General features: G+C 41.2%; 3 protein-coding genes across 3 annotated transcripts; 2 read left to right on the top strand and 1 right to left on the bottom strand.

The window, feature by feature from the left end:
* Window positions 1-6,999: 6,999 nt before the first annotated feature.
* On the top strand, window positions 7,000-10,013 carry fgf19 (fibroblast growth factor 19). The gene is made up of 3 exons (XM_072660835.1): window positions 7,000-7,213; window positions 7,964-8,067; window positions 9,699-10,013. Exons 1-3 carry the CDS (start codon window positions 7,000-7,002, stop codon window positions 10,011-10,013), a joined length of 633 nt encoding a protein of 210 aa, XP_072516936.1.
* A 4,902-nt stretch (window positions 10,014-14,915) lies between these two features.
* On the top strand, window positions 14,916-18,770 carry lto1 (LTO1 maturation factor of ABCE1). Its single transcript, XM_072660444.1, has 5 exons — window positions 14,916-15,077; window positions 16,281-16,386; window positions 16,598-16,668; window positions 16,757-16,874; window positions 17,239-18,770. The coding sequence occupies exons 1-5, from the start codon at window positions 15,019-15,021 to the stop codon at window positions 17,308-17,310; spliced, it is 426 nt and encodes a 141-aa protein (XP_072516545.1). The 5' UTR covers window positions 14,916-15,018; the 3' UTR covers window positions 17,311-18,770.
* A 10,436-nt stretch (window positions 18,771-29,206) lies between these two features.
* ccnd1 (cyclin D1) lies at window positions 29,207-37,862 on the bottom strand. The gene is made up of 5 exons (XM_072660484.1): window positions 37,245-37,862; window positions 35,553-35,768; window positions 34,973-35,132; window positions 33,136-33,284; window positions 29,207-33,003 (listed from the first exon to the last, which is right to left on the bottom strand). Exons 1-5 carry the CDS (start codon window positions 37,440-37,442, stop codon window positions 32,848-32,850), a joined length of 879 nt encoding a protein of 292 aa, XP_072516585.1. The 5' UTR covers window positions 37,443-37,862; the 3' UTR covers window positions 29,207-32,847.
* Between the last annotated feature and the right edge of the window lie 34,227 nt (window positions 37,863-72,089).

The raw sequence follows: 72,089 nt of genomic DNA, 5'->3' as shown, positions 1-72,089 counted from the left end.
TCACTACGACCTTTTCCCATGCACTGACATCACTGTGCAGGAAAGACAATGACAGCTATGTGCTTCCCCAAATGTATCCCCAGAGCATGGAGGAAAACCATCCTAATCATGGAGAGAAAAAAATGAATATATGACACACTCAGAGGCAACAGGTGAAGTAGATTCACCCCAGAGAACCTTTGGACCCACTAGGTCATGGTTGCATAACCAGTTACACACAGCTGGATTGTGGTGTATGGACAGACGTGCTTTTTCATGAATGAACTGAGATCACAAGAATGAGGAGGCTGACCAATGAATGCACAGCTTCTAAATGAGTGAGTACATGAGAGTGTAACTGCACTGTACCGCTTTTGTCCGGATACAGAGGCAGAATCTGGTCAGTTTCTGGGGTAAACTGAAATGACTGCATAGGTCAGTACTGGGAAAAAGGCAAGGTCAAGACACTTTCAGTGTTTTGGACAAGGCCAGTTTCTGGCACATGACATCAGTGGGTATTGTTCAGTGAGACATTTTTCAAGGAATAACCTGCTGTTGACAGCAAAGGAAATGACTCAAACTAGGGCACATCATCATCATCTTAAAACAGGCAAAGATATGTGGAAATGATGATGTATTTTTTCAAGGAATTCACAGATATGGGTAATAAAGGGAATGATTACAACCAATGATTACACAACGCATGCAATGCCACAGAACACCCTAAATGGAAAGGGTCAGTGCTTAGAGTGCTTCACTTTAGCGCTGTAGTACTCAAGCCCAGTCTCAAGTCCACACCTGGGGTTGTCTCAGACATGGTAGCATTTGTCCTCTGGCTTGTCTAACAGAATTTAGCTTCTGGCCTCAAGATATTGAGAGTTCAGTACTACATGGAAGTCACATACCATGAACTTCAAGCACTGTCAATTCTTACTCAAAAGAACATTAATTCTGCGTTAGCAAAACAGAGCTGTAAAGTAAGCTGATTCCAAAACCCCAAGACTGCTACAATGTCCTGATTATTTTATTTAAGCCTCCAAAATGTACATAAACCCAGCCTACTAGCAACGACCACTTATAGAAGGGTCTCCATGCTAGGCTAAAAGCTAACCCTAGCCAAACAGGAGAAGCCACCCTGAGATAATAACCACTGTGGGTATCTGTGCTAGGCTCAAAGCTTACTCTCGCCAACTGGGAGAAGCACCACTCAGACAAGAGCTAAGGCGGGTATATCCATGCTAGGTGAAAAGCTTACCCTAGCCATCAGGAAGAAGCACTGTTGGAAAAAGAACCACTGGTGGGTATGTGTGGTATGCTAAAAGGTTACTGTAGGCAACTTGGAGAAGCCACGCTGAGATAATAACCACTGTGGGTATCTGTTCTAGGCTAAAAAGCTAACTCTAGCCGGCTGAGAGAACTACTGTTAGAAGATGAACTACTTTGGGCATCTGTGCTAGAACAAACACTAACCTTAGCATAAAAGGAGAAACACCACTGTGTTTACATAGAACCACTGTGGGCATCTGTGATAGGCTAACAAGTAGTTCTAGCTGACTGGGGGAAGGACTGTTCAAAGATTGGCCGCTGTGGGTGTCCATTCGAGGCTAAATCCTAACCCTGTCTGACCAGCTACAATCGCTTCAACCGGCTGACCACACACTTCACCAACTTTGGGTTGTAAATAGGCTTGTAAAACCCCATTTGAGCATTATTCACTCCAACCAAAGTCACATGCTTACTATTTATACATCAAGAACAACTTATAATAGGGTGACTATATTTTGGTTTTCAAAAAAGAGGACACTGTGGACACATGGGTGTCCATTGTGGTCAGGATGTTGTAGCTATGGGGCTTTAAGTAGGTTGTAGGACTGTGACAGTATGTACATGCTTCTAATGAATGCATTTAGCTACTTTAAGTCACACTCATTGCTGACACAGATGTACAAATGCACACACACAGACAGCTTGTCCAGTCCCTGTGCAGAAGAACTGCCCATAGAATCATACGCTCTGGAGCAGATAAACATGAACCTATTGATACCATGCCCAATTCCAGGGAGTACAAAGCCCTACATACCAGGAGGAACCCACAAGACCTGCCTGTTTTGGAGATTCTGGACCATTTTTACACCAACACACCACCTTCAAGAACTGAAGGTGCAAGGTGCATCTACAGATGTCACTGTAGATGAAGACAATCAATGTTTTTCACTTCAGTGGTGCTGATGTTATGGCTGACCTACACGTAACTCCAGAATATAAAAAAAGACCAAGACATTTGGAATAAACACATTTAAAGACTAGGTAAGGTTTGGTCTTGAAGACTTGACCTGGCGTGACTTTTTCAGGTCTCAGTCTCTAAACTCAGTCTCGACTCAGTCTTAACAAGTAGTAGTCTTGGACCTATTTGGACTACTTGAGTATAGCCCCACTTCACTTTTATAGAATCTGTCAAAGAATGCAGTGAATTGCACATTTTTCCTCTGGTGTTTGTTAACAGTCTGACGTCAGTTTATCACAGAGCTTTCTATGAATGTACAATACTGTTATGCGTCAGTGACCACATAGCAGAATGATATTACCTTGTAATGACACTTTATAAGGTCAGATAAAAGGTCATGGTGTGTTTCCAGACAGCGTATTCTGCCAAGCAGTAAGAGTCAAAGATTGTTCAGCTGAGTAAACTGTGTAAAGGTATACTTTTGTGTAACTCGAAGAATGCCATAAACTATATATACACCACCCAGAGGTATCCAGACATCCATCTAAGGTGCCTTCATTTCTGACCCAGGTGTTGAATTGCAGACTTATGTGATCTCCATAGAAAAGCACTGCCTTTAGAGTCGGGCGTTCTGGAGCAGTAAGGTCACCATGGCTTATGCCAAGCGTCTGCTGTCGAGGTGCTGGCGGGGGAAACCCCCAGCATTGGAGCAGTGAAACTTTGTAGTGATGGAGCTTCATCCAATACCTTTGGGATGTTCTGGAATGGTGTTTGTGATCCAGAATGAATGCTCTTGTGGATGAAATGTTAACAGGCTTCAGCATTCAGTTTCATCATTCTATTATGTCAGTAACAGCCCCTGGTTGGCTTCTGATAGGCTTCTTTTACTTTGACGTGAGCCATTATTTTGCTGAAGAAAATAGTCTTTCAATAAGCGTGACTTTCTGCTTCTCTAGCCAACAAATTCAACAGTAGCAAAGGTTATCAGCTACATACATCGACTTTCATGCACACAATTCCAATGATCCCCTCTGCTCTGCAGTTTTGTGTTGTCCCAGCTCTAACACAGCTGAACCAACTCAAGAGGTGGTTGATAATTAGCTAATACTATACAGCGATCAGCCACAACATTAGCACCACCTGCCTAATATTGAGTTGGATCCACCTTTAGCTGCCACAACAGATTTGACCATTTGAGGCATGGACTTCACAAGACCTATGTGGTATCCATGGATCGCATCAATGAGCCTTGCCCATGGTGCCCATGTCCCTGTCGCTGGTTTAGTAGTTGTCCTTCCTTGGAGCACTCTTGGTAAGTATTGACTGCATACCAGAAAAAAAAAACCCACAAGACTTGTATGATGTTTTGGAGATGTTCTAACCCTCCAGTGAAATAGTGATGTGAACGGAAGACCATCAAGATAGTGATGTCTAGGCGACTGGATCGTCAGAACATCTACAAAACATGAGGCTTTTCTGGTATGCAGTGGTGAGTAATTAGTCAAACAGTGGCTCCTATCTGTCTGCTTGCCCATTTGTCCTGGTTTTTGTGCTGTCTAATATATCTACCCCTTGACAGATGCCACTGTATGTAAAGATAACCAATGTTATTCACTTCACCTGTCATATAATGAGTAATCGGTGTATGACTTGTGGGTGTGTGTTTATGTGTAAAAGCTTAGGAACCACCTGTTACAACCAAAGCTGCTCCACAAACCCAGCACAACCCAGACTTTCTACTGCTGTCATGGAGCGCCATCTCCTGGCAGCCGGGAGATATGAGGGATTGTTTAACTACTCTGTATGGGGTGTATAAGGTTGGCAATCCATGAAAAGCACTCCTTTAAAATGAAGCCAATCTGTAATAAATGACTCAGGTTACAACATTAATCAGGTTACAACACACTCAGTATATCTCAGCATCAGCAAATGTTGCAAATAATAAAAAAAACTCACACAAAATGTCATGAATGGAGATTATTTATTTTTAAGTATGCTACTGTTTTACTATTTGACCTTGTGCAAACAGAACATGGTGCGCTACTATTCCGATTAGGCCCGACAATACAAAAAAAAACAAAAAAAGACATAACGTTCAAAGCAAACAGCAGTGTGGAAAGAAAGCTGTGTTATCTGTGCTGGCTGACCCAGTCGCACAAGGCCTGCTGGGTGTGCTTGTGCCAAATCACCTCCGGGTGCACACGGTTTTGTACTTTAGCCCTGTGGGGGCTTGTTGTAGTCTTCCCCTTCGCCACTCAACTAGAAAACAACAATGTTTATATTTCTTTCTCCATGCTTTTTTGAAAAATTTAAAAAAACATATAATATTGCATAACGCAGCTAGAGCGTTCATTGGAATCAGTAATCAGTAACCAGTGTGAGTGCTTCAGGCCTACCCAAACTAAATCTAACATTGGGCCTTTTGGCAGAGCTCAGAATGTCCAGTCAGGCACATCATGCCACAGAGAAAAGATATTCCTAAAGAACTTGTGGTAAATGTGCACTCACCAAGACAAATCCCTTCTATGTTTAACATCTGAGGTCAAATAATGGGATTCTGATCAAATGTTTAGCAAGAAACACCTATATTATCCTCCTGAGTTCTGTCTTATGGGAAGATGAATCTAATGTAAAGTGGAGCTGGTGATAAACCTCATACCAACTGTGAAGCATGGTGGTGGTAGTGTGACAGTTTGGAGATCCTACGCTGCATCAGGACTGGATCTCCTCTATAAGATCTATGAAAAATGTCAATCTGTCTGTAAGCTGAAGCAGAAGTGTGATTAGTTTGATTATGCACTTAGACAATGATCCAAAAACACAAGTAAGTCTGTCTCTCAGTGGTTCAAAAATAAGAAATGTTAACTTTTCGAGTGGCCTAATCGAAGTCCTCTATAGCAAGCTTTAGCCTACAATCAGATCAGCATTACAAGCAGTAAAATCTCAACTTCTAGAACTGTGTAATGCAGTTTTTACTGGTAGATCTATAGATGACTAGTCATACTGCCAAGATGACATATCTGTAATGTAATTATGACTAACCACATGTTACCATTGGTTTGCATGGAATTTCTCTCTCTGCAATCACTTTTTATTGGTAAAAAATGTCATTCCAGATATCTACAACTACAGTAGAGATATCATAAATTAGCCAGGGAAGGCTTTCTAAACAATGTTGGAGCATAACTGTGAGGATTTGATTGTAATCAAAGAGCGTTAGTGAGGTCAGGATGTTGGATAATCACCCCACCTCATCCCTAACTCCCCAACACATCCCAGAAGTACTGGATGGAGCACCGAAATCATCCCAGAGAACACACTTCCATTGCTCCACAGGTCAATGCTGGGGGGCTTTATACACCTCTAGCCCACGTCTGGCATTAGGCATGGTGTCATTTGGTTCCTGTTTATCTGTTCCTGAGAGTCGTATTCTATTGGCTGTACTTCTCTGCAGGGACCAGACAAGCTGTGTGTGTGTGTGTGTGTGTGTGTGTGTGTGTGTGTGTGTGTGTTTGTACACCTAGGTCAGCGTTGGATGCAACCTAACCTAAGTAGCTGAATGCATTCAACAGAAGGGGTATCCACAAACATTTGGATATATAATGTATTTAGATAGATAGATAGATAGATAGATAGATAGATAGATAGATTGATTGATTGATAGATAGAAAAATTGACAGATAGATAGATAGACAGATTGATAGATTGATATATAGATATATTGATAGATAGATATATTGATAGACAGATAGATAGATAGAAAGATAGATAGATAGATAGATAGACAGATAGATAGACAGATAGATAGATAGGTAGATAGATAGATAGATAGATAGATAGATAGATAGGTAGATAGATAGATAGATAGATAGATAGATAGATAGATAGATAGATAGATCAGAAACAGATGACTAGGCAAAATTACATTAAGAATACATTCAATATAACTAGAATGGTTTTAAGGATCTCAACCCCACCTCATCCCAAGAGTACTGGATGGAGCACCACCATCAATTCAGATATCACAATTCTACTGTTCCACATCTCTGGACGGGGGGAGGGGGGGGGGTTATTTCATTTAGCCCACACCTGGCATTAGGCATAGGTTCATGTTCATGTGTACTTCTAGACAAGCTGTGTGTGTGCATTTGCACTTCTGTGTCAGCAATGGGTGCAACTTACAGTAGCTGAATGCATTCAATAGATGGGGTGTCCACAAACATATGGATATATAGTGTATTTAGATAGATAGATAGATAGATAGATAGACAGACAGGCAGGCAGACAGGCAGACAGACAGACAGACAGACAGATAGACAGACAGACAGACAGACAGACAGACAGATAGATAGATAGATAGATAGATAGATAGATAGACAGACAGACAGACAGACAGACAGACAGACAGATAGACAGACAGACAGACAGACAGACAGACAGATAGATAGATAGATAGATAGATAGATCACAAGCCCTGCAGAGCTTTCAGGTAGAGCACGCGCCAGTAAAGGTGGAGTTTCACCCGCTGGCCCTGTTTGGGAGGGCTTGTCTGGGGTCTAATGCAGCGCAAATCGCCATCTGTTGGACATCCAGAGGGTGTGTTATGATCCCGTTCGCAGAACTGCCAAAAGGGGGGAAAGGCCTATCGATTGAACTGATAAGAGGAGAATTTAAAAAGGCCAGATGCCAGGGTTTGCGCCAAAACAGCGCAACGTGCTTTGGAAAAGTGCGACACGCGGGGAGCCAGCTGCACAGACCCTCAGCAACTGACACGGGCACACGAGGAGCCCGCCGACATGATGGTCCTAATGCTTATCGCCGCGTGCGGAATTAGTGCTCTGTTCAGCTCTCAGGTGGTCGGGATGCCCCTCTCTGACGCGGGGCCGCATGTGGCCGGAGAATGGGGGGAACCGGTCAGGCTTCGGCATCTGTTCGCAGCCAGACCTGGACTGCATCTGCAGATCAGCACAGACGGCAAGATAGGAGGCTCCCACCTGCAGAGCTCCCAGAGTGAGTATCACACCGGCCAGATTACCCCAGGCTAAGCTATCACCCTTTAGACATCCCTCAGTAAAGGTACTGGGGTACCTGTAATGAATTGTGAACTCAGCTGTTATCTGTTCAGAAAGGAGAGGGGCTGTTGGTGCTTACTTTGTGTATTTGAACAGTTTGCTCAATATAGTGTTAAAACTCCAACATCCCTTTAAACTATAGGCATCCTTGAAGCATCCAGGTCCACAGTAACGCCCCTGCTGAAAAATCAAGCTCAAGACCATGCTTTGTTGGTAGATGGTTTCAGATGGCCTAAGCTGGTCTTTAATGCTCTTTAATGGTCAACATACCTTATGCTGGTTACACTGGTTGACCAGCTTAGCTCTTAACCAGCATAGTGTATGTTTTCATTTGAGTTTGACCAGCTTATCTATCAGCATTACCAACTTGATCAAGATGGTTGCCAGGATGGTCAGATGGATTAGGTTGGTAAAGCTGGTTGGCCAGACTTGTGAAACTGGTCATAGTAGTGGATCAGTGGGGTCAGGCTTGCTGGCCAAGCTAGTCAGCAAGCTTGGTCATACTGGTAGGCTAGCTTAGTCAGGTAGGACTTGATGATGGCCAGCTAAACCATCAAAAGCATATGAAAACATACCCTATGCAAATTTAGCACCTACATTAGTCTGTTATAAGATCAGATGCACAGCTGAGTCTCCGTACAAATGTGAAGAGATTCTGATTCTAATTGAGTCCAAACTTTTTCCCAAGGTCTGGTGGAGATTCGCACCGTTGACACCGGCTGTGTGGTTATCAAAGGAGTAGCAAGCTCTCGCTATCTGTGCATGGAGGCAAATGGGAAGCTGTATGGATCGGTAAGTAGCCTGACAATATTGCTAATATACACTGTTTAGAAAGTACCAGCATGACGGGCAGGTAGCACTTGTTGGAACCTTAATTGAGGTAATTCGCTGTGGGCTGCTGGTTTGTAAAGCTGCACCAGAGGTGGGCATAGTAGCTTAACCCCTAAAACTTTGTAGACATACCTTCTAATGGATTAAGCATAAAGCTACTTTAAGTAAGGCAGTTTGTCCAGCGCCCGCAGAAAAGTACTGCCAACAGCATAGGACTCCTACGGGCACCATGCCTAATGCCAAGCTTGGGCTAGAGGGATATGCAGCCCCTTAGCATTGAGCCGTAGAGCAGTGGAACTTTGTTCTCTGGAATGATGGATGGTGCTCCATCCAATACTTTTGGGATGAGTTAGTGAGTTGGGGATGAACTGGGATGGTGATCATCCAACATCCTGACCTCACTAAAGCTCTTGTCGCTTAATGCAGTCAGATCTTCACAGCAATGCTCCAAAATCTAGTGGAATCCTTCCCCGGACAGTAGAAACAGTTACTCCAACAAAAGCAGTATAAAGTCTACTTTAATCTCCTGAATGAGCAGGTGTCCCAATACTTTTGTCCATATAGCGTTCCTTGACAACAAACACTTTAAGCAGAGGTATAAAGGTAGTAGGTCAGTAAACAAAGCTTTAAGGTAGAGGGGCTCTTCAAGCGTTCTTCAGTCAGGTCAATGGTTCTCAGAAGTACCTTGACAACTTCAAAAACAGTCAAATGCATGAAGAACCATGTAACATTGTACTACACAGCACCAAAATTGTTTATTTTTGGGGCTGAGTAACCTATAGTCCTGTGGTGAAAGTTCTCAATACATCTAGCATCTCTTAGCTTCGTGCCTGGCTTTGTTCAGCTCCACCAGTAGCTCACCTGGTTCACTTTAATAAAGGACTGATCAGATTAACTCGGTTTTGGATGAGTATTGTAAGTACATGGCCTCTTTAAGTAGATTGTTGGAAATGGTAAAGTACTACCTACTTCTAGACCACATGTTAGAGACAGGGGCAATTCGGTTTTTGGGGTTAAGGGTTACAGTAGGTTTTATTTTGCAGTGAGGCTATTTGGGTTTATCAACATTCACAGGCCCAAGGTTCATTTCAGCCAGTAAACCCTCACCATCATTTTGCCTATCACAGTCAGCATGGTAGAGAACCCAGGGTTACGATACTGGTTTTGTCCTAGGTGACCTGAAAAGAAATGACCCTGGATACATTAAAAGACTTCCTAAATAACACAGAACAGCATTTTCTCTGGCTCAAATCTCTCCCCTATAATCGAAGTGAACTTAGTGCTAATCGAAGTAAACCCAGTGGTTGGCTTGCTGACCTGTTCCAATTTATAAAGTAATTCATCTTACAAAATTGACCAAATATGCTTAGTGACGTCATACGAGCAACCTTTGTCCTCTGCTGGGTACGTTTGCAGAGCAAAAAGCTGAATGAAAAGAAACAGGAACAACAACCTTGGCCCCTGTATGTGCAGGGCAAACAGCCATCGAAGAACCTGAAGCGAGGGCAGGGTTGATAAAACACACAGGCTAACACATACGAGCCGCTGCCTGCATATATCTAATTCCTCCCTTTTTGGTTTCTTCCCTTTAGCACATCTATGTGAAGGAAGACTGCTTGTTTCTGGAGCGAATTCAACCAGATGGCTTCAACACCTACATCTCAGGCAAACACGGGACTTATCTGAGCTTGGGTGGTGGTAAAAACCGGCCCCAGAGTGATCTCTCCCAGTTCCTGCCAATGCTCAATACCTTGTCACAGGAGCCGAAAGACTACAGCTCGAGAGAAGGCCACTCTCCGGTTGACCCAGAACGGAATCTTCACTTAGGCCTACATGTAGGCAGCATGGAGTCCTTTGGGAGGATCTCTCAGATTGTCATTCAGAGCCCCAGTTTCAACAAAAGATGAGTCAAGGATTCGCTCAAAGACTTTCAAAAGATCTGACTCGGGAGTTCAATCCAAAGGCAAGAGGCTGAATGGTACCAGTCTGCCTTTAAAGAGAAGAACAGAGGAACTCTCTCTTTCTCAGAGCTCCACAGACTGTGGCAAGACGGGGATCAAGTTTCCAAAAGGCCAATTTCCATCATGGACACACAGGGGGATACACAGAACAACGACATGCTTCAAGCTCATGTTAAATCACTCCAAATGTTGAAGCTCAAAAGAGAAGAAGGACAAAAAAATAAGGACAGCAGCAACCGAAAACACTATTTGAGCATCAACTGCAGCTTAGATCTATTTATTTCTAATGGTGAAGTTCACTGTAATGCCTAGCCTCTAGGTCTTAGAGCAATATGCCTACTTAAGTGCACTCATATCTACACTGTGTAGAACTTTCAACAACCACTATTTGTAGTCTGGCTTTTCTATTGTTTTTGTATTTATCTTAGACTGTGTTTGGCTAACTATTTTTTTGTTAGAAGAAGGTCCTGAAGGTCCTGAATGTCCTGAATCAAATACAGATTATTCCATTTATCCAGTTTTTCCTTTTTTTTAGCAGTGTCTAATCAGGCTTAACCTTTTGACCGTAACCATTCACAGAGCAAAGACTAACAATCACAAGCTCGCTGACATTTCATTAGCACTGGAAGAATCCAATCCAATCCAACAGCAAACGAACAGCAAACGAACAGGATCACAAATAATAAAACGATAAAACATTACTCTAAAACTCTCACGGCTTTATTTTACCTTGAGATTATCCAAGGATTCAGAGTCCAATCTATCTAGGTTGGACTTAAAGCACCTTACAACAACAGCGTCCAAATCAGTGAGCCTGTTTGCGTTTGCCATTAACCTGCGTTTTTTAGTGAACGGATCACATTCGAATTTCACTTGTTCGCATCAAAAGCCAGATGTAAACGCTCCCAATACGCATCGGATTATGCTCGGATCACTGAAACCACATTCCAAGGTGGTCGAGACGGATCTCGTCCACATTTAATACAAATGTTTTTCCGGGATTGGATTCTGTCAGGCAACTGGAAATACGTCTGTATTACTGAGGATCTTGGCTTTTCTTGGGTTAGAGTTAGTTCCCTTGCAGTTTAAATTGACACATTTTCTGATCGAGACATTACAGGAGTGCGTGAACCATCTGTTGTTCCAGGGCGTTGTAGAACCCCCACCATTCATCTAAACTATTCACAGTCTCCCGCAGCAGGACAGTTCTGATCAGGAACTGTTGTTAACAGCTTTTTACACAGGAAAGTAGAAACTGGGTTAAACTGGGGATGCATTTTATTGACATGTGTAAACAGAATCCAGTGAAAGAGGATCCAGATCAGATACTATCAGGGTATGAAACGCATGTTAATGGCAGGTGTAAACAGGCCCATTGTGATGCTCCACTGACACACTGTCACACTGCTAAATGCACGATGGGTCGGATAACAGTCTCGAAAACTGTGTAACTGTCTACCGCGACAGTCCACATGCTTCTTTCACTTTTAGTGACGGTTCAGTTTCAGCTCGTCCAGAAAAACGTGTCCTTCAGCTGTGTCTCAAAGCATGAATTATACTTCCCGTCTGTTGGACTGAGCAGGTAATGCCACTTTTACATAGGTCTGCTTTAACTTTAACAGAATATTAGTAATGAGATCATTTTAACTGGTAGATGCTTGCTCGACCATGTGCTGCAAAGCTCTCGGGAAACTCAATCTCTGGCTAAGTGCAAAGTCAACACAAATAAGCATGTATGTACATATGCTTACATTTTACACCTCTTCCAGATCGAACAGCACAGCTACACAAAGACCTTTTGTAAATAATGGTGTTTTACAACATGGGGAGTTATCACATGATGCAAAAAAGACCTGTGAACACTTTTAGAACCATGCGCTGGTGATTACGGACAGCGCTGCGTTATTTCAACCTTTCAGTTCTAAAGGTTAAAACAGCCCTTTACAGCCTGAAGCATCAAATAACTACCAGAGAAAATCTGAAGGGTTTATTTGGCCAGTTATTTAAAACTATTACATTATATATAACATAACATTACATTGTATAAAACATTTTGCATATATGCATATAAATTACTTTTATTTTGTATCATATTTGACACATCTGGTATGTTTTGTCCACAGCAGGTTTTTGCATTTAAATGTAATCCACCAGAGAGAAGAAAACACACAGACACAAGTTTATTTTCTTATTTAGGCAATGAATATTTATTTAATTAATTAATCATACACCATTGCTATTATTCATAAATTATTTACTACTTAATAATTGTCAAAGACATTTAATTATGATGCTGCCGAGGTCTCAAAACCTCAATATGTATCAAATATATGATTTTAAACAGTTTTAAAAGGTTAAAATGCTGGATTGTAGGGAAGGATTTATTTCATCAAACTCTTAAAAACTACATACTGCTGCCTTTTGTTGCACTGCATTTAAAAATAGGCCTTTTTACCTGTTAGTTATCTAACAGAGGGATATTCATGCATGATGGATTAGTAAAGATGTAAAAGAAAGTCATTTAGAGTGGTTTGGGGTAAAACACGCTATTCTAAAGTACCTTACCAAGTCAGAATTGCTCACAGTGGTGGTGAATGGAACCAGATGTGAAATAGCTGCATCACAGAGTTACTTAAGAACACGCTGCCTGATACCTGAGACCTGATAAGAGGTAAGGCTTTGCACTGAAACATGGCCTTGCTGCCTCTGGCTCTGGCTCAGCCATCTTTGTTTGGCATGACTGAGGGTTGTTGAAGGACAGTGGTCCTAAAAGTGGTTCTCAGGACTGAGTGGACTCTGCAGCCAGAAAATGACCCACACATTGCAAAGGACCTAAGGAGATAAAGGAGGAAGGAAGTGGATCATTTTGGACAGGTAAGTGTAATTTTAAGAAATTGCTGCCAAAGGTTGATTCAGGTCAGTGGTTCTTGACCCGGTGCTCTGGGAGCCTGAGACAGCGCACATTTTGTGCTTTATCCCATGTGCTGTGGGCAAAAATCAAGACCATCTGTGGACAGGTTTGAGAGCCTTGATAACTTTGTAGTTATTTCAATCTGTAGTAACTATTAATCTGTTTTCTAAATGACTTAAACAGTTTCAACTTTACATAATATTTTTCTATGATTCATTTTTGCATGAAACATTTGATGTTACACAGTTTCACACAATGACTAAGGACTATAAATGGTTCTATATCTTCTTACAATTTTCTTTTTTCCAAGTAAGGACATGTTTTTCTTATTAATGTAGTCAAATGTTTGGGCCCTTCTGGTCAAATGACAAAAAGAAAAAAAAGAAAAAAAATTATATATATATATATATATATATATATATATATATATATATATATATATATATAATATTTAAATATATATATTATATTTATATGTAATATTTATTTATCTAATTTAACGCATTATTTTTAAAAAATTATTTATTGTGCTTTTACTTTTGCACAGATCATATTTCATATTTTTTGTTTACATTAGGCAAATTATTGCTTTAGAATGTGCATGTAGAAAAGTAACAACGCATGTACTTTATAACTAAATATTAAGATGTGAACTTCAGTACTTAAGAAGTCAGTAATGGAGCCAGTTACTACCTCCCACTGAGTCTATATCCACTCCATGACACAACCTGCCCTTGCCTCAGTGACTCCGTTCAGTTTGCTGGTCTTCTGGCTCCCTCCACTGGTGTTTCTACTCCCCTGCTGGACCTGAGGTACAGAAACACGGATTAAGAAAATCTGCTGCTAACTATTTACGTTTATAACACATTTATAACCCTATTCTCTAATTCCTTTCAGAATTACATATATATTACATTTAACCTTGTGAAAAGTTACAGAGTTATTACACCAAATATTTTTTAAGATTTACCAATATTTCACCATCATCAGCATTACATTACAGCAAAAAGACACTTGTAGATTCATGGGTGGAGTTGGATAGTAAATAAAATGTCTATATTGAACTTTTTAACATATTGAAACATGGACATGATCTTCATTTTAACAATATTTTGTACAATATGAATTCATTTAGTTGGTAAACGCTATCCCCACATTTATTTATACCTACAAAGTCCAGAATTAGAAGCAGCACAACATATATCAGCTGCAAATGTCAGAATATTTTTTGTTTTTACAGCAATAAAAATCTCCTTGCACACCTCCCATAAAGACAACGATGGCTAAAATTCCTTTAAAAAAAACTTACTTGAAAAAATGCGTGACTTTTACTTTGAAATTCTTTTCCATGTTGAATGGCCTTGGACTTTTATTATGACAAGCTTTCCAATCACCCGAGTCAGCGTGTTTCGTTCACGATTGATTAAAACAAAAAAAATAATGTCCTATAATAACAACATAACAAAAATAAATTATACATATTCATGCATTTTAGAGTGTGGAAATAAATTAAATTGTTATTTATAATAAATTAAAAATAAATTACCCTTTTAACAGATGGAGCTTTGAGGAAACTCACTATCAAAAAACATCAAAAAAACCTAAATAATAAGAAATTTAATAAAAAACAGTCCACATATCCCTCGTTTTTAAATTTGGGAATGACTAACACCACTTCATCTCTCCAGAGATTAGGATTTCCTAATAATCACCGATAATTACCTGATTACTGTTTGTAACGTTAATAAATAAAACGTTAATAAATTAAATTAACCCTTCCCAGTGCCACAAAATCATAATAAGGACACAAGTCTCCTTGTTTATTGAGTTAAAATGATTTAGTAACTCTTCAGAAGGTAGGAGAGGTCGTGCCTGGCTTGTAGGAGGCTCCGCTCCACACGGCGGCGGTGGTCCGCGCTGACTGCGGCGCTGGAGAAGAAGAGCTGCTCCCGGGGGTCGGGAGCTCACAGTTAGCCTGCTGACGGGTGAAGAAGGGTGAAGAGAAAGCCTGTTATTCCTATTTTGGGACAGCATCACAAAATGGCCCGGTTGTCCTCTTCAGACGATCTGTTTGACTCCATCCTGATGGCGGATGACCGGTAAACGCTGAACCCAGCAGCTGGCGGAGCGCGAGAGCTGGCTAGCACTAGCTAGCTACTGTTTTCGCCTCTAGCAATATTTAATTAACGCCACGTGATTAATAAAGGCCATTTATTTAAGTAGCTACTGTTTGTCCCCACAATATATCACGACCCTAGGAAACTAATTATTGAATAATCAATAGTATTGAGCCGTTTGAGTCGCTAAACAACGTTAGCTAGGTAGCGGCTAACTAGCTTGTCATGACAGTAGCTAGGATAGCTAGCTAGCTAGCTAACTGCTTTACCTCAGGGCTTAGCCTGATCCGTTTTATTCAACGGTTTACCCCGTAAGTAGGTCCAAACTAGGTCACTAATTTCTTTTAACTCTTCTAAGCACACAAATTACACATTAGTTTGAATAAGCCATAGTATTAATAGAGTAACTAGCTAATAAATTAATAATTAGCTAGTGCTAGCTACATAGCTACTAGCTAGGTAGGAGCAGGTGATGCACACTAGCCAGCTCTAGCTACCTGCTAAGTAACTTTGTGATCCAGGTTTGAATATTTTTCATAAGTTTCAGAAGTAAATATTGTAAATGTAATCTAAAACAGAAGTAGCCAACTGTACTATGAGCAATATAAAGACCTTAGTGCTATATAAACCCACCAAAATTAAAATATTTACATCAACTTCTCACAAAAATACGATTAAAGTAGGTGTGAAATCTGTGAAGCTTCAGTATTACTGATAACTAGGGTTTGTAATTCATGTGGCAATTGAGAAATTCTCACACTCATAACTACAATCTTTACAAATAGTGCTTCAGATGGTTTTAATGATTCCATAGAAGAACCGCTTTTGGTTCCAGATACAGCCAAATGTGTTAAAGTCCAGTAAGTAAAGAACCCTTACAGTGAATGAAGGCTGTTTAGACCTTTAAAGGGTTCTTCTTCTACACCAACAACTCATCAGTTATAAACATGCTTCCTCAGTCAAGCGTTTGAAGCATCTTGTTTTTAAGTGTGGAAAATATTGGCAATAGTTTTTCTTGGATGCCCATTACTATTTCAGATTTTTCATCCTGTATTGAACATCATTGTTAAACCATCAGTAATTGTAGGTCTAGAGTTTAAGAAGTTTTAGATAATCAAGCAAAGAAGTGTTTGTTATAGACTGAAATGTTGTCGTTGAGCTGCTCTTCATTTTGCTCCGGTGTAGATTTCATATTGAAGGCTATCGTGAAGGTTTTGAGGAAGGAACGCGGCAAGGTATGATTGAGGGACGAAACCATGGGATGCTTCATGGTGCCAAACTCTCTGCTGAGGTACGCAGCATTATAACACACACACACCTGGGTGCACTCGTGTCCATAAAAATTTTCTGAATGGTCAGATTTTTATATAGGTACATTTTTATGTGAATGTTAAAAGGCATCTGCTTAAATTTTGCTTTTTGATTTGCTTCAGGCGTTTAATGAGTGCTGTGACCTTGCTGAGTTGGTGTTTCTGAAGGTGAAATCCATTTTTTTTTTTCAGGTTTCTTTTTATCATGGCTTTGCGATCACATGGAAGTGTCTTCTCCAAAACAGCGAGGACGTAAAAGCAAGGTTGATCATTTGATGATGATTGGAAATTGTTTGGAAAATGTCATTACATTGTCATTCAAGCTTAACTCCACTATTATCGCTCTTCCAGGAAAAGGTTAAAGGCTGTCGAGTCTCTGGCTGGATTGATTCAAAAGTTTCCATATGAGGACCCACAGTACGAGAACCTCCAGGAAGACATGGAAAGAGTGAGGGCCAAGTTTAGACAGGTACATGAATCTGATGATCTTTTCTTATTCATTAAGTAGTTTTCATTCATGGGTTAATCCAGTCTCTTTCCATTTTAGTATTCTCTATGAAAGTTCATCCTAAAGCCATACTTCTTAACATTTGCAATACACAATACAAAGTAAGATGGCATTTGAATTTGTATCTCGTCTCATTATGTTTTTGTTCCCTATGTTGATTGATATACTCAAGCATTAACGTACACTGCAAAAGTAATGGGACATCTACACATTATAACTGCAAGGCTTTTGTCACCCAGTTCTGAAACCATGGGCATTTATATGGAGTTTGGTCTCATTCATCTTCATTGTGGAAAATAGCCACTAATATATCTTAAATCCATAGGCTTGTTCTTTACTGAATGTGGCTGCAGACTTCCGTGAGTACCTCAGTGGATCATCAGGGATGTCCTTTTGAAAGACTGAAGACACTTCAAACCCTCCATGGAAGATGCAGAGTTTCTCTGAAGTGTCCTCGGGAGTACCCCAAAATAGGCTTCTGGACCAGTGCTGTCCTGCTAATACAAAGAGTTGAGGTTTTCTAGAAAGAAAGGCTCAAGCCTCTGGTCTTGATGTGTGATGGGGAAAGAGAAAGGCTTCATTCTGACATGCTGCAGGGGAAAGCACAGCTGTCACTAGAAGAGTAGTCAGGTTTTTTGAGTGCTGTGGACAAAGCCTACTGTTTTTGAGATGTTTGATGGTGAGCATGGGTTAATCTGTGATGATTTGATGTGGTGCTGCAAGTTTGACTTGTGACAAACTACTGGTTCGCAAAATGTCACATTCCTGACTAATGTGTGGCTGTGTGTCGCCTTGCCTTAATAACATCAGCCACCATGTCAGGTAAGGGTTAAACCAGTCTCTCTGTACCTGAATCCACTCCTCCACTAACTTTGTGCTTCATGTTCAAGCAGAACTCAACACTGACACTCCCACATTCCTTGAGGACAACTGTAGGGTGCAGAGGTGTGTGTGACTGGTTCAGCAGATATGATGAAACACTGGGAGACCTGCAAAACCACACGACCTCGAGCTCAATTCTCGGTATGAAACAGCAGGTGAAATGCTGAAATAAACAAACATTTACTGTAGCTGGAATGAGCACCCAGTTCATGGTCGAGGGGGGCTTAAACGAATGGGAACTACCTATAGGGACTGGTGGCATCCTTTCATGACAGGGCTGATTGAGTCATTGAGGCAAAGAACTGGAAAAGAGGGGTATCATACAATTAAATTTAAGTGTGGTTTTCAACTTCAACATCACTGCTTAATTCACCTTGGGAGTGTGAGAAAATATGCAGGCCCCATCTTGTGGTGGAATAGGAGAATACTGCTCAGTTTAATGAGGCATGTCTCCCTCTGCAGGAGGTAATTAGAACTGCCTCACTTACAGTCCCATAAAGTGTTGAAACTGGTGGGTTTTCTTTCCTATAAAAGCCTTTTGGTAATAATGTCATCACAACTGGTGGAGAGAGTGTGGAGTGTGATGCTTGTGCTACCACTGAAGAATCCAGTCTTCTTTCTTCTGAGATGTTTGATGATGAGGTATTTTTTATGCTGCTGATAGAAGAAATCCATTGATATTTTATTTATTAAAATTTTTCTGAGGAAGAAACATGTATTGATGCAGTGTGAAGTTGTCTTGGAAAAAACAATGAAAGTAAATGAGTTTCAGGTGTCAGGAAAACCACGGTCTTCCGGACTTCAAGTTAAGATGAAGGAAATGTGGCCATAGTGACCTTGAGTATGATTTGAACGTGGTCTTTAAAACCCAGGCTCATCTTCTGAGACCAGAACTTGTGTTGAAAATGAGGAGACACTTAATTTACTATTACCCAAATTAGTGATTGTGTGTTTCAATAAAGGCATGATTTCTTTGTGCTCTGGTTTTGAGGACCACATAGGTTGTTTGTGTTTTTCTTGTTGTTTTTATTTAAGAATTTGTATTTTATCCTTGGTCTGTTCGATGTCTTGTGTTGGAGAAGTTGGAAAAGTGACGGCATACCAGATAACCTTATCTCTTTTTCTGCCTCCTCATGATATTATCAGATGCATTAGTCACCCCCCCCTTCTCTAAAGAACAAGTGATTTTTTTTTTCTTCTCCATCATAATGCGAATGCTTACACCTGCTGTTGGCACAAATCCCAGTTACCTTTTGTTAGTTTTGGTTAACCAATCCCAGGCCCCATGAAATTCCTCCGTTGGATCTCTCTCAATACCATTTCACGGGTGGTCAGCAAAGTCTCCTGACAGATAGCGTTCGGCCCCTCTCCTGGGCCCAGTGTGGGGACAGCCTCTGTGGCCACAACAATGCAGTGGTGGGGCCCGCGCGAGAGGGCAGGGGCTGTGGGACGCGCTGCTGTTTTGTTCTACTCCCACCACTCCTCCCTCCTACCCCCACCACCACCATCCCTTGCGTTTTCAGCTGAAGGTGCAGCTCAGAATTCAGGCGGCCGGGAGTTGGCAGGGAATGAGAGGGGTGGTGCTGGAGGTGGCAGCTGGTCTCCGCTCTGGGCAGCAGCAGGTGAACACAGGGGCCCGGTGGCGGCACCTTCAGAGCGCTGACAGATAAAACCCTGCTCTTCCCCAAAGGCGTCCAATCAGCCGCTGAGAGACCCTGCCACGGCTCGGCTCAGCCAGCTCCTGCTTGACCTGAACTTGAGTTCATGTATGCAGGTTGCAGCTGTCTGGCTGCAGATGTGTGCTGTCAGAACCAGTGGTACATTGCCTTGTTTAAAGTGATACTAATGCCAAACATCTAATTTACACAAATTACTCTTAGTTCCAGGTTTAGTGGAATTGCTAAGATGTGTTTTGTGCTTAACATTTAGTGCACTGGAAATACAAGGCTAACATAGCTAACAAGTAATAGAAGCTATAGTCACCTGCTAATATGCATACAGCTTGCCGACCGACTTGCCTCAAACTTCCCAGCTAACAATTTATGGTTAGTAGAACATTTTCTGAACGTTACAAATATTGGTCCTTAGAACGTTCAATCGGTCAAGTTCTCTAGATGTTCCTAGAACAATCTTATGTAACATTTTTCATGTTCTGGTAATGTTGCTGTAATGTTACAAAGACCTAATTTCTTGATTATCAAACCGTTTTCCGAACATTTTAAGAACATTTTAATGGAACGTATATTAATGTTTTAAAAACGTCAGATTGGTCTTCGTTCAATCTGGGAAGTTTTCTAAATGTGTAAAGCTTTTTTTAATGTTCTTGTAACATTGCTGCAATGTTACGATGACCTCATTTTTATGTTATCAAAACTTTTGGGACGTTTTAAAACCTTGCTGGAACGTTACTTCTGTAACGTTGCAGACTAATCTTCCTGGAACCTTATAAAAACGTTAAGCGTTCTTAAAACGTTCTCTGCTAGCTGGGTTGTTGACTTGATAAGTAATCTTAAATGGACTTTACGGGTTAAACGGTTTCTGACATTTATAACATGCTTTTGTGTAGAAATACGTAAACTTGTGAACCAAAAAAATTGTTTGGTAAAAACTGACATCAAGTCAAACTTGGTGAACTTAACAGCACAAATTCATCTTCACAACCTGTAGCATCCTAATGTTAGCCATGTCTCATGCCATGTCTCCCTATAATTGCTCTTAATGGACTAATAAGAGAGAAACAGAGTGAATACAGTCTGCCAGATAATACCCTATTCTACTGTTTACTGTAGCTGTATTGTCAGAGAGTTAGCCAGCTAGCTAATTGCTAAGGTGACACACACACATCCCCAATCATGGCAGTTCAAGCTAAACTGAATGTGGCGTTGTAGTCTAAATAGTGCTAATTATCTGGTATAATTCTGCTAACGTTTGCATTTTATTGTTTGTGGGAACCAAATTAGCCAGCACGCTAATTGCTAAGTTAGCTAGATCCTGAGATGAGAGATGAGCTGAGAAATAAGCTAAAAAGGAAACTGTAACAAGTTACATAGTTTAATAATGAAATTCTGTGTGAGGATTTGTACTGGGACGGGTTTATTAGGACAGCGTATCTTTTCACTTTTGTGTTTTTACTGTTGCTGCTTTTGCAAGCCTGCTATTAGCTTGCTAAGTGAGCAAGCTAGCTGTAAGATAAGCGCAGCTCCACACAAGCCATTACTGTCAACCACGGCCTTGCTCTAGGACCCAACAGTGGCAGCTTGCCGAGCCCGGGTATCGAACCCACAGTCCTGTCATCAATAGCCTGGAGCTCTAACCGCTGAGCCACCACTTCTCAAGAAATGGCAGACTTGCCCGAACAGGGACTGAAACCCTGAACCTTCAGATGAAATATCTGATGCTCTACCAACTGAGCGATCTACTGAGCGTCTAAATTGTCACAGAATTATTTGCTTTGTGCTTTCACTGTTAATGGTTGGCACGTTATCTACGGTTACCATGCTTAAAAAGGAAGGACTTCCAGTCCAGATCCAGTCGCATCCCCATTTTACAAAGCAGCGCAAACTAACCATGGCTTAGAACTGGACACCAAATGTTTAGAATCCAGAAATTTGGGAATCTTATGATGGATACTGTATACCTTAAACACTGAGATGGGAAACTGAACTTTTGGTAAGTAAAATAATGATGCAAAGACTTGTAGCGAGACTAGCCAATGTGGATATCAAATAAATGGCTATATTTGTTGTCACCACTGTAAAGAAATAGCTAATCAATTTCATTGTTTTCTTTAATGTAAACTGTCCAGTAAACTTTGTCATGAAGTAGTAAAGTACTATTGTCATTTACAGTGAACTGATCAACTGAGGTGCGGCAAAATGACTTGGAATAAAACCTACGTGGTCATGTTTCAGCCTTCTGGACAGTTAGCTGCCATTTTTGGAGATCCAGGCTTTAGTCTGGACAGTGACGCTGTGGTATCTGTGCCTAAAAGGTCTTCTGTCAAATTATCAAAAGCTTGAATCCGTTTATATTACACTGTAGTGATTATGTATGGGACAAGTTTACTAGAAGCAACTTTGTGTAAGTGTGTGTGTGTGTGTGTGTGTGTGTGTGTGTGTGTGTGTGTGTGACTAATTCAAAATGCAGAACAGTAGAACATGAACATGAGAGGGAGGGGGGTGGATGGAGAAAGAGGGCTGAAAGAAAGCTGGAGGAGCAATGTTTCTTTGGTTTCCTTTCAGCTGGCGGAGCAAAGTGGCTGGGGCCAGCGAGAGGGAGGGAGGCCGAGCAAATGAAGGAGGACGCTGGAAGGTTTCAGAAAATGTTCAGGAATTTCAGGAGCAGGTGGCGAGTGGTGACATGAAAGGAGGACGTGACAAATGCAACCGACGGGCACTCCAGAAAAAAAAGCCCCCTGGCTGAATGGTGGCATAGTATCTCCCTTTTTGCCTTGGTGCCTCATACCCCCCACCCTCACACACACATACACACACACACGCACAAGCTCCAATCTCAGCATTGAGCCACTCGCTTGCCTGCATAGTTCATGATGTGGATGATAAATGCGCAATTCCTATTCACAGCACAGACAAGAAAGGTCCTGCCACTTCATTTGGTTGAAGGAGGGGGCTGCCTGCCTCTGAGGCTGCTCTACTGTTCACTGTTGCTTATTATGCCTATTAACATATAGATAAAGGCTGCTAGTTTCGTGATAACATTGCAACATCTGTTAAAAGCCCACTCCAAGTGATTGTCTGAGAAAGCCATCCGGTTGCTTTGACTTGACTACATGTACATGGTATTTGGGATTAGCATGTAAGTACAACCTTTACATGTAGTTGGGGGCAGGTATTGTTCCCAGCCAGTTTGAGCTTTGCTGTGAACGTATTCACGATTGTGGTTGGAAGTGTGTAGGCTCTCATCATGGACAATGAATGTCATGGGAACACTGGGGTTTAACCGTGTTGAAGCCAGATGTCTGGTCAGATTTTTAAAAACACTTCTTGGCAGAATTGGTAGTTTTAAGTTCAATTACCAAAACGTTTAAGCATAGTCCACATACTTTTGACAGAGTTGAGATCCAAAAGCCTAATGCTCGCTGCCTCGCTGCTGGTCTGCCTTACCCATTCCACAGTGTTTGGGGTCACTGTCCTGTTGGATCACCCAGTTGTGCCCAAGTTTCAAGCGTCTGTCTGACTGAGGTTTGAGGGTATCCTCCATCTTCATTATTCCATCCACTTTGTGTAGTGTACCAGTTCCACTGGCATCAATACAACCCATGCAACCAACACCATGATGCAACCTACACCATGCTTAACAGCTGGTAAAGTGCTCTTGAGGTTGAATGCCTCACCTTTACTCCTCCAAACATACCTCTGGATATTGTGATCAAGCAACTCAATCTTTGTCACATCTGACCATAAAACTTTGCTCTAGGATACCCCCCTTTTCTTTCTCAATGTGATACGTATGAATGCAAATCCTGTCATGACAGTCATGTCAATATATGCACACTTCCGTGACAGTATTAAAGGTAACAGTATCCTAAAGCAATGGCTTAGGAATCAGGCAGCATATCTAAAATCAGTTCATGTAACAGCTTTCTGTGATGTTGCTTTTAGAGGCATTATTCACCTCCTCACTCCTAAAGGTTTCTACTGTAATCCCACAACTCGTTTGAACCCAAATAAATGAAGTCTGTTGTACATAAAATTGCATGTTCCCACACATTACTCAGCTCCTCTGAGTTAGGTGAGCACTTATGGTCATTTGTGTAATGCAATGCAATCTTTGAGTACAACTTACATCTTTCTCATTGGCCCCTGGCACCTTCTCTTTGCATACTGGGTGTGTCCGCCAGTCAGTCAGTGATACTCACCGTCAGTGTGTTGTCGTATCCCCAGGGTCACCCTCTCTTAGCATTGTAGGTTATAGGAGTTACTGTTTGCTGTGTTTGTGTCTGTACTGTTAGTGTTTGGCAGATGGTTAATATCAACCTATTAATGAGTGTAATAATGCAATTTGGCTAAAATTATGTTTATTATTATGTGATAAGTTAACCTTAACTAATTAAATCTAGTTTTGGGATTTCAACTAGAATTTATGAGCTGTTTAATATGATTTCCCCCACCTTCCCAGAAGTGGTGTTTGTATATTAAAGTAATGTTAACTTGAAGAAGATCTAAAGCCTATTCACACAGAGTGCAATTCTTGTGGCAGCCTGTTGAGGCTGGGTATCAAATCCACTACCCTCTCATCACTAGCCCAGTGCTCTAACCACTGAGTGTGTTGCTGATTATCATATAAGCTTTGGTGTTCTGCTACAGACAAGATGAGCTGTTCTGCTGCTGTCTTAATGCTCATTTGTTTGGTCTACAACAGAACTTGGATTGGTCAGTTGGATTTTTTTTACGCATCCATGAAAAGCAGAAAATAGAGCAGGTTCTGATTGAAAAATGTACGCAGCGCTGCAGTCCGTCGGGTTAGGACAAATTTTGGGCCTTTACTTACCTTTACAAGGGAATACGACTCGTGTTAAGAAGTTGAAACAACATGTACTAGATAGTCAAATCAGCTTGCAGAGAGGAGCCCAAAGCCAAAGCAGATATAAAGTCATTACTTTAAGTAAACACTAATTCCAGTCTGATTTAACCCTAAACTTTAAGGCAGCTTTTGAACTTGTGCTGATACTGTATCTTTACTGTGCAGATTCCCCATTAAACCACTCCACAATTGAGCTGTTAAGAATATTAGGAAGGTAATATTGTGTCTGTTTGGCCACAAAAACCGCACACCATCATCCAATGCATCGTATTGATTGGGATGTCAGCACTGTGTTAGTGGGAAGTGCCCAGTGTGAGATTACACTATTAATTTACTATGTTTTGACAGTGCACTGCGCTGTGGAATGCAGCAGATTTGGCATCCACACAGTAACAGCCTTAAAAAGGCTTTAGGGAAACCCTGCTCTATAAATTACTACTGGACCAGTAGATGTTTCACTCTCTTAGTCTGTGTAAAGAAACGTGCAGCGTTTGACCTTCTTCCATCGGTTGCAGTTTGTTGGCGTAACCCTCTCTGATGGGTGACACGAAGTCAAACCAAATCTGCTCTCTCTTGTAGGGATGCATAACTCTATACACTATATGTCCAGAAGTTTGAAGATGTCCCAATACTTTTGTCCAAAAGCAAAACAATTGGCAAATTACAGACAGAAATGGCTTCCAAACAGAAGCTGCTGAATTAGTCAACTCAAATGTCCTAATAAAAAAGTCAGTGGAAAAAAAATACATTAAAGTTTTAGCTAATGAACATAATTATTTTATGTCCAAACATCTTCAATAAAGATGTTTAACCGATTAGAGCTACACTTAACAAAAATATGAAGGGCAAATTGCTCTTATAGCCTACAACAGTCAGAGCAAGCACTTACCCACTACATAAATCGTAGATTCGCACCTAAGAGAAGGTAATTATGGGTAACTCACATATGCATATGCATAATTTGTATTGTGGGCATGCCCCCCCCCCTTACTTACCTTCGGTGTGTGTGGTTGTTCCCCCCAGGGTACATTGAAGGTGTTTAATTAAAATCATTTAGGAAGAATCATGGTGTTTCTCTGTAGAAACTGTAATTGAACTATTTTGTTAGGATTATTTATTTAATTTTTTTTATTTTTGTTTGGCAGCCATTGCTGCTAATTGTTTTTTTTTTTATCTGATATGATAAAACAATAACTTGTAACAAATCGTGAGAATGGACATAAACCTCCAATATATCCTCCTCCTATATTATTCTCTGCATGTTTATATTTACAGATTATCATTGTCATTTTACATACATTTTGTTGTAAATTAAGAAAGCAGACAAATACTGTATAAACAACATAGTATTTAATGTAGTAAAATAAGACTACTTGAATAAGATAAATGTAATGTCTCATTATTAGCAAAATACTACTTCATAACAGTTAACAGTTGGGTTGTTCTTTTACAGATGTAATTTTACAGGGTTAAAAAAAGAGCTAATTTTAATAAACATTGTCGTTTTTTATTATTTGAGTCAATATCCTAATTTTATTCGGATTGAAAGTTGGCTTAAAGGATGAATACACTGCATTTTTCTTGGGTGTCCTCTTACACACCTAATGAACAGCTTATTGGGAACACTATACTATTACTGGGTCTGGCTTTCTTTTGCTCTGAAAACAACCTAAAATCTTTTTAGGTCTGCTGGCCTGTATCTGCATGATTTTATGCACTGTACTGCAGCCACATGATTGGCTGATTAGATAATTGTATGAATTATATATGGACTGCATGAAGTGGGGAGTGAATGGGAGTGAATGTAACAGTGTTTACCAACCACATCAAACTCTTTCAAAATTTCCAAAAGCAAGGGAATTTACATGTTGACGTCTGAGAACCCAAGTAGGTTGTAAACCTTTTAGTTACTTTCTATTTCACTTCTGTCCACATCAAATACACTTTCAGTTTTATACATATCCACATTACTAGCCAAGGCTTCTCAAAAGGAGTGGTTGGAAACATCCCTGTTTCAGTATCGATCCGCCCACTCTGAGCCATCACTTACAGACCATGCACAATCATTTCTTTGCTTTTTGGCACCTCAGGTCTTCTGGGCTTTGTTGTGAAGTACCAGAGTTGAAGCTAAAGCTCCAGGCGCCAGCCCTGCTGTGGAAGTCGCACGTTCTGACCAGCCTTTCACTTCACTTTTTTGTTCTGGAATGTGGGATGCAATGTTGCTCTCCCCTCCGAAACCACGAACACTGGGATGCCAAAAGCTGAAGACACAGTATTATCGCAAACCTCAGACGGTGGCGCAACAGTGCGAAATAGTCAGAGTTCCTTTTCCTTTGCAGTTTCTTTGCCAGCCTGTCTGAGGCCTGTTCAGGACCGAACATGAAAGACTGTCTTCTGGGGGAGGCTGATTGTAGCATGACAATAAAAGACGGATGACGCTGTTCTGAGATGTGCTGAATGGGCTACGTTTTTTTTTTTTAAGATGACATTTTCACTATGCTGTTTCATAAGAGCCCAGAGCAGTGAGAAAGAGTATGGAATATGGAAAATGTTATATTATATTTATATCAGGGGTGCCCTTCAGTGCCTTGCTGGGGCCAAAATACAATGCTTGCATAATTCACAAAATTCCAATATGGCCGACTTCCTGTTGGGGGAACCTATACAAACCAATGGGCAACATGTGCAACACTTTAAGATTAAGGTTCCTACCAAAATTCCTGAGGATTGGATGTATGTTTGTGGCAACCACATGGGAAAATTATTTGGAAATTTTAGGGGGCGCTGTAGAGTCAGCTCACACAAGGGAAACGTCAAAAGATTTCTGAAACGTTTCATTGTCTTTAATACCCTTGGGGTTAGTGGGGCAAAGTAGTGCCAAAAAGACAAAATACACAAATAAATACGGTAATTTATAGCAATTAACAATTAACAAGTATGTCATACAACATACATTTAAAGGGAAAACAAAAATTGAGTAAGTAATATAGTAATATAATCTCATTGAGTGACAGGGTGGTCTTAGGGTAACTGTCTAGCCAAATCAAATGTCCTCGCGGGCCAACACTGGCTCACTGACCACACTTTGGGCAGCTCTGCGTTATATATAGCTTATTGGCCTAATGTGCAAGGACTGAAAAGAATTTGTGACGGGAAGCAAAGTCATGTCCACCAGGCATGCCTTTGTGGCTTTTAGACTTGGGCCTTTTTTGTCTACCACACTGACTTTCAAGAGCTGTTTTGGGTGTGTTTGAACGTCCCTACTACTTCGTCTAGTTTGGTGGAGAAGCACAAACAATGAGCTGATGTGCCAACAAAGCAAAGCAAGGTGCCACACTGCTCATCAAGGGATGGAGAGGGTTGAGGAGCAAGGGTGTTCAGGTGATGTCAAGGAGAGCACAATCAGCAGATTTAAACACCACTGAGAACTTGTGGGACAGTGTTGAGTAATGTGTGGGGAAGCTAAATTCAGTCACTATGGGAGCTCTGTGGACAGCGGCGAAGAACATGTGGGAAACGGCTCATTTATATAATTTTAAGAAACATTCAGGAAATATGACCAAAGGTTATGAGGTAGTTGTTAAAGCCAGTGGATGCCTTACATAACAGGCATAGACACTCTAATAGGCACTCTGTTTGTTTCTCTGTGTTTGATTTTTGGAGGGAATCACTGATCATCACAAAAGCATCTGAGCAATTCTTTTTGACTGCCAACATATAATGAATGACTACAGCTCAGATTTCCTATAAAGTATTTCCTGTGCGGTGCATAAACGCTCATTTGAACAGCGAGGAAAAACATTTAAGGGGGAATTCCACAGATTTTTCTGAATTTCTGCATAATTAGATGATTAAGGTGTAAACAAAGTCGTGTAGAGTGGTTTGGTGTGAAACTCTCTGTTCTAGTTAAACATAATGAGACAGGACTGTTCACAGTGGAGGTCTGAATAGTTTAGTGGCTCCAAAAGCTACATCACAGAAAGCCATCAGTGAAATCAGTCAAACTACTTTTAAAAACCTCCTCATTACATTTCTATACAACCCATATATCTATACAGTTTATATCATTAATATATATCTATATTTGTGTGTATATATATATATATATATATATATATATATATATATATAATTGATTGAAAGTATTCGGACACCTGCTCATTCATTGTTTCTTCTGAAATCAAGGGTATTAAACAGAGTTTATCCTGCTTTTGTTGGAGTAACTGTCTCTACTATCCAGGGAATGCGTTCTACTAGATTTCAGAGAAACATTGCTGTGAGGATCTGATTGCATTCAACAACAAGAGCATTAGTGAGATCAGGATATTGGATGATCATCCCCCCACCTCATCCCCAACTCCCCAACCCATCCCAAAAGTACTTTATGGAACACCATCATTCTAGAGAGCACAGTTCCACTGCTCCACAGCTCAGTGCTGAGGGGGGCTTTATACCCCTCTAGCCCACACCTGGTATTAGGCATGATGCCAATAAGTTCAGAATCATATTTTATTGGCAATACTTCTCTACAGGGACTAGACTATCTGTGTGTGGAGACTAACAGTGTTTTGTTGCACAAGCCTGTATTACTAATTTTTTACTCTTCAATGTGGATCTGACAGTTTCTGACATCATTTCACCATGAAGGGACCAACAGAAATGCTCCAAGATAACATTTTACATTGACTTCCATTGAAAATTGCTACTTTTTGGAGGTATATATTGAGTTATATATTTTACATATGTTTTACAGCAAATGTTGCCTTTTGATGATCTAATGACTAGGTAAACTTTGTCAAACCCATTAACTAAATTATGATGATACATTCCTGGCCTCTATTAGAAAGACAGAAAACACTGTAAGACAATTGGTTTTTGAAGCTCAACTTTTATTCTATCTAACATCATGTCTAGAATGGGTCTGCAGGTAAAGATTGTGCATTTCAGACCAGCAACTGGTGTAAAAAAAAAGAAAAAAGAAAAAAAGGAAAACAAAAGAAAACAGACATGAAGCGTCATTTTTTAAAAATTTCCAGGTCATCACCGCATCTACTCTAGAGTGTCCTCGCTTGGCCTCTGACCCTTCAAAACGAAACACCATTCAGGACTACAAAAAAAAAGGACTAAGAGCAAACTGCCCTCATTTACAACAGAATCAAGACACAAAAGCCAAGCTTTTTCAGGGTGTGGGGAAAGGGAGGATGCCATCACTTCTCAGTCCACTGAGCCGTTATCTCCTTTCTGCACATCGGACAAGAAAAAGCAAGGGTGAAGACCTCCACACCGTCTTGCGTTTTCTCTTCTTACTTTTATAATTTCTTATAAAGCACAGCAAGTGTGTCTTGGCCTGTGAATCGCACAAGCTTGTGCCAGCTCTTGTTAGACACTTAACTTTATTTCTTTTTTTATTTTATTTTATTTTGTCTTGAGGTAACGAACATTCCTGATACTATACAGAGGATACTATGTACTTTTTTCTGTCCCCCTGGGTCCTGGGTTAGCCGGTAGCTCATCCTCAAAGCTCAAAGCTGCACCTCTATATAAATTACTATCTCCAGTCACAATATAGGACATCATATAGCAGCACCATGTCTATGGCTAAAGGGGAAATAGTGGGGGGAGGTAAGAGTTAGCTCTGATTGTATGTGTGGTTGGCAAAATAAAAAGAGCATGCCAATAATATTCAAAAGTATTGACTGTTGCACAAAACTACGTATGTTTACATGAATGCAATGTGAAGAAGGAAAAAGAACCGCTGGTGATTCTATCTACTTTCCATTTATTGTGATAACGACACATGCCATGCCTTGGGTGTTCGAAACAAGACCGCCCAGCTTCTTGATACATGATCATGAGGGCTGGGTGAAGTGACTACAAATCAACACTATGGCTTCGAAATTAGACATGGCATTCACATCAAGCTCATATTTGCTTTCAATTTGAACAAAAGCTTCATAAATACATTAAGGTCGGGCCACAAGAGGCCTAAAGGGGGGCATATAGTCTCTTTCAATGAAACAGTTAAAAACTCAAACGAGTTAAATAATCGAGCTGTTTTATGGCACCAATTTCATTAAATGCTCTCTCTACTTGCTCATATCAGGACCCAGAAGGATGATGAGTAATGCGTGTCCATTTGTAGTTGGACTAGCAGGCACTGTATGACCAAGTAAAACAAAGACAGAACTGAAAATTAAAATAAAATTAAATTAAATTAAAAAAAAATTTAAAATAAAATCCCAGGCTAAATCATCATTGCTGAATCATGACTGTGTTTGAGGTATTGTGGGTAAGACAGGAACATTTGTCTACTTTTTTCGTTTTTCCATTTTTTTTTTGGAATAGCGCAGAAATCACATTAATAAAAACTGATCACATAAAAAAAACTACCAAAGGAAACAAAAGATGTCAATAATATCATAATTTTCTATGAGAAAATTAAAAACCTATTGCATGGCAGTATATTGACATTTTACATAGACAAAACCAAAACAAAATAGCAGCAAAACAAGACGAAGAGAACGAAGCATGTCTTTTTTTTCTTTTTTTGTTGGTTATTCTCATTTTCCATTTGAAAGTTTTCACACTTGCTGGAAATCCCACCATAGCAGCTAAATACGAGGAGTGTGTGCTCCCATGTTTTCTTCTTTTCTCATTATACAAACACCTCAGTTCTGCAGTTACTTTCTGATGTCCAGGCATCCACCCCATGCTTTTCCGTGTTCTTTTTCCCCTGTGTTCTTTTTCCTGTGTCTCCGTCAGCCACCTCTAGCATCCCTCTTCGTCCTCTTGTTCCATCCACAGAGAGCCCAGAGAAAACCGAGAGCTATATCTTGGGGGGAGGGGGGGGGGGGTTTGTGCAAAATCTTCTAGGAGCCACAACACTTTAGCTTTCTCTTCGAGTTCTCTTCAAGTTCTGGACAACGACTACGGTGGTTCTCTGGTAACTCCTATGGAGCTTTCAAAACGAAGGTAGCAGACAGGTAGCAGACACCAAGTACACTTCGGCATCTGTTTGCGCTCCATACTGGCCTTGCGAGGGGAAAACAGCACAATAAATAGTTCTCAATCTTTGATATAGCTATGTTAGGTACTTTAGTGTTTTAAGAACGCTTGGCTGCGCCGGAAGCTATAGGGTGCGTGGAGCTGAACGGTGGCAGACTTGCGTGGGCCGCTCTCGTCGGGATTGCACACTTGACGTTCTCCAGCATCTGTCCGTCGTCTGGGGCAGTAGTAGGACACCAGTGGTCGCTGTACTGCTCCTTGAGGCTTCAAGTCTACTACTCTGAGAGTATTGTGTCTTTTCAATCTCTCTCTCTCGCACACTCTCTTCCTCTCTCTCTCTCTCGCTCTTTTACTAACCTATAACACCATAAAGAGACCTGCTCCATGCTGCAGACAGGATAACAAACCTGTCGTGATCAACTCCTACTCCATTCCATTTTTTTTCTTTTTCTCAGTTTTGTTTTACAAATGTGGATTTTTTTTTTCAGAAGTCAGCCTTACAAGACGGACTGAAAGTGCTTTTTTTTTTAAATGGAATGGTTTTAGATTACAATACATAAATCTAAACAGAAAGCAGACTGTGGATTGCACTGTGAGCGTAACAAAGGGAGCGGGTATGAGAGAAGCTTATTGTGTCATAACCAGTGATGGCATTGGCAGTGAGGACAATCAAACAAGCGAAGAAAAAAAAAAAGAATATGTCAATGGTTCTGTCTGATGTTAAGTTAAAAAACCTCAGCTTTGGCAATCCACAGGCCCCTAAATCATAACATAGAATAACACATGCTTAACAAAATATACTAGGGTTACACAAACCATTTTGAAAGAGAAGAGAAACATGTTAGAGATTTTTTTTTAGAAGTCTAGACAATAAGAATAAAGTGACTAAACGCATAAGCAAAGCAGGGATACATACACATGCCTAGACTGCAAATGGCTGGGAAAACTGTTAGCATGTGTAACAATATACTAGCTAAGAGAAAGAGAGATCAAACATACAAATAATGCCTCTTCTCTTTCAAGAATGGTTTTTGACACGCTTGAAATAAAATTACCAACCTATGTCATTGCAGATCTGTAGATCTGACAAGCCACAGCTACATACATGAAATATGTAGTTGCTGTAATAATAATAATAATAAAAAAATCCTAGATTACCTAAACATTGTTTTATCTCGTCTTTTAACTCAAGTTATGTGGAGAGGGCCTGAAAGAGAGAGTAATGAGTAATGTGGAAGGGATTTCTTCGGGGGTTTTCAACAAGGTTTTCATCCTTCCCTTGTCCTCTGCTGGCTGTCCTGGCCAGCAACAGCCCAATCATGAAGGCCACAGGGGGCGCCACTGAGGGACAAACAGTGAGGGCACTCTGAGAGGCTGATTATGATTGGTTGAGGTGTCTGCGTGGGTTCCACTGGGAGCTTAGGTGCCCTCTTGTTCCGAGAAACCTCTGGTCAAAGCCCATACCCCACAGAAAATAAGACTCTAGAGATGAAGAGTGGTCCCCTCAGATGTTAATGTCCCTGACGTCTGTGGGAGTGCATGAGAGGTCCACGTCCTCCTCCACTCGTTTGGTTTCTGTGGAGATGCTGTGTTGCTGAGCCTGCCTCAGACTGGACTCCAGCAGTGACTCAATCTGCTCCTGGCATGACCGCAGACAGTCCTGAAGGAGCGAACAAAAACCATTTACTTTACAACAAATTCAAAGAGGCAATACTGGATTCTTACAAAAGTCAAGGCAACACAGTGACTTTGCTTTGCACTAAACTTGTATGGAATGCAAAGAGGGACTTACCGGGTCACTTCTGATGACCTGCGAGAGGAAGTTGGTGAGGTTCTGGGAGGAGAGAGAACTGTCGCTGTTCTTCAAGTACAGCCCTTGCACTGCTGCAGCTACGCTGCCTGCCGCGATCATGGAGGGAGGGCTTGCAATGAAGTTGACGTCTGCAGAGGACAAAAACGATGGACCTCTGATTAGCTCTCACATCTATCTTAAAACCCAACAAGGTCTAAGCATTGTATGGTGGACAGAGTCTTAAGGCCATCATGAGAATAAAATGATAACAGTGAAAAAAAAAAGACACATTCTTGGCCACCGAAAAGAGGAAATGCACTAGTTGGGAGCTGTCGAGGGGGGTTATAATGAAGCGTAGCATGACTAAATCATAATGAGAGCGGTGGTGGCAGGGGACAGTCCGTGACATTTTGGGGTGACACCATGCTGGGGCAGGGCTCCAAGCATTTAGGGGTTTGAGAGGGTCGGAGAGGGGGAGGGATGAAGACTGTGCTGTAGGTCTTGCTGCCCCAACCCACCCCCCTCCCACCCCCCAACATCCTACTGCAACTTTCACCCCCACATTGAAACTCTCCAATAAATCAGAGGCCTTCCCTGACACAAAGATATCTTCACAAAATGTGCAGGAACAAGTGCAGATCTTTTTAGAACATCATACATACAAGAATTACTGCTTTTAGTCACAAGAATGACTTCCCCGCTACACAAAGTGACTGAAACGCGAGTGCTTGTTCAGCGGTAACTTGTCTTCTCACACTGCTTGCATGAGAGGAGAGACATAAATCAAAGTAGGGACTTTCCCCCCTCGCCCTCGCTCACTATGGGCTTTGCCCACACATGGAGAGTGCAGCAACATACAACACAACAGCCCCTCTCATAGGTAACAAGTCTGCCATTTCTAGCCCAGCGACGAGAGGGTAATTGTTAAGACAAATTGAACATAAAGGCACGGGAGCCATCACCCCAAGCCATTCATGTCAAAGGCTAGCCCCCTTCTGCACTACCCACCCGACCGCAATCTTCCTGGCTGCCATCCCAGGCCACTTCCCAAAGAAACGGAGGTCATAAACATAAAAGGGGAGCGAGTCACAGTGATACCCACCATGTGAAAGGAGGGACAAAGAAAGAATGAAAGGGGTATACCAGAGAGATTCCTTCCTGGGACACTAAGGGCCATTTCAGGGAGACGATAAATTGACCAAAAGCTGACTGCAAGAGGTTACATAACAAGAGAGGCTGATTGGGGTTCCACTTCTCACAACCCAAGAGAAGGATCTTTTTTAATGGGAGAGCTCTAGCATTCAATCCAACACAGTCGCATGGTCCACTCACTTCATGAAAGGTGCATAAGTACCACCAAAGAACACTGGGTTACACAGCATGTTGTATAGATAGCTCGGTCCTTTGGTGTCAAATTAGATGTGTTCACAGAGTCTGCATTAACAGGCTGCTGCCGTGAGGCACTCGGGCCTCTGCGGAGGCATGGTCCAGACACAGCAATCACCACAAAAGGAAACAGACTTCCTCTTGCTCACAGACGCTCACGTCAGTTTATAATACCTCCGCACAAGGAATTAGGGCAGTTCTTTCCATCCCAATAAAAAAAAAAAGTCTTTCTGATTGCAAATTCAAAGTGGAAACAGGACCGAGACTGAAGTCCATAAATGCAGAACGTGGATTCGCGCAAGCGCTCACAAAAGATTTAGTTTTAGCAAACAAAGGAACAGCCTGGTATGTCATGTCGCAAACAGGCAAAGATCAAAAGCTGTTGACCTTCAGTACACAACCATGAAAACATACCAATGAAAATAAAGGAATAAAGGTGGAGCATGCATACCTGTTGCACACAGAGCCACGAACGTCTGGGCGTGCTTGCGCAGGATCTGCTTGGTGCTCTGATGTATCGGCAGCTTGGTGAGGAAATGTTCGATGAAGTCGTGTGGAGTCACCGAGGCTAGATCCCACTTCAGCTTGTTCAGCGCCAGCAGCTCCATTTGCTGTGAGAAAGACACAAGAACACAGCGGAGGTTCACATAAAGGGCTTCAAAAAGTTCCTCACGCCTCCACCATGTGTGCTCACTGAGCAGTCTACCAGTCGGCCACTAGATGGGGTCAGCTCTCAAGAGCTACAAGCGGCAGCGATGATTTAAGCTATTCAATTAGCAGTACATTTCAACCCACAACCATTTGATGGCTGACATGTAGGGAGTTTCCATACTGAAACACTCTCTCTCTCTCTCTCTGTATGTCTGTGCACCAGAGGGAGAAGACTAAAATGCAGAACTGCAACACTAAGCCTGCATGCATTGCAAAACTGCAACATCCCTCCTGCAAAACCTTAAAGCAAGCAAAAAGCTCTTTACTGGATAGTAACCCACTTGACTTCCAGTGTATTACTGTAGAATTGCTGTAATTACCAAGAGCTCGCAAGGGCGAATAGAGTTGTCGGTGTATATGCAGAGCTTCTCGGCTGTGAGAGGAACGGTTTCCTTCATCTTGGAGGCCAGGAACATGCAGGCGGCTCCCAGCAGCTGCAGCCTGCTCTTTTTAGTGGGCTCGACGGACAAGAACCTGTCCAGGTAGTTCATTGCCAAAGGGAAGACCTCCTCTTCACATTTCTGCTCCTCACACACCTTGAAAGAGAGAACAGTTGTGAAGTCATGAGTCACAGCAGTTGAGGGACAAGCCGTGGAGTTAAGTAAGATTTTTGTGATAAAAGAAACAGACAAGGCAAGAAAACAAGCAACCAGATTGTTTGCATTTAGTTAAAAACGAAGTGTCTGAAAAAGCAGAAATATTAAACACCAAGCCGGATTTTAAAATATATAGATTGAAGAAAAATTGTGGAGGTGTCCCACGTGGTTTGCATGCACGGAGCTCAGCTTTGGAAACGAAAAGGCTTTAATAAAGGAAAACCCAGACACTGTAGTGCAGATTATTTGATTAATAATTTGATTAAAGGCGTGCACGAGCTGACAGCCCGGCTTCACAGAGGCTTTCTAGACAGCAGTGGTGCACATGCTAGCGGCCGCTGCTTCCCCCAGAATGCTACAAAGGTGGCGTCAATTTCTAGTTCGTCATCTTTTCAAAAAATATTTAAAAATATAACAAAATTGTTGCGGCGCGTCGAAACGGGCTCTAAATGTCCTACGACGTATATTCTATCGCTTCCGATCGAAAAACGTCGAATTGGTGAAGGGGAAAGGGGTGAATTTAATTTAATTGTCACCGACTGTGGAGGAGGACATGGTCGACGTCGCGAGCGCGCTTTCAAAAATTAATATAAATTATTAACGCGCATTAAAGCCCACTTTAAACGCGTGTAAATCCGCCTCAGACCTTAAGGATCCGAACCCGAACCGTGTTGGGCTCGTGTTCGGCTGCAGGAAGCTTATAAATAAAATGTTTGTACGTGTTGGAGCTTCAGGAGCCGCCGAGATGAGGAGCTCGTGGCCGAACTGAAAGTAAAGTTTTAAGAGCCTAAACCACCACAATGCTCCTCAAAATCCAGCCCAAACCCCAAACACGACATGAAATATGCGATATGGAGCGACTCTCGACTATTGTCGTCAACTGTTGTGGTCGTTTGAGGTGTTTTTTTAACGCGTTATTAGAACTTGTCCGTGCGGCAGCAAAGATGGCGCATAATAGGCTACTGGCACGAGTGGGATTGCATACGTGTACATCGATATTAAATCGAAATAAATTCGAGCAAACGTATTTGAGAGCATTTCTTTGGTTGGGAAAGAAAACGAAGCTAAAGTGGTCACATCTCTGTACGTCTTTTTTTTAAAGCGGAAACGAGACCCCTGAAAAAAAAAGCTCGAGACTTGCTACTTTCGTAAGGTGCTTTTTTTCCCCAATAAAAAGTGCTTTAAACGTGTATTTCTCCCACGTTTAAAGCATTAAAGTCCACTTTCGAAGATTTTATACCGTGACAAAATGAGACAGAGTGGATTTAAAAGCGTATCCTTTGGTTTCTACCAGGCCTGAGCAGACAGGGGTCCAAAGAGCATGAGGAGAACCGTCTTGAGAGAGGAGGAAAAAAAAAAAAAGTTGTGTAATGTTAAAGACCAGAGGAAAAAACCACTCTGTCTGATCATACAAACCTCCAGCATCCATGTGGCGACGATTTTCCTCATTTTGGGCACGATTTCCTTCTGAACGCACTTGAAGTAGTTTGGAGACGGGAGATAGTTCTCCTCAGCCTTCAGCATGGTGTGTAAAACTCGGTCGTTCAGCAGGTTAGCATCGTGGTAAGCTCTCCGCACGGCGTCCACCTCGCAGCACAGCAGCTGGTGCTCCATGGCTTTCGGAGTCCTCACACTTACGGCGGAGAAGTGAGCGGAGAGCGGCGAGGGGGATCACCAACAGAAAGAGAGGGAGAGAGAGAGAGAGCGAGCGAGAGGCGCTTTAAAGCGAGCACGGAGGGTCCTGCGGATGCTGCTGCTGCTGTTGCTGCTGCTGCTGTTGCTGCTGCTGCTGCTGTTGCTGTTGCTGCTGCGGCTGCTGCTCAGTGTGTGAGAAGAGTATGTGTGTGAGAGAGAGCCTCTGAAAACTGCGCTGCTCCACCAGCTTGACCAAGGAAAAAAAAGAAAAACTCCCCTTCAGATGACGTGAACTGTTGTTAAGGGAAGATCAAAGCGCCGCGCGCGGCCTGAGCGAGAGATAGAGAGAGAGTGTGTGTGTGTTAGAGAGAGAGAGAGGGAGAGAGGGAGGCAGGCTGCCTGTTCAGCTCGGAGATTCTTAAAGAACTTTGTGGTCGTTTCTATTGCCGCCAGTGTGGAAATGGGAGGTCCTTTTTTACTTTTACCCCGGGTGGCGAACGGCTGAGGGGAGACGGTGGGGGGTAGGCAACAGAGGAGGAGCGAGGGGGCTTTTCTGAGGAGGAGGTGTATATGTGTATGTGAAGGGGGGTATCAAATGAGTGGCGGTGGTGGTGTGAAGATGTGCATGGCTAGAAGTTTTGGTAGGGGGCGGTATAACAGGACAAATCACCGTAATTATGTGCTAAAGCGCACCAGAGCTGGAGCTCCTCAGTCTTTAGATGAGTTGCAGTGGCTTGTATGCATGCTTACGTTTAAGCTCGAGCCAAGCTCTTCTAGACCTGAGATTAAACATGCCGTCAATAAAAGTTACAAATGTGTTACAAATGAGTACTAAGTATCAGAAACTTCATTTGGCGCAGTGTTTTAAATATAGGCTAGGGTTTAAAGGCTGTAACCCCTTTGTTCCACCCCCGAGAAAGAGGAGGAAGCCGAAATTAGCGTGAACCAATAAGGGCAAACTTCAGTTGCCAGGCAGATCTGCGGCAGGGGCTTTTCATCTCTCTCTCTCATTGGGTGAGCGTGTGTGGGAATGTGAAAAAAGCTCAGCCAAAAGAGGCACAAACCCAAAGACAGCGGTTTAATCACAGACAGTGGGAGAAAAGACGCGTGGACACTGCTGTTGGGGAGGACAGAAGTCGCCATTTAGGCTCGCACTTTCACAGTCAGCATTATCAGACATGAAACAACGTGGCCAAAATCAAGTAGTTAAGTATTAAAGTAAAAAAATCCCTGGTTCAGATGAAAGTCCATCAAAGTTTAGTTAATCGATGGTATTTTAAACAGATCGGCCGGTCACAAGCTGTCTCAGATTCGTCTGTCTTAAACTTGTATGTGATGTTAATGTTAGTTTTGCTCAAATAGGGGCGCTCTCACTTTAAAGACCTCACTGCTGGCTGTCGCTGGGATGAATTGGAGCCTTTGAAATTCCTCACATTCCTGCCTAGACACTTTCGAATACCGTATAACATGTAATATGGAGGCGCCGAGAGAAGAAAAGTTGCCTGTTGCTTCTTAAGGTTTAAACATTTGATCTGTTTTTTAATTACACACAGAATTGAGTCTCTGCACAGATGGCTTTGACATAAACACTAAAACGGGTAATGTCAAACTAAATACTAACTGTTTTATATATTTAGGAGTGTATATACATATATATATAGTATATATAGCAAAGTGGCAAGTTTCTTACACTGTAACAAAGCAGTTACAGAGCATGTCTAGGATTTCTAAAGTGAATAGTAATAAAGTTGTATTGTATCCTGTATTTTAGGCTATATATACACTGTTTTACATAACTGTTTATTTTCCAGCACTGTCTACATTTATCTCTTTAACTCATTGGAACTATCATTGATGGTATCAGGACCATCAGGATATACAATAACTTAAAATAAAAGTAAAATGAATTCACTTCGCATTGTTTTGTAGGTAAGCTTTTATATGCACTCATTGTAGAGGTTTCAGTATACAGATAATCAAATAATAATAATAAAAATGATAATAATATAAAGAAAAAGAATAAATGCTTGTATCAAATATCTTTTCGAGGTTTCTGGAGAGAAGCAAGATATAGAAGAAATATCTAATATATGTATATGCAAGTTGGGGGACAGAGAAAAAGAGAACAAAACCATACACAAACAAAAAAGAGAAGATAAAAACCAAACAAAGTCTTATTTTAAACTAACTATTTAAAGTGTCCATCTTAAAATGTGACTCAGTCTAAGCAAATGTCCTGATCACTGATTCTATAAGTTATTTATATTTTGTCTTTGTATGTTCGCCCTACACCTAGAAGAAAGGGCTACAGCATTGAGTCTTTGTTGAATGAAAGACCATGTGAGTTTTCGCCTTCGCTGCTCTTCCTACCATTACGGTAAAATGAATAGGAAGTTTTAAGGCCTTGCAAATGCTCCTTTCAGCAGACACTGTTCTCACATGTTCTCAATGTTTAAAAGACTCACATCATTGAATACAGAGCAATGTTTTATTTGTTCATAAAAAAGAACTGTTTTGCTACAATTGATCATTTCCTAAGAGGCCATTTGTGAGAAGCTGTTTTAATACATTCCTCTATGAACACCAAGCACCGGCACAGCACATGCGGAAAGTGAACCCAGATGATTCATTAAAACTCTTTTATTAATCAGTGAAGTTGTAAGGCTGTGTCATAAAGCCCGGCATTTCAGGCTGATAAGGTTATTAAAATATGTCAGAATAAAGTCTCAGGAATAAGTGAGGTGAGGGTGTAGGGTTGCTATTGAACTGGACTTTTTTTTCTCTTTATTTTGCGAGGACATTTTCAGAATGTCAGAAAAACAATGAACACAGTTAAAAAAGGTAAAACTGTCATGATTAACTGATTAAACTCAATGACTTAATAAAAAAATACACAAGAATTTACTTAACAATTAATTGCCTGTGATTACTTGTCAGTTTGTTTGCAAAAAGACACCTCAGCAGGCTGTTTCAATCCATTTCTATAATTAGAATGAATATAAAACCGGCAAGCAAAAACTGCAGTAAAAAGTAACAGGAAGTCATCAGTGGTTTCCAATTTCAGCAGCAAAACATCTTTTTAACATTCTGTTTAACTTAATGAAGAACTGGTTAGCCCATTCCGAATAATGGCTACAAGGAATACTTGGGATTCTAGAAAGAGAAGTTTAGAAATACGATTACAGTTTTAATATCATTTGTTGTGTAGATACTGTATATTACTATCGCTGCTGTCCAGTGAAAAACGTGTGTCTCCAAAATGGTGACTTAACAGGAAAAGACAAAAACGTTCTGAACTTTGAATGGAAGTCAATGTAAAATAAGAGTTTATTCCAAGTCATTTCGAGCATTTCTATCGTTACGTTTATACAGAATTATTTACACAGTGTAAAGAAGCAGCTACAGGGTTCAAATGATGGAGAAAATTAAAAACTGACAAAAATGGAGCTACATGTTTTTTGGACAGCAGTGAATTATGGGCTAGAGTTACACAGGCTTGGTCTTGACTTCTCTGTGCTCTCAAGTCACTGTATATAGATTTCTCTAATAATCATCGTCAAACAAAATCATCACCAAACAACGCATCTTACTGGAAAACAGCAAACAAATGGGAATCGGAACCAAAGCCTTCAACTATTGGCTTTCTTGAGGAAAGTGTTAAAAAAGCTCACGCATAAATTCACCAATGTATTTCAATATTAACTTCCAACAAGCAAACACTCAATGCACAAATGCATGTATGTATATATACACTGATCAGCCATAACATTAATGCCAAATAAGACAAGGCCTTATTAAAATGGCACCTGTCTAAGAGTGGGATCTACATATTAGGCAGGCAGTGAACGGTCAGTTTCTGAAGGTGATGTGTTGGGAGCAGGAAAAATGGCACATTGTGACAAGAATCTAAGTGTGACAGCTAGCAGACTGGGTCAGAAACATCAGGCAGGTCTTCTGGGGTCCAAGTGGTCCACGAAAAGACAACTGGTGAACCGGCGGCAAGTTAATGGGCACCAAAGGCTCATTCAGGCAATCCATGGAGGTCCCACCTCGCATTTTACAGGACCTAAAGGATCTGCTGTGCCAGATACCACAGGACATCTTCAGAGATCTTGTGGGGTCCATGCCTCGATTTGTCATAGATGTTTTGGTGGCATGAGGGGTTAAAATATTATGGCTAATTGGTGTATATATAATATTTAAGATATGTATATGTATAAAGTACTGATATAATCAACAGCCACAGTCCTTACCACCAGGTCACATTAAGGTGGAGGCTCAGACACGCAGTGCTTTCGGAATACATTTCAGGTGGGCATGCATGCCTATGTCGGAAAGTGAGGTGAGGGCATAATAAATAACTCTCTCTGGATACCCAGGGGGCAAGCAGTGGAACTCAGACCTGGAGAGAGCAGAGATTAGGAAACAAAAGGGCCGGGACAAAGGACAGTCCTCGTTTTCACGTTTCAAGCAGGGTGTCGGTCTAATTGCTCCTCCCCCAGCACCATCTTGCTTCTTTCAGCCCTAATTCTGACCCATTATGCGTATCGCAATCTCCATGTAAATGGAACGATTTGCACGTAGGAACACATCACGCAGGTTACCGTATGCAACACAACGAGTCTGCACCGCCTACTGCTTCCGTGCCCTGTACCAACTTCAGATGCAAAAACTCCAAACACCCACTGAGTGGACATAACCAGTTCCTGCTCTGTAAAGCTTCAGAACCCTGACTCTATTTTTAAGGAAATGGACAAAAGTTAAGAACGTCACACCTCAAATAGCTGCTACTACTGTCATAGATACCAATATCGAAACCACATAGGCAAGTACATTCGAGATTACTGACACAACCTAAGGCATGTGATCATTAGGCACACACAACCATTCAAAAGTTTGGATCACTGTCCATTACTATATGTATATAAATATATATATATATATATATATATATATACAATTTTATATACAGTCATTTATTGTATACATTTACTGCATTTAGCTGACACTCTTATCCAGAGCGACTTACAAGGTTACTCATATTACAGAAGTGGGCTAATGTAGCGTTAGGAGTCTCGCCCAAGGACTCCAAGGTGACTCCAAGGTGTAGGGCAGCATAGTAACCCAGACCAGGAATCAAACCCCACATGGCCCCACATGGTGTGGTAGCTCACTGGCCGGTAGTAGTGTTATCTGTTGCGCCACACCAACCATTCATGCACCTAACTACTTACCTACTCACATGGCAAGCCTTTTCCAGTGTACCAGGCCATGCTGTTTATTACCATGGTTGGCTAAAGAGAAAACATCTATTCAATGAACTTAATCAAAACCATGCTTCCAACATATTTTTTATATATTTTACCCTAGAAAGTTCTAAATGACATCTAACATGATTCAAATGACTTGTTTACAAAATGCATCATGACTTAGATGTTCTCCTGTGGAAAATGGCCTACACAAGGTTCCATATGTCTTGGGGTGTCATAAGACCTGCATAAAACTGTATATGGCCAGAGTAAAGTACCACTGGCTACAATGTATAATTTGTATTACAGTCTAATATATTAGTAACAACATGTCACCCAAACTGTTGGTTATCATTGTAGAGCGTTCTTCTTTGGAAGGGATAAAGAGCAGATCGACCAGACCTGCCACATACCAGTAAATATGTAGGCAGTCCACAGTTATGCAGTTACTCACCCACATAACATTGCCAGAGGCAAGCGATCAATTGTAACGGCTGTAAAGTGGCATCATTGCACTTTAAAGGACCATCAGCGGTCTAATTATGAGAGCATTACTTATATATCATTATATCATTTATCATTTTAGCATTACATTAATCCTTCCACCCAGCACTATACCAGCAGGGCCCTCTGACTCTACCTGTATTCTCTGTCCCCTCGTCTGTTCCATACTGCTTCTCGTTAAGCTCCTGCTGGTTGAGCTAAGCCCTCAGGTGTGCTGGTCACAAGCTTGTCCATTCTGTGACATTACCCATCCCCTCTAAAGCAGTTTTTTCATTGCACAAGGGACGGAACCAGGATGGGTCGTGGGATAATGGCTCTATAAGCTGAATATACCGGATACATAGTTGTAAAATCATTTAAAACACTCAAAAATCAAACAGCACACTTTCACACTCTTTACACCTAAACAATCATTGTCTTAATTATTATTTGTTACCCTGAAATATTACCTCATTAATCCAGAATGGCAGATGGTAGTGAACAAGATCATGTGACCTCCAGATTATCTATTAAATGATTTCATTTTACAAGATACACAGATGTACAATAATAGTATTTGATTAACTATGCAGTAGGGAATACATTTATTTAATTATTAAATTGTAGATATTTATAATATTTCTATTTCTTAAATATATCTATATATAGATGTCATGACTGACTAGGTCTGACAATGAGGGTGAACACTCACAGGGGATGGCTCGATGTGAGAGAGTTTATTAACAAAATAAACAGGGTAAACTGGAGGGAATCCTGGAGCCAGGCTAGCGTAAAGGGAATGAGCGGGAAGAGGAACGATAACCAAAACCAACAGGCCTGGGGAAACTAGGGAAAACTAAAGCTGCGCTCGTCAGGCGCTAGGGAACTTACGTGACGTGAAAACGAGAGTTGAGAGATCAGCTGCAGAACCCAACTGGCATGAGCAAGACAGACCTGGTAACGAGGCTCGCCCCTGAGCAGTACTAGCAACGTAATCCTGAAGAGAGAGAGCGTTTCTCTGGTGACCTCGAGGCTTCTTGGACGTTTGGCACACTGATGTTCAATATGTTTAATACATTCAGTCCTTTGAATACATACAGTACCTTGAATACATACAATACATACAAAAGGTAGCTAGCTATAGCCCCTTAAATACCTCAGCCTAAGGTGAAACGTATTAACAAAACCAGACTCTAACAATGAACATGAATCAAACACACATGGCGTAAAACAGAGTCCGTGAAGCTAGACCAGAACGTGAATGTCAAAACAAGAGTCCTCATAAGAGCCTGTGGGCCATGGCTCGGGACCGCCCCCTGGGGCGGGCACGGCGACGTGGAACTGACAATAGGCATTGTACGTTGAAAAACGACACCATTGTAGCTGTTTTTATTCTCCATCATTTGAATCCTGTAGCTATTCTGTATACTGTCTAAATAATTTTGGGTGAATAGACCAATAGATAACATAGATAGACTATTAATTCATATGGTAAAAAGAAGATCCCCCAGAATGGATCCCTGTGGTACACCTTTAGCAATCATCGAGGGCATAGACTTGAACCCCTTTGACTGCAAAAGCCATGTTCTGCCAGATACATACTTTTCAAACCAGAAGATAGTAGGACCTCTCTTTGCCCTCCTCGTGGCATGGTTTCCACAAGACGTTGGAAATATTCCTTTCAGATCACATTCAAAAGATGTTCAACAGGACTCAAATTCAGATCTGGGGAGGCCACTGAAGAACAGTGAACTCATTGTCATGTCTGTGAAACCAGTTTGAGAAGACTCTTGCTTTGTGACAAGGTGTGTTATCATGCTGGAAATAGTTGTTAGAAGAGATGCTCATGGTCTACAACAATGAAGAACAGTGAAGAAACCTGAAGAAGCAGACTGAGACAAAGCTATGCGATTGATGTGGAGGTTTGGTTTCTCAAGGACTCCATCAAGAGCCACCAGGGAGGCTCCTCTGCTCATAGCCATAGCCCACGGTTGAATGAGGCCTGAGTTGCGATGTCTCTGAAATCATAAATCCTGGTCCCTGGAAATGGCCCCCCCAAGTACCCCCTCCAACCCATCTGACGATAAATCACAGCTCTATAATGGAAAACCAACTACGCAGGGAGTGGTAAAGCACCATGTAACAGGTATTGAAGATTAATGGCTGGCTTTGCAATATTTCGCCAACGGCTATCTGCCCAGCCCCCAGAAGGTGCGCGTTTGGACATTTGGGGTAATGACCAGAGTTCAAAGAGAATCATCCTTCCATCTTATCATATTCACTGTCAGTGGTTTCAGAGGAATGGCTAGCACTGAAAAGCAGAGGCTGAGATCTTAAGCTATAATATGATTTGTCCAGAAGATCTCGGTGATTTAATGTGCGGGATCTTACCTCCTTTTACACCTGCCGTCGTCTTTCATGAACATTTTTTAAACACTTTTCCGGAACTACACAGTGAACTTTCATCTTCCACCCCCTTTTATGAGCCACAGTGGACTCTTTGAGACCCTTTGCCCCTGAAACTCTATTGTGTGGGCATCCATCGCTTCCAAAGCCAGTGCATTCTCTTCCAATAGTCATCTTTTATCCCACTAATGGCGATGAAGATAAATGTGGTGCCAAATGAAGGTAAATGGACGCCCCCACCCCACCCCAAACACTCACACACACAGACACACAGGCAAGATCACTCGGACCCTGAACAGCAGGCTCCTCACTTTCAAAAGAGACAAATGGATTAGAAGTTTTCAAGTTGTCCCTCTCTCTGCTTTCTGGTTTCATTTATATCCGTTTGATGGTGTGAAAGAATAAAGCAATAAGCTACAAGAGGCTTACAGTCATTTTTATAGACGCACTGCTGTGGGAATTGTGGGCTGATGCCTATATGTGACTTTGTGCATGCACATATCCATCAATATCAATACATACATATTTATAAAAAGCCGAAATTGGGACTAAATCCTTATAAATTGAGATTACAGATATATAAGTCTGGAGTTCAATAAAGAAATCATTAAACATAAGTCTGAAATATCAGTCAAATCTAAATATCTGTCATAATTTTTATAGCAATAACCAAAATGATTCGAAAATTACTATGCATCCCTAGTCACTTTACCTCGGATAATGGGTCATCTTACATACATTGTAGAGCTTTTATATAACAGTGACAAAATGTAATATAATCAAACACACCAATTCTAAATAAAACAATTACAATAACCTGACATTTTCTGTTTTACCTTTACTGTGATTAAACAACAACAACAAAAAAAAACACTGATCTGAACTGTGCTCAACATGAGCCTCCACATGCACTCAAAAAACATCCAACAATAAAGGTAGCCTTGTGTATTCTTTAAAAAGTTATTTGGGATGGAATCACAGTTTTTTATAATGATAGCGTTTGTTTGTGTTTGGTTGGTGTGCTCTGTCAAAAAGGGTTTTATATAGGACAGAAGACTGGTAGCAACATTAGAACCCTTTTGTTTAAATCCATATTCTTAAAGGGTCTATGTAGATTCATCTGTAGTGTTTTACCACTGTTTTAAGGATCCAAATGACTATTTGAATTGTTCATGGCTCTATATAGATCCAACTGGCTTCAGTAAAGAAACTTTGAGGAATGCTTTTAAGAAAACATGGGTAAAACACAAAAAATGCTGATTCTATTCTGCTGATTTGTTTTACAATGCCCAAAGTGGACATGCAGGCGTCGTAACTCCTGCCGCGACAGGTTTAAATGTTTTAAAGAGGCCATCAACAAAGTCTCTGAATAGATCGGCAGCAAGACGTTTGGTTTGAGAAGGGTTAATTAATAACTTACCGCATTCATGCAGAGTTCAGCTGATGTGTGTGGTCATTCAGTAGGTTCGAAAAGTCTGAGACAGTGGGATTTAGTCATTAAAACCTGAAATTAACAGACGGTTTTAGACAAATGCGAACAAATGCAACCAACTCATTTGGTCCATGTTCCATAACTTATCTAGTTGTTTGATTGTTGAAAATGTTCACTTTGATTCAATTAGCCAAGTCTTTTAGGAATGGAACGTTTGTTTGTTTTTGAGTGTGCGGTTGGTATACTCTGGTTTTAAGCAAAAAAAAGGTTCTATATAGACCTGAAAGAGGGTTCTCTGAATTGTAACAACAGCACTGTAAACACTGATTCTATTTACAACCATTCCACTATATTATACTACAGTACTATAGAACCATTGTCTGGTTTTCTACCAATTAAAAGATCTTTTTAACCAGAAAAACATCTATATGGCTGGTCATGCATAAAGGTGCATGAAGTGGTTATTGAGTGGTGCCATAGCAGAACCACTTTTTGGTCTATAAAGAACCAACCATGTTTGTATTCGAGATGTGTGAGTGTAAAGACCCTTTAAATTCATATCCAAACTTTACATCAAGTGATGGTTCTTTAGGCCTCATTGCACATTCATCCCCATACATCTCTTTTTGTTCTTTATGGAACCAAAAGTGGTTGTTCTATGACATGACTAAAACCATTTAAAAGACCTTTGTTTTTAAGAGTCTATATAGAACCATGGCAAATCCTAGAGCCATTTGAGTGCTTCAATGGTTCTTTGCTGGTTAAATAATTTCTAAAAGAAAAGCATATTGTAGAGTAAATGGGTTCTATGTAGCATGAAAAGAGTTCTAATGTAGAACAACATTAGAACTCTTTTCAAGAGTCTAAGAAAAATTTTCCAATAAACTGTATAGTACTGGAAAGGTTGTTTTTTTGGCTTTTCGGCAGCTCTATGGAACTATTCTACCAGAAAGAACCCTCTACCAGATGTTTTCCACCACTGTCATTAACTATATAACCTGGCAAAGAACAATAGGACCTTTTCAAGCACTTTTATTTTTAAGAGTGAGGTTCTCTACAGAAGCACTGATTTAGGTAAAGAACCCCATGTCTGTGTATATATTGAGTGTTCTAGATTTCAGAACCGGAAGCATCCGTTTTATAATCGTGCTTCTGTCTTTCTAAGTCTGACATTTGATGGCATTTTCTTAAGCCATAACTGACTTCAGAACACGAGCTCAGAAATAGCGCGCAGACCGAAAGAGTGTGACGGCTTGTGAAGAAGCCCGTCTGACGTTGTGCAGTTCCACAGGGGCCTTCAAGGAAGCCTCTATTCAGAGCTTCGGACATCAGCACCACTCAACAAAGACATACTGTACGGGCTGAGGGAAGAGAAAAGGTCAGGAGGTCAGCCCCTTTCTCCGCAGCACTGTGTCAATTAGCACACATAGAGGCCGCATTATCCGACCACCATTCTCTGACACTAGAATCATCCAGTGGTTCAAGGGCCAAAAATTGCACTCATGCAGATCGGCCGTAGTTAGACGACATTGCACTTGTTTCGGCCTCTGACACGCTGAGGAATGCGACTCGGTATGCATGCATAATCGCATGTCTCAAGCCTGTTGTTGGTGGACGGGTTCTGGCGGGGCTGCTCAGAGTCTCCCTGCAACACACAGCGCTCTTCGTTCCTTTCAAGATCAGATCTAACACACAATGCTCCATCCTCCTGGTCTGAACGCTTGACTATGAGATTAGGACCAGAGGGCCTCTTCAAAGAAGGCTTTTGTTTTGCCGAAGCGGCCTTTCGCTTCAGGCCAGTTACCCCCAAAACTTTACACTACACAATGCTAATTCCTCTGTATTTACAAACCAAATACACAAGCAAGAACGTCTGAGTTCCACATGAGAAGACACCGTCGCAGACCAGCCAGCCTGCAAACACTGCAGGCCTACTGACAGTTAACTACACTGTCTTAAAGAAAGCATGTACAAATATGTGGCAACCCTTCAGAGCTAATTTGGAAAATAACCCAATAGTCCACAGCTCAAGTGATGTCTCTCAACTGTCTCGTTTACAGTCCAACTAAAAGCTAAAAGCGGGGTTTATTTTGCACTGCTGAAATGCTGTTCGAATTCTGGCTAGCAGTGGATCAAGGCCAGCTAGAATGCAAGGCTTAAGGAGAAAGTGCACGTATATGTGGGTGTACATATGTTTGGGCTACATTAAACCTTTAGGACTGCCACGATTACTTGATTACTCACACAGTGTCTTTTCAGTGGGTTAACAACAGTTATAGACTTGATGGAGTTTTTTGCCACTTTGTCATTTTTGATAACCTCTTAAATCTTTATTTATCTTTATTCCCTTTGAAATGATGTCAAAAAGCTTGAGTCTGTTTAATTTTCAGACCACCAGGTCAAAAGTAAAGGTTATTTAGGGCTATATTTTTTGTAGATCAAATATGGAGGCTAGAGTGGTGGCATTACAGACATTGGCTAATGGGTGGAAACTTCTTGACATTAAGGTTGTGGATAAAATGCAATGCCATTTTTTGCCAATTTTCCGCCTCAATTTTGGATAGTCAATTACCAACCCTACTCGTTAGTACTCTCCACTATCACATGTTATGCTCATGACACTGGGAGGGTGAGGACTGACACATGCCTCCTCCTCTGACACATGCGCATCCAGCTACCACCTTTTTTTGAACTTCCACTGATGCAATGTCAGCAGGCAACCAACGCGCTCAGAGGAAAGCGCTGGGTACCCAGAGAGAGCAAGGCCAATTGTGCTCCCTCTGGCTTCGACTGCTGGTGCCAGGCACCATGATCTTTGGGTGACAGTGGAGAATGCGATGGAATTTAATATTTATAAATATAGTAATATATATAACATAAATACACAATTTGGGGTATACCATTAGTACTACAGCTGTGTACCCTTCAACTGTGAGCAGCTGTAATCCCAAATGTTGTATTTTTTTTAATATATTATTATATTTATAAATATTACTTTCTGAGTTCGAATTGCTCACAATGGTGGTGAATGGAACCAGATGTCTGAAGAGTTGACACCTCTAAAAGCCATATTACAGAAACTGGAAAACGAATTAGTTAATTAGTTAGTTAATGCACGCAGGTAGTCGTATGCTTAATTGAAATCTGTCTGTTTCACACCACCCAGCCCTATTCTTTAATTGGGGGGGGGCATTCTCACACTAAGTCCATCTGCAGCTTTGAAGTCCTGACTCCTCTTCATATCCCTGATATGTGCTAGAATAGGGACAGAGAGCGAGGGGTGGGGGGGCTTGCAATACCAGACACAAAGTTTAAGGGGGTGCTCTTTCACGGCATCAAAATTTGCCCCTCCTGCCCCCAAGAAAACGCATCAAAAAAAAGAGAGAGAGAAACAGAGGAAAGAGCGAGCAGAGAGAGAAAAAAAGTTCCCCCACTGAAAGAGTCCCTTTCTCAAGCCAGGGTGGCACCACAATGGCCCATGAAAAGATGGATAGAGCAATTGTCCTGTTTAGTGATCCGCAAATGGGGGAGAGCTGGGGCTCCTCAGGCAGTGCAGGGGTGGCCTGAGTCGGCCCTTCACTCACTTCGCTTCAGGAACGGGGGAGGGAGAGATAGCGAGAGACAGAGAGAGAAAGAGACAGAAAGAGAGAGGGTCCAAAGGCACTGAGCAGAGGAAAAGACTCTGCGGGACAATGGGGGTCCCTGGAAGAGGCGACAGATCACCAGGGGCCCTAAATGCAACAAGGCTCCGGCTGCCGAGGGCCAACCGTAAGGGGGCCAAACCAAGTGGAAAAAAACCAACACTTCCTCTGAGGCTTTACCCAGTCTCTTTCTGTAGTACTGATGGGAGATGATTTTGGGTGGCTTTGAACCCTGGTGGGCATCATATTTATTCCATGCTCATTCAATTCATTTCACCTTGACTAGCCCAACTGGGAACCAAAAAGGGTTGTCCTCGGGTTCTATGTTGGCCCCGCATATGGATGCCCACCAGGGTTGGTGATTGAACCAGGGGGGTTAAACATGGGCCACATCTGGGTTGTGCACTGCATAGAAGGCCTAGATGTGACCAAGATTAAGGTGAGTTGTAACAATTTTGGAAGCCCAACTGGGTCCCAGTAAAAACGCATGTACACACCCACAAACTCATGTCCACCTGGATGGAACCCACCTAGCCCACGTTTCACACATGAGGATGCTGGTTGGGTAATTTCATATATATGACATGATATGCACCCTTTACACATCAATAGGAGCTTTCTTAGGGACCAAGAGCAGCTCTTCCATGGCACTGCTTGCAGTATTAGTTTCTGGAGTGTAAGTACACAACTTACACAACGTTACTTTCATAGCAGTCGCCAAATCATTTTCATCATCATATTGATATTTACTGACTAATAAGATTAATAACTGAATAATGGGCCTGTAATTTAAAGGGTTATGCTCTAAATCTTTCTTTCTGTCTCTCTCTCACACACACACACAGACCATATTTACACATGTGCTAAAGGGGCTCTGATTGATCAGGCTGCACCATTCTTCTAGCCGGGGTTGGCACCGTTCACTTTTCTCCAGGAATGTTGTTTACGTTGTCAGCGCAGAAAAGGGCAGATGGAGAATTAAAACATTCAAAGCCAATTAGAATGGAGGAATGCCATCATCCATCTTGTTTTCCAGTCACTCCGACAATGCCACGGTGGCCCTAAATGAGAATCCCATTTGCATGTGGTGGTTTAAATGTATTACAACTTGTAATAGTGTTGCCACGCTGAGGTTATCTCTTATGCTCTTATGAAAGGATCTGTATGTGGGTCTACACGCCAATTCCTCACTCTCAGCTACATGACAGGTATATCAGGGGCATCAGAATGATGGTAAAACTTTGTATTTGCGAAATATTGACTTTATAGGAACAGGAACAAACACATGTTATGCTTTAATGTAAGTTAAATTACGAATGTTTTAATCCAAAGATGGTCATGCGTCAGTTCTACTGGCCCATTCGTTATGAAACTTGCTAGGGAATGTTTGAGCTACAAGGAACTGATCAGACAGACATGATAGTTAACATATGAGTCATGCACTGGAATGAGAGTTTTCAGTGCTGCTGTATCTTCTATACCCTAATGAGGTTCCATGCTGCCTTTATTGTTGGATGGCCATAGGAGAGAGTTGGATACTGGGGAGGCTAGGTCCAGCTACATATTTGTTTTAAATTAAGGGTATTAAAAAGAGTTTATCCTGCTTTTGTTTGAGTAACTGTCTTTACTAGCCAGGGAAGGCTCACTATTTTGGAGAATTGCAACAAAGATTTGATTGCGATCAGCGACAAGACCATTAGTGAGGTGTAAATACTGGATGATCACCGCCACATCTCATCCTTGACTCCCCAGCTCCTTCCAAAAGCATTGGCTGGTGCACCACCATCATCACTTCCATAAAACACAGTTCCACTGCTCCACACCTCAATGCTGTGGTGCTTAATACCCCTCTAGACACAAACCTGGCATTAGGCATGGTGTCAAAAGTTTCCGGTCAGTGGTTTTGCTCCAGAAAGTCTTATTGTACTGGCAATTCTACTTCACTACAGCCACTAGACAAGCTGTGTGTGTGCATTTGCACATTTGTGTCAGTAATGCATGCAATTTGAAGTATCTGAATGAATGAATGTATCATGTCATAAAACCTTGTGCTGATAAAATGGCAGCTTGAGCAACTTTCTTTCAAGTCTCTTTCTAAGTTCTTGAAATGAAACTCATCCACATGACGATGAAACAGGACAACCACGGTGGCTCTCAAACGTGGTCCTGGGGGACGCCCTGGCCCTTTTTGCGCATTTTAGTGTTTATCCTGGTCCCAGCATACCTGATCCAGCCAATCAGCTTTTTAACAAGCCCTTCCTAAGTTGAAGGTGGTGTGGTACCTGGTGATACAGGACATACAGGGCTTACGATTTACTTTATTGCGATATATTGCGATACTGTCAGCATACTGTCAGCAAGGCGATATAAAATGTCGTAAATGATTATATTCAATGAATAGTTAAAATTCAATATTGATGTATTTAAGCCAATAATTACAAATCAGTACTGTGTTTCTGAGAATCGCAAAATATATATATTGCAATACCTCGATATACCAATATTTTCTGGTCCTTGAGAATCATGTTACATCATCTGGATTTACTTTACAATTTTAAAATGCCCCCATATCTCATTTACAAATATGGCTTTCTAAAGAACCGTCCACTGAAATGTTCTTCATAGGGCCAAAAGTGGTTCCACTATGGCTTCGCCCAAGAAAAAACGTCTTGGCTCTTTATTTTGAAGGGGTCCGACTGAATTCTTGCCAAAAGAAAGTGCATGGGTTAACAACAGCTGGCCAAAACTTGTGGAGCCACAGCAAACTAACAGAAAATCAGCCGATGCTTTGATCCGTCCAGTTTGGCTCCAACAAAAATAAGAAGCCTGGAATCCTCGACTTCGGAAACATCCATCTTTGTATTAATTACTTGGGCAGATCCACCATCATTCTGCAACATACATCAGCTGTCAGCGAGAGCGACAATTCAGCCACGATTCAAACGCCTCTCTTTTCTCTTCGCTAATCAAAACCGAACTGTCAAATCCCGCACAAAGCTCCGGCCTGATGCTAAATGAACAATGGCGTGTTATACATATTTATCTCCTGCGATGGCACAGTTGACCCGCGGCTCTGCTCTGGCTGGAGCGTCCCGCACCCCTCTGAGGCCTTTTCTCACGGACTATCTCCAAGCTGCCAGTCCCTGGCTCATTTGCCTCTGAATGCCCTTCTAACCCGGCTTTCCCCTGCGCGGAGGTACACACTTACAAAGAGGACTCACTTTCTGACATGCTGACACACACCCACACCCTCACTGTATGAGCATGCTGAGGAGGTGTGTGTGTGTGTGTGTGCGTATGGAGGGGGGTTGGGAACTGTTGCCCTGTTATCACCTGCTCCTTTTCTCTACAGTTATTTGTATGTACTTCTCAAAAGCTGTCAGCCTGGCCCCAGGTGATCTGATAAATCTTTACAACTCTCTCTATTTGCACCCCTCCAGACCCCAACCCCCCCCCCCCCAATATCTCAAGTGCCTCTCAGTCTCCACACTGTATTTGCATACATAATTCTGCCGCCAGTTTCGAGTTACACAATGGAAGTAAAGCTAACCATACACCAAACAATATCGGCCAGAGATGACAGCTTTAACCCCTGACAAAAGCCTTCAATGTCTAATTATTCTATGTATAATTATGGGTTAATTATTGCAGGGGTCATTGAAAGTTGTTGCAGATTCTAAATTGGCACCATGACTGTGGTGAATATATTTATAATAATTTGAATTTTAAATTATTGTATAATAATAAAATAATAGAACAAAAGTGTCGAGCACACAGCCTGCAACTGCTTTGCTGGATATTGGTTCATATTTTATAAGCTTTATATAATTTTGGTCTGTTTTAGTTCTCTTTTCTGTCCTTTTATTTATCCTTTTATTGTTTAATTACTGCTTACCTACCAATACCGTACCATACCAAATTGTTTCCATTCTTATATTTAGTTATTATCTATTTTTTATTATGCTTTATAGTTTGCTCATATTCAGTCTCTATGTTTAAATTTCATTATTGCATTTGAACAACTTATTTTGTTGTATATCTTATTTTCAACATTTTATAATCTGTATTTTATTGATCAGCTAAGCTGCAATGTAAATTCACTTTCCATTTTTCTTCTTCATACTCAAAAATCAAAAATTCAAATTAAAAAATTTCAAAATGAACGGACCAATAGAAATGTCCCAAAATCACACTGCCGTCCACTCAGGCTGTAAAGTTGCCATTTTGATGTTAATGCACAACAGCATTAACATTTAATTGCATAATTTACATTTGAACAGTAAAGCAAAGCAAAAGTATTAACTCTAAGAAATGCTATCTCAATTTCTGCAGTTTTCACCTTTTAACAGTTCTTTATATTGTGTCATAAATCATTCCATAATGAATTGACCAATAAAAATGGAAACTCCTTACTTGGAATGACTTTTCAAAGTTGCCATTTTGGAGATTGCACACTTTTTTCTGCAACAGTGAAAATATGTAATTACATAACTACATTTGAACAGTGTAGCAAAACACAAGTATTAACTAAAAAAAAATAGTTTCCAAGGGTACAATTAAACATATCTATCATTTATTTATATATGTCTTATAGATTGTGAAGTAATAAGGAAATTAAAAAAGAAAGAAAGAAAGAATGTCATACTAATGCATATGTACACACCACTGCTTTTGCAGCAAAAGAATAAAACTTCCATATCCATTTTTGAAGATTTTCAGTTCTTCTTTATATTCTGTCAAAATGGCATGATAAATGTCTTGAAATAATATTAAGAATAAAATATTTTTACATTGATTTTCACTGAACGTTAAGAAAGTTACTATTTTGGGCAGTTTTAATGTATTTTAAAAGCAATGACATGTACATACACATTAGAATGACATTATGCATTTTTTAATCACTTCATTACTCCATCTATCAGAAAAATATACCACCCCAAAAACTATGGTAAGTTATTTATATAGGCACTATATAGATATATTTAATAGACACTGATTTTGATTTATAATCAATATTTTATGATTTACAGAACCAATACAAATAAATATCAAATACAATAAAACTGTGATATGTGTGTGTGTCAATGCAGTAGCTTCTCCAGCTTTTCCAACCTCTCCTTGATGACGCCCAGAGTTTGGAGATGCTGTGTAATATCTGCTTTAACTAATCAATCTTACATTAAAATATACTTCACTGAGCTGCATCTGAGGGGAAGAGCAAATCAGCTTGGCGATTTACCGTTGCTGTCTGGCAAAAAACTTGTACATCCATTTTTGCTGTTGATTATTTTTCACTTAATCTGGGCATTTGTTTTTTAATGATAAATGGACCAATTGAAATGCTCCAAAAGTTGCTATTTTGGAGCTACGAGGTGACCAACGGTATGTAACAAGCATCAATACTGTACAAGAAAGCAGACGTAGAAGGAACAAGAAGGAACGTTCAGGCATATAGTTTGGTCATTTTTACAGATACACAGATGAGTATAGCATCAAAATGACACAACAAAACTGACTAAATAAATGAACTGAAAATATTCTCATGGTCAGGCTTATTAGGAGTTCCATAGTTTAACACATGGTTCTTAGGAGTTACAGTTAAGGATGAGCATCATTTCTAATTAAGGAACCCACCAGGAATCTTTCTAACCCCCAAACTCTAAAGAGGTCCGTCAGACGTCTTACTTGTTTACCCTTAAGATAGAATCTAAGTCTTTGTAAAGACATTTGGTCCTTTATCAGGGTCGTCCCTGTAGAGGGAGGCCTGACTCTTTTCGTTACTTTTTTTACATTTGCTGTCGCCATTTAAAAGTTTTATGGCTAATTTGCCATAGGAATTCTGGGCTGACAGTCAATATTGTTTATGCACATTCCCTGTATGTTCAAATGTTTGTGGACACTCCTTCTAATGAATGCATTTAGCCAATTTAACTTGCTCCCATTGCTGATGTGCAAATGCACACACACACACACACACACACACAGCTTGCCTAGTCCCTGTAGAGAAGTACTGCCAATAAACATGAACCCGTGGGCACCTGCCTAATGCCAGGCGTGGGCTATAGGGGTATAAATCCCTCCCAGCATTGAGCTGTGGAGCAGTAAAAGAACTGTGTTCTCTGGAATGATGGTTGGCGCGGCATCCAATACTTTTGGGATTGGGGGTTCCTGACCTCACTCACACTCTTGCCACTGAATGCAGTAAAATCCTTACAGCAATGCTTCAAAATCTACTTAGAAAGCATTCTTCCTGGTACAGTAGAGATGCTAGCAAACTCTTTTCAATACCCTTGATTTTGGAAGAAACAACGAATGAGCATGTGTCCCAATACTTTTGTCCATATAGTGTATGTGCTTTTCCAGTACAATGAAGGAGTTATTGCACGTCGGTTTGAAACATGGGTCAAACGTAATCTTCTGTCTGATGGTATCTGCTGATATGTGCTGATTCCTAGTTTTTAACACTGACTGCCTTTGAGGAGCCATGCAAACTCGGTGATGTCACGCAGTCCTACTGCACATGCATACCAGTAATTCAGTGTCACATCACAACCCCAGCTTGTAAGAGAGGCTGGAGACTACCCCGGCAAATCTGCTTCAATTTAGAGCCATCTACAAAATCTAAAGAGCCCTTCAACCAGGTTAACAACCATTTAAGATGGTCATTTTTTAAAAGAACCCTTTAAAAAAGTGTGCAGTGTGTAGAAGCAGGGCTTCCATCTCTCAGAGGCTGCTTTAAATGTTCTGCAGGCCTCTTTCATTGAGATTCAGCGTGAGTGTGGATTCCCCCGCACGGCTCAGGAAATCCAATCCGCCGCGGCCTGCCCCGGAGCGCATGCAGAGCCGGGGAGCAAACGAGGCTGCAGGCTTTTGCCTGACCTCTTACAAATATGCTGATGTGCTCGCGGCACGTTCCGGGACACGCCATTTGCATAACTTTGCATGAGTTTTGCCTTGGCTGCCTGGAAAGAACACAGCTCGTTCCTTTCTGCAGATAACAAGTGCTTGTGTAACTAACCATGTGAAAAGTGCTGGAAAAGTACTGGGATTCCCGCTGCAGGAGATACTGTGATTAATAGGATCAGGTCGGGTCACGCCAGTGCATCGAAAGAATCCGTATTTGAATTTCATGTTAATGATTATTATGGAATGAAACACTCGTCGTAAAGCAAGCAAAGAGCGGTTTACACGGCATGTAAAGTAAAATGGTTAATCTGTAAAAATATGCAAGTGAAATCAGGAAGACAGCAACTAATAGCAGATAGGTTGTGGGAGGGTAGCGGAAGAGCAGCGGCTGATGTGCTTTCGATTCTGTTTCCGTGGATAAATACAAACAGTAACACCCAAATCAATGAGTTTAAATTAAAAAAAAAGGAAGTTTGCTTTTCAGATAGCAGTTACCGGCTTTGAAAACACCTTGTTTGGCTTGGTGTTTACAGTCACATCAGTCATATGTCAGGTACAGGTGCCATTGATAAGCTGGTGGAAGAGCTAATATACACTATGAGTCATGCGCCACTTTACTCAGAACTGTGCCAGCGCCGGGGTTTGGGATGAACGGTAATTACCAGGATGCTCAGGTGAGGCGTGGCTGCTCCTCAGGCCAAGGCCTGCATCTGCTCACATCGTTAGCAGCCTCCCCGTGTTGACACAGGAACAAGACGCATGCTTTCAGTTTGTTCGTGGAACATTCCACGTCATGGCAGGACAACTGGCACAATTCCCCTCATTTCCAGAGCAAATGCAGATGTAAACAGAATGGCAGGAATCGTTCCTAAAGGGGTCAGGATCTGTGATACGCAGAAAGGGAACATGTAGCAATTTAGCCTTTTCTCTGTTCGCCAGGAGCAGCATCAAATACAGTCATCAAATAGTGCCATCATAATCTGAAGGAATAGTTTCTACAACAGCTTAAACTCTGGGTGTGGTTGGTATAAAATACTGGTCCTGTATTACATACACTATATGTCCAAATGTAACCAAATGGTTGTGGACACCGCTTCTAATGAATGCATCCGGCTACTTTAACCCCTTAAAAAGCCTAAGAAAAACAAAAGCCAATGTGTGTTATTACAAGTTAAGAAGTCCCTGTAGTTATTGAGTTATACGTCTTAGTGTGTAATAAGCCTTGGAGTGTTAAGGGGTTATAAGTTGCCCCATTACTGACACAGATGTGCACACACATATAAAGCTTGTCTTGTCATTGTAGAGAATGAAGTAGTAGAATAGGACTCTTTGGAGCAGATAAACATAAACCTGTTGGCACCATGCCTAAAAAGACGCTCCCAGCATTGAGCTGTGGAGCAGTGGAACTGTGTTCTATGGAATGATGGTGGTGCTCCATCCAATGTATGTACTGCACGTTGTGGCTGTCCTGCAAAAATCTGGTTGCCGTTTTCACTTTTTGACCTAATGTGAATCTGGCAGTTGTTCTTCACATTGTGTCAAGATTTTTGGTGAATGGACCAATAGAAATGCTCTAAAATGAGCAGGAAAGTTAAGAAGGCCCTTTTCTTATAGGGTCATATAGGGTTATAGGGTTGCTGTTTTCTACAATCAGAACAGAGGGTAGCTCTCAGCCTAGCGCAGATGTACCTTTGCCCCCACTGGCACAGGACAAGCCACAGCCACAAGGCCTGGTTCACATAGTGACCCATATTCCCATGACTAGCAGAGTCTGCAGGTGATGTGCTGCTCTCCAGTATCGACAACACAATACAATCCTGAAGTTTGGGTTTGTGTTCATTTTGGGGGCATAAGTATAATGTTGGGTGTCCACACAAATTTAGACTGATAGTGTACATGAACAGCATTATGAGGCAAATTAGTGCTTAAAGTAAATATATATTTTTCTGACTTTACTGACTTTACTATTATCTACATATTACATGTAAAAACCCTGAACACACATGCCGGTTCACTGGACTATCTGGATAGTAAATAAGATGTCTGTATCTGTGCTCCAGACATTATAATCCCCGGTTCCTGTCACCATCCCTGTAAAGAATACTGAGCTGGAAAGCTTCTCTAGTAAACCTAACCATGACTAAATAATTTCACTTTAGTTTGTTTACTTGTTTACATTGTTTACTCTGAAACTGAAATATGCAGAAGTTGGAATAGGAGGAATTTGCCTATAACATGATATCACTTTATAATGTCAGAGACAGATACTGCAACCTCAAGTATCTGCTGATACTGATAGCGATCCGATACCATCTTTTTCCCCTCTCTTAACCTGTAGACTCCTTTGGCCAATTTTGCATCACCTTTAATAAGATGCCATAGCTTTAATCTCCTAAAAATCCAATGAATTTATAAGAGACACACAAATGCCATGTTATTTTCAGGAGATATTAGGCTATAGAAATATGTCTGAGCTGTAAATATTAACAGAATGTAGGTAGTTTGACTCTGTTTTGATCATACATTTTGATTAAAGGCTATAAAAACATTGCTGCTTGTTTTAATGTGTGCCTCTGTCTATAAGTTAAACTAATACCTGAGTAATGAAGTCTAGAATACCAGCATGTAGCCTTGAACCATCTATTTACATGATGGTTGTGGGGTAATGTATCTTTTCTTCAAGTATCAGATCCAGTGAATTTGGCTAATATCGAACCGATACAATACTGAGTAATGGATCAGTGCACCCCTGATCAATACTTTTCATTTACTCATTCATTTGCTGTGGTCTGTAAATGTACCCACTTTAAGCCACACCCTCTCTCTTTAGTATAAAAAAAAGGTACTGAAGAAAGTAGCATGGGTATCAATTCCGTCAAGCTGTCGGAATTTGGAATGATACCCAGCCCTAACATCACTAGTTTATCCATAACTGATGGCTTTAAAATCAAAGGTTTTAATTATAGATAAACCAATGAGATTAAAGTCTGTAAGCCATCCAGTGCACCTGTACCACTCCTGTCAAAGGACGTTCTTCATTTTTTGTTCTTGCGTTACCGAGTGCGTTATGTAATGACATGGTCTGACAGCAGTAAGATGGGAGCCTGTCTGCTGCGGAGTGTGTGTGTGGGGGGGGTGTTGTAGGTATTGTTTGGCATGGGAATGTGCATATTTATATTGGCTCATGGAGAGGACACAGCACATGGGCCTCATCTTCTCCACATCTCAGATAATTGCGCAGGCCCACTCCTGTGATGTGCCCTTTATTAGCTGTAACAGGCCATGAAAGTTTGATCTCTCTCTTTCTTCGTCCAGTTCTTCTCGCCGAAGCTGATGTGTGAATTCAGTGCACCTTTATCTCTCTCTCTGTCTCTCGTGGTCACACTCCACTTTCTCTTGTCTTTCTCCGGCATCCTTGGAATGGTCCGAACCACACTGAACTGGGCTCATAACTTGCGTCTGTTCCCTCTTCTTCTTCGTCTCCTCCTCCTCCTCACCCCTCTCTCCATCCCATTGCAGGCCTTCCAGCCTTTGGCCCATCCGATTGAGGGGAGCGTTCTCAGTCCCCTCTGTTCATGGGGACGTAATCCCATTTGAACCCCCAGCCCGGGTCGGGAGGACAACAAAAAAATGTGGCAGTAAAAAAAAAAAAAACACAAAAAACCCACAAAGCCGAGGAGCCCAGGCGTGCCGCTAATCAGGTTAGCGTCGTTCACGGGCAGCACGGCCCATGGGATGCTGGGACTGGGGGCAGATGAGCCAGGCCGCTCTGCAGGGTCTCCATCATCTATGGACTCATCCCTCTTTATGCACCATAATAATGCCCACAATGTGTTCATTAAAGAGCCGGCGCAGGAAGGCCTCATCGCCAGTAAACTCAATTATGTTAATAATCTCAGAATGCTGACAAACAGCTTTTTGTTCATGCCCTTCAGAGTCTTACCCAACATGGACCAGCCGATAAATGGACTGGGTATTGAAGCAATTTCTGCATTGGAGGAGCAGACACAGTTCTGATAACTTTTTTTTTTACCATTCACCACATTTTTCTCGTACTGTATATTCATGTCCCTTTCACTGCACACTAACCCCCCCAGGAGGCGGCAGCTCTTAGCGGTGCAGTTTTAATAGAATTCTGAGCAAAAACACTACTTTCGTTACTCATGTCACTTTTATATGCTGCGATGGATGGCGAAAGGGGGCGAGTGTTGGTGAGGGTGTGTATCTGGCATTAAACCCTTATAAATATTAATTATGCCAGCCCAAAGCCAGGGAATGTGACCTTTGGCTGTGACTCTCACAAACCTACTCGGGGGCTGCTTTCAAGCCCACCCCAGTTCAAAGTGATCTAAAGAAGCATTCCAGGCCCTGACCCTCTTCCCCTTCCTACTGCACCACGTTTTAACTCAAATCTGCTCGCATCACACTCTTAAAAATAAAGGTGTTTCTAATGGTTCTTTAAGCGATGCCCCAGACAAACCACTTTTAAAGAACCATGAAGAACCATGTTTGTAATAAAAGCTTGTGAGCATGAAGAAAGGTTGTCTAAACTCATGTATCTCTATTGCAAAAGTGGTTCTTTTGGGGCATCACTCAAAAAAACATCTGTAGGACCTTTAATTTTTTTAAGAGAATATACATGCAATAGAAGAACCACTTTTGGTTCCATAAAGAACCAGGTTTGTAGAAATCTGTGAAGTAAAGAACCTATTTAAATGTTATTTAGAACATCCATCTCTATTACAGAAGTGGTTCTTTATGGAACCACTAGTAGTTCTTTTGTAGCATCGCTCAAATAACCATTTAAAGCACCTTTATTTTATTTTATTTTGTAAACCCAAATAACCCTCTATGCAGATGTGTGTGGTGAAGAACTTTTAACGTGATAAAGAACCTTTAAATTAAATGAAGTTTGTTCTTTATACTCAAACATCTTTATTACAAACATGTTTTTATGGAACCAAAAGTGTTTCTTCTATGGCATTGCTCAAAGGAGAGTCTAAGAATGCCATTGAAGAACCACATTTGGTTCTATAATGAACCAGGTTTGAAACTGAGATTTGTGAGAGTAAAGAACTTTTTAATGGGCAAAGAACCAATTGAAAGGTTCTTTATACCTTTAAACAGTTCTTCACACTTCTATATCTCTACAACAAACATGGTTCCTTATGGCAACAAAAGTGGTTCTTTTATAGCATCGCTATAGCGGAAATCATATTACATATTACATGAAGCGGAAATCATAAAAGCATAGAGGATTTAAAAATCAAGGTGCTTCAAATGTTTTTTAATTCTAAAGAGGAACCACTTTTGGTTCCATGAGGAGCCATGTTTCTAATAGAGATTTGTAAAAGTGAAGAATTGCTAAAGAACCCTTAGACTGGGTGAAGGTTCTTCAGACCTTTAAAAGGTTCCTCACACTCACACATCTCTATAACAAACATGCTTCCTTACAGAACTAGAAGTGGTTTTTCTAGGACATTGCTTAAAGAACCATCTTGGAGCATCTGTATTTTTAAGGGTGTACTGAAAAGGCAGTACCTGTGTTCTTACATACACCTTAGTATCATTGTAAAGTCTTTCAGCACACCTACATTTGGAGTAATTCTGTAGAACTACTACTTTAAAGTAGTAGTTTTGTAAAGGAGATCTGAGTGTTAATGTTTAAGAACCTCTGACAAACTGCCGGAACACTCCAGATCAGCATTTGCCCTGTTGATAAAGGATCTACACTTTATCAACACAAATAAACAAAGAAAGCTTTGTTTATTTGTTTCCCTAGAACCGTAAATCCTGGCCAAGAACCATAGTGAAGCTTTTTAATGAACTTTATATTAAGAGACTATGGTTTTTAATAGTGGTCTTGCTTTGCACAGGAGCAAATGAGTGATGCCAAGCAATTGATATTCAAGCATGTTAGAAGGCCAGTAGTTGAGAGAGCATTACAGCTCCTCTTTGAGAGTGAAAAGCTTGTTTGTTTGCTTTACTTTTTCCTTTTTAATGGGCCCGTTGTCGCTCTGTGTGAGGCTGTGCTGTCTTTTACAGATGCCAGAGAGGGGGGAGAGTGTGAACAGGCTCCAGGGAAGTGCATTAAAACCAGCAGAGCCAAATTCCACAGTGTTTTACATTTGACACTATCACACAACTGCAGGGATTCAGTGAGAATTGCTGGATGCTGCAACTGGATTCCACCCGCAGTATTTACATGCGTAATGTGGCAATAGCTTCACCAGAACGTTAGCAGGTTGGGTGATGGGCAGCTTTAAATGTATGCAGGCTAAAGGACTTGTCATGTCATTTGAAGCACATTATGTAGTACACCCTTAACCCCTTAACTCAGAAAGGCTTATTACACACTAAGGTGTGTTTTTCAGTAACTACAGGGACTAGTGGGGCTATTATTTGGTAATAGAAGTTTGTAATAACAGTTTTAGCCCACAGGAAGGTTACAGGCTTTTTAAGGGATAAAAAGGGAGTTATATATAGTAAAAAAATAGAAAAAAAGATTTTTGGACTTAGAATTAGTTAAAGGACCAGTCTGGTGAAAAATCCTACTGACCATCAATCATTTACTCTAGGAGCAGCTGATCAGCTAAGCCTTTTTAGTTTAGAACAGGAGATGCTAAGCTAACATTGCTAAGAAACACTGGATTCTCATCTTATTTGAATCTCATCTCAGTAAACACATGCCAAAATCATACGTAATTTGTTTACAAAACATTTCAAACAAACAACAGTTTTAACAGTAATGTAGTCAATGGCGTGGATTTGCCATATTTTAACATTTAAGCTAAAACTGAAATCCCAAAACACATGTTCTTGTTCTAAAGCACATCACGTTACCTGTATGAACCCAGTTTATGCTCTAAGTTTTAGCAACATTAGCCTAGCATGTCCCATTGTAAACTAAAAAAACACATTTGAGGTATTAGACATGTATTGGCTGGTGGACTGCATCTGGACTAAGTGATAAACTATGTTAATTACAGTTTTTGGCCAAACTAGAATTTGTCATTTCTTTAAAAATTCAGATATTTTTACATTTTCATGGTTTTATGGAGAACCACAGAAGTAAACTTAAAATAAAGACAATATATTGCAGTTACACTGTTAATTATTGCAGTTTATATGCAATATATTAATATATCTTGCACCATCTTAACAATGCACTGGTTAATCAATAATGCTCAAATAGGTCTGAATTATTTTTCCATCATTTTTCTATCACAATTAATTACTACCAAACGAAATATTGTGCACCTTTTTATAATAAAGTCTTGCTCTGACAAGCATTATTGTCTTAGATGAGAAAAAACGGTCATATGGTTTTTATTTTCCAATAAAAATGTCCAGAAACGCACCATGTTGAATGGACAAACCCATTATAGTGACTCCACATAAACCATGTTACATGATTACCTAATGTGAATGGTGTACGTGAAAAAACTTGATCAGCAATCATTATACTCCACATTAGTGGTTTCTCTTACACTAGCGACCACATTCCTGCGGCTCGACATCCAGAGAAGTCAAAGCACGCAGCTCTGCTTGACGTTCTCCAAGCTGTTTCGAAGGGGTCCAGGCACAAAGAACAGTGACTTGTACTGCTTTTATAGCCAGCCCTGACAGACATTTACAATGCCTAGTGCTCTAGTGGAGCAGCAGCTAAAGCCATCAGGGCCCAGGCGAGACTAGCCCCCTCCCAAAAAAAAAACTCTGAACCCCCCCAACCCCACGGCCTTCAACCTCAAACACAAACGACATCTCTGACAGGAGCAATGAAAAACAGCTGGGAGAAAGGCCAGAGAGAAAGCAAACGCCGTTTAGCGGCATCTGACCATTCTTTTTGCCCCCTCCTCCTAGCACAGTCTGCCACTCCACACCATCCAAAAAACAGGCAGCCCGTGAGGAAACACAGAAATGATGAGAGCCTAATGTCCACCATGGGTCGCAGAGAGTCCCTGGTTCACTTTCTGGCGAATTAGGGGTGGGCAGTGTCTCAAAAGTCTAGCATCATGATGCTTGAAGATAGTGGTAGGCGATTTGATACTATATGGTATTGATATTGTGATGAATGATGACAAAGATGTCAACAGTTGCAACAGTTGTGACTCACACAAGAAAGCCCTAGTCTAGTCAAAGCTAGTGAAACGTGACAGCGACTTCAGGAGTGTGTGGTTGTTGATACTGAAGAGCAGCACATCACCTCCAGGCAATACAGGATGCTACGTGAACCAGGCCTCATGATCGCAGTTTTTCTTGTGTCAGTGTCCGCAGAAGGGGAGCTCAAGCTCGAAAGTGAAAGCTGAGGATGGCAAAGGGCGATCTGCGCTGGGCTTAAAGTTAACACTAACTTTATACTGTCTCTTCTCTCCATTACCCGCTTAAAGCTAACCCAACTACAATCTCTCCAGCCCATCACACTGAGAGAAGCAACAAGAGGACAGCAACACTATCTATCCAGTAAGACTCAGGAATAATTACAGTGTTTTTGTTACAGTGTTAAAACATAGTGCTGTAAACCACACAAAAGCAGAGCTTATCATTTTTATTCCACAAGCCGACCGTAGAAGGTAAATTAGTGTCAGCGTTTCAATCTGAGCCACAATAACAGGGTTGTAAATTGGCATATTTTGCCCAAACCAAAGTCACATGCTTATTATCTACACATCCACAAAAATGCATTCTTTGGCACCTTTAAAGCACAATTTTAAGGTTTTTGCTGGACATACACTATATGGACAAAAGTATTTGGACACCTGCTGAATAATCTTTTCCTCTGAAATCATGAGTATTAAAAATGAGCTTATCCTGCTTACGTTGGAGTAACTTTTCATTCTTACATTTTGGAAAGTCTAGTGAGTGAATTTGTGAGGTCAGGATGTTGGATGATCACCACCACACCTTAGCCCTATTTTTTCTGACCATCATTCCAGAGAGCACAGTTTCACAGCTCAATGCTGGGGGGCTTTATACCTTTCTAGACCATGCCTGCCATTAGGCAGCATCGTACCAATAGGTTCATGGTTTCTACTCCAGAAAGTCCTATTCTACTGGGACTAGACAAGCTGTGTGTGTGCATTTGCACATCTGTGTCAGCAAGTGGTGCACCTTAAAGTAGCTGAAGACATTAATTACAAGGGGTGTCCACAAACATTTGGACATATAGTGTATATACAAGATATAAAATGAGTCAGTATGTGTTTTGAACACTGCTATACTGGTCAACCAGCACCAGACCAGCATAAACCAGCTTAATTATATATATTTATATTATTTATATTATTATATTATCAGAAGATATCGTGTAACTTAACTTTTCGCACTTCTTTATATGACGTATATATGAGGCAGTATTTCATTTTTTAACACAACGCACCAGTAAAATAGTGGTGGCTAAATGAATCAAATGGGATTGAAAAAAATGCCCCCCCCCCAACAGCAGGACGATACCTTACACTATAGCACCAGTATCGCCTACAATATCCACAATATGCCTTCTGTTATGTCATTTATCATGATAACAAAGTCATATCATCCCATCACCCAAACCTGGGCTGGCTGCTGGCTGGCTAGACACTGCAGAAAAGCAGAAGCTTTGCTAGAACCTATTATCCAAAATCAAAACAACAGGTCTGTGATTAAAGCAGCAAATAAGTGTTTGTTTACAGACAGAGCCCCGCACTGAAGCAGGGCCAAAGCCTTAGGTAAAGGTGGGAGGCCAGGGAAATTTTCCAGGACTCGGGGCCCTGTGGGCACAAGCACCTCACAGTGCTGCCAGGTGAGCTAGCAACTGAAATCGAAAACAGTGTTACGCTGAAATAGTTTGCTTAAAATGAGCAATAAAATGTTTCTGCATTATTTCGTCTTTCAGTTTTCTTACCTTTGGGCAAGAACTGTGTTCAAACGTGTTGATTGTGTTAAAGTCATGTGCACAGCTGACTCAAACGCATTCAGCGTGTTACCCTTTGCCAGTGTAGTTACATTCACTCAGTTACATGTCATTAAGTAACATTTTGATGGATTTTTTGTGAAGAAAGTACTTTTAACCCATTTTCACATCAGTCAGCGAAGGCCTAGTTCCCTAGTTTGGGTTAATCTCATCCTGGCCTGTTAGTTCCACACCTGGGCAGCTTTGCTACTTCTAACCTCTCAGTTTCGAGCTTTAGCATATATATATACATATAAAAATAATATAAAAAATATATATAACATATAAAAATATATGGATGTAACAAATGTAGTATTTTGTACTGGAATCTATGATGGTATCATGACTAACATTTTAGCCTGTGGCCTGGGAGCTAGCTTAATTAAAATATTACCTTGAGGCTAAAGCATTAGATTAGGAATTAGGGACACAGTTAATGTTTCAAACACTTTTACAATGATATTATAATACTATAATATTATAAAAGTTTAATAAACCTAAAACAGAAATTTTGACATGCTAAGGCACATTTTTAGCCACTCTTTTCTGTTGTACTGAAAAATGAGCCATGTTGATTGAGTCATTACTTCATTGGGGTAACAGTGTTTACTTACGTATAACATAATTACGTAAATACGTATTCCTTATATGTATAAGTATAGGTTTAAGCTACTCTACCCACTTTTCTAGCCAAAAAACGCTAGGTAGAAACCACCTGTTTCACCCTATTCAACATCTGAATAGTTCTCTAACTTTCCTTATTGGGAGTTTTGCTAACTTGCTTTGTGATGCTAATTCACTGCAGACAATCAGAAGCCCACGTTTATGGCTAACCACCGAAACAGCCATAAGCCTGTCCTGCAATACACTCTTTAAAAAACACACAGAGGACAGAATATAAATTGACCATCATTTAAACTAGAGTTTCTAATGCTAAAAACATGCCTTTTAAAAGCTTCCACAGATGCACGTTGCTGTCCCTTGACATACTTATCCTGTCTAACATCTCAAACTACATGGTCTCTGCAGATACTGCAGTGTGGGTGTCCACCAAATTGAGTGTTTGTGAGTGTGTTATCTGGGTGTTGTCCCACCCTGACAAAAGAAACCCCACAAAGATTACTGTAAAACCCCTTTTAGTAGAAGACCAGCGAGGGATTTTCCGTAATTAATTCCTATACATGAGTTATGATAAACTGACAATTGGTAATCTAGATAAATACAAATGTGAACATGATCTAGAACATGATTTAAAAGATAATTTAATAGAATATGTGGAATTAAACTTCCTTATTAATAAAATGATGTCCTTAATGCCCGTAATGTCAAGAAATCGAACATACATTACTAATTCCCGCAGAAAAATCCATCTCAGGACCAGCTCTTGCTGGTAGCTAGTTTGAGATGATCTAAGCAGGTCTGTGATGGTCAAGGTGGTTGAAAAGCTGGTCATCAAGTGAAAACATACCCTATGCTGGTAAGGCTGATCAGCATGTATGTTGCATTTGATTCTGGTCATGCCTGGTCATGCTGGTCGATCAGCGTGGCCATGCTAGTCAACCACCTGAGTCTTTTTGGTCATGCTGGTTGACCAGCGTGGTCTTGCTGGTCATGTTGGTCGAACAGCTTTGTCTAGCTTGATCATGCTTGTAGACCAGCTAAACCACCAAACCTAAACCAAAGCATACCCAATGCTGGTCAAAAGCTCAGCTGGTCAACCAGCTTGACCTGATTGAGCTTGCAGTGTGGTTGTGTTCAGCAGGGATTTCTTTCTGTTCACAGAGCACGTTTGCTCTGAACTGCTTTGTGAATGCAGAACTGGGCTCATTTACATACAGTAACACAACTGCCTGTTTTCCTCCTTGACAAGATTTGATTAAGTAATTTTGGCCCATTGGCCCACCGATCATGAAGTTGAAATCTGACAGAGATCCTATGACGATTTGCAGAACTCTACAATGGGCCACTGTTCTGTGTCCACTACCACCTTCTTAAGAAGTTTGGTGGTTGGTTACTACCCTCCACCTAGCACATCATACATCCAAGAACAAGGGGTTTCCCCCCATTCACCTCTGCTTTCAATTATGGTATATAGGAACACCTAATTCCAGCATTCTCTCCTTCTCTCTCTCTCTCTCACACACACAGTCTAGCGCACACATACACACAAGTCCAGTGATTGGTCAGGGTTATATTGTCATTATAATGCCCTCCTTGCCTCTTTGAGGCCCTTCAAACAAGTGCTCACTCTTCCACTCCCCCACTCTCCACAAAGCTTAAAACGTAAAAAAAGAAAAAGCTTCTGTTAGCAGCCCTGTACGTGTGTTACGTTTAGCCCCCTGCTCTTACACCCCTCCACCCCCCCTCCAAAAAAAAGGGGGGGCCCTTGAGATTGAGGGCCGTTGCCAAAAACATCTAAGTTTGGACGGATGACCTCCGGATGCCACCCGGGCGGGAGCTGAGCTGAGGGCTAGGGGGGAAGGGCCAGCATGGGCCCCCTGGTCTGATTATTCTGGGGACTCTAGGGACCCCTCTGAGCCTGGCTACTGTGAACTGCAGCCTCTAACTAAAGTACAGCCAGGCCTGGCCACCCTCACCTTACCAGCAATGAACGACCCCAGCTGCGGCCATTTACTTTCACTTACTTTCGTGCAGGCGTACATGTGGTGCACCCACCCATTCACACGCACAGATTGATGCAAGTCATCAAGGCATAAGACAGTGAGAGACATTCCTGTTCCTACAAGCGTTGATTCCAAAACTAGGCTTGTTTTTTTTTCGTCTTCTCTGTGTTTAGAATGAGATCAGTGTCATCAACATGAGTAATTCTCAAAAAAGCCAGCCTGCATGGGTCCCGCTCTCCAGGGAAACTAGAATGCTGTTATTTTTGGCTGCTGCGATCAATCTTACGATAACTGGCAGGCTTGAAAACGAGAGGCCAATATAACGAGACATGGCCAACCCCCTCTGCAGCCGCCCCCCCCCCCCCCCCCTTCTCCCGAACCTGAAGAGCGAGCTGCTCCTGCCGGGTCTGATGGCTTTCTAATGGCAGCTCAGAGCTTTTCATTCTTTTCATGAAACCTTCTCTCTCTCTCTCTCTCTCTCTCTCTCTCTCTCTCGTTCTGGAGCCCCTCTAAGTGGTTTCAGATTTGGAGTCCCGCATGAGGCACAATCTTCATTGGGGCTTTACTTCACAGAAGTCTGCTTCACACCTGACAGGCCTGCTGGGGTGCAAACGGAGAGAGCCGTAGACCGAAAGGAGACTCTCTGTATTTGTTTGTGTTGATTATGCGTGTTGATATGGTACACTAAGACTGTAAGCGCTTCTAGAAAGGCAGGTTTGGGTTTGATTGGTGAATCCTGTTTTTTTTTTTTTTTTTTAATTCGGTGGAAAGACACAGGCCAGAACAAAGATGCTTGGGCATATTTGTGCGAACATGTGGGCACACACCCACACACACATATTTTCTTATTTAGATCAGTTTGTTTAATACTTGCCAGCTTGGGTCAGATTAAAACCAACCCCGGTGCGGTCGCTCTGTAAGTGTGGATTGTTAGAGTAAGTGTGATAGCTGTCTTTCAAACTCTTCAAACTTGTGTGCACCAAAAAAGCAGGCTGAGACCGCCTGAGCAGGTGGGTGTCGGTCCAAGTGTGAACACTACACGAACCAAAAGCAGTTCACTAATGTGTATTACTCAGTTACTACAGAGACTTCTGTACAAACTGGTGGGGCTATAATAGACAGCAGGCCATAAGTGCTTTAATGGGTTAATAAACAAGGTTTAAGGGTCACGTTCACCTCGTGCAGACCTCTGCTTGCAGCCTTCTGTCATGCATGCATCATGTCATCTTTTCCCCCCTAATTTTGGTTCTATTGCAGATATGTCAGTATGAACGCAAAGCAAATCAGGTCTAAAATCTAACAATGTATGGTATTCTTGCTTGATCCGGACCAAAAAGAACCGAACTACAAGTATAAAATCAGGACTGGGTTGCACCAAGCTTTACGAGATCCTTACTAGTTACTACTAGTTTTACTGAATTGACCTGCACTCCAATTAGTCCAATAAGTCATGTCTTAGCTAGTACAGACTAACTAACGCATACTGTTGCTTTAACGCAACAACAACAACAAACTCAGAACCAGTAAACACGCTGCCATGGAAGATCACCATTGCAATACTTAGGAAGACTGTACTAATACTGGGTAGGGCCTCATTTAGCTCTCAAAATAGTCTCGGTTCTTCATGGCATGGATTCCACAAGATGCTCCTGCAGATTTCTTTAGGAACACTTTCCTGCTGCCACAACTTCCCATTCTGCCACATCCCAAAGATGTTCCACTGGATTTAGATCAAGAGACTGGGAAGGCCACTAAAGAACATAGAACTCATTGTCATGTTCATGAAATCAGAACCTCTGAGACCTCCTGTGCTTTGTAATGTAGGGCATAATCATGCAGGAGTAGTTGCTAGAAGATGGGTAAATTCTGGTCCTGCAGGGATACACATGGTCAGCAAAAAATACTCAAATAGGCTGAGGAAAGCCTACGAAAGCAATGGTCTTGGTATTAGAAC

The sequence above is a fragment of the Salminus brasiliensis genome, chromosome 17 (genome assembly GCF_030463535.1).
Source record: "Salminus brasiliensis chromosome 17, fSalBra1.hap2, whole genome shotgun sequence".
NCBI lineage: Eukaryota > Metazoa > Chordata > Actinopteri > Characiformes > Bryconidae > Salminus > Salminus brasiliensis.
The sequence above is the reverse complement of the archived record's forward strand: the minus strand, read 5'-3'. Positions and strand labels throughout refer to the sequence as shown.

Coding starts and splice junctions, on each gene's coding strand:
- fgf19 (XM_072660835.1), top strand. CDS start 7,000: ATGATGGTCCTAATGCTTATCGCCGCGTGCGGAATTAGTGCTCTGTTC. Junction 7,214..7,963: donor CCACCTGCAGAGCTCCCAGA/GTGAGTATCACA, acceptor CTTTTTCCCAAG/GTCTGGTGGAGATTCGCACC. Junction 8,068..9,698: donor ATGGGAAGCTGTATGGATCG/GTAAGTAGCCTG, acceptor TCTTCCCTTTAG/CACATCTATGTGAAGGAAGA.
- lto1 (XM_072660444.1), top strand. CDS start 15,019: ATGGCCCGGTTGTCCTCTTCAGACGATCTGTTTGACTCCATCCTGATG. Junction 15,078..16,280: donor ATCCTGATGGCGGATGACCG/GTAAACGCTGAA, acceptor GCTCCGGTGTAG/ATTTCATATTGAAGGCTATC. Junction 16,875..17,238: donor TGAGGGCCAAGTTTAGACAG/GTACATGAATCT, acceptor TTAAATCCATAG/GCTTGTTCTTTACTGAATGT.
- ccnd1 (XM_072660484.1), bottom strand. CDS start 37,442: ATGGAGCACCAGCTGCTGTGCTGCGAGGTGGACGCCGTGCGGAGAGCT. Junction 35,133..35,552: donor TTCGCCCTTGCGAGCTCTTG/GTAATTACAGCA, acceptor TCTTTCTCACAG/CAAATGGAGCTGCTGGCGCT. Junction 33,004..33,135: donor AGGTCATCAGAAGTGACCCG/GTAAGTCCCTCT, acceptor TCGCTCCTTCAG/GACTGTCTGCGGTCATGCCA.